Genomic DNA, 72089 nt, shown 5'->3' on the forward strand with positions numbered 1-72089 from the left:
TTTATTTTAAAAGGATAAACAAAGTTCACCAGTTCAAGCAAATGCCGATAAATCCAAATTTCAAGCAAAACCCGATATATCTTTAAATAGTAGTAGCATAAACAAAGAAGTATACTTCTTTTCCTATGGTAGTAGTTTGTAAATTAAAAACGAGAGGACTGTGTTACCATAATCACGTTGTCAGAAGTAAGGGGGCAAGGATTAAGAGGTTATGTTATGTTGTTTATGAATTACGTATTAAGCAGTTGTTGAACATAATTTTATTAAGTTTTAACAATGGAAGCAAGTGTGTTGGAAATTAGTATAAGAAATAGGAAAAAACAGAAAAGTGAGACCAAGAAGCAGAAATTGCAAAAGCAAAGGTAACAGGTAAAGAATAAATTAAGACGTTCGTTACCTAATCCATTTTTTGTTTTAGATATCGTGATAGCGATCCTCGTTTGGAAAACTTTACAATAGTTTGCAAACATAATGGCCCTACTTATCACTGCAATAGCATTGCTGAAAGTGACATTCGAGCCATTCGAAATAAAATTTTTGAAAATAATGTGAAGTCAGAACAGGATATCAAATTGTGTCATTACATGTCAGTAGTTCCAATTGAAAGGAAAAGATCGACAACAGAACGAGCAATCAAGGGGCGTAACTTTTCCGTACACTACTTCTTGTTGAAAAGAGTCAGCAAGAAAAAAGTTCAGGTATGTCAGGCATTTTTCTTGAAATGTGAATATTAAAAAAGATCGCATAAACTACGTTGCTAAAACATTGTCAGACAGAAATATTCCAAAAGAAAATCGGGGTGGAAATCACGTGTCCACAAAATCTGTTGTTAAAAAGAATAAAATAAGAGAGTTTATTGGTAAACTACAAGGAAGAGAAAGTCACTATAATAGAAAGAAAGTAAGACGAATTTATTTGGCCACTGATCTAAGCATAAAGAAATTATATGGCATGTACCTCACTCAATGCGACCCTGAACATAATGTAAACTTTTCGATGTTTAGAAGGATATTCGTTAATGATTTTAACATTGGGTTTTCTACTCCAGCTTCAGATGTGTGCGCACAATGTACCAGACTTAAATTCAAAATTAGAACGGAAATTAACGAGGTAAAGAAAAGAGAGTTTCGAACTGAGTTAAGTATCAACCAAAAGAGGGCTAATGCATTTTATAGCCTGCTAAAAGAAACTCCTGAAAATTTCATTACATTCTGCTTTGATATGCAGCAGGTGCAGCCTTTGCCCAAAACACCTATTAATGATGCGTTTTATGCACAGCAGATTAGCATGTATGTTTTTTGCTGCGTTGATAGCTAGTCCAAACATCCAACTTTTTTTACGTGGACTGAAGATCAGGCAGGTAGAGGATCAATTGAAATAGGTTCTGCACTTGTAAATTACTTGGATTCTTTAGAGTACGATAATATTACGACAATTCGCCTCTTTTGCGACGGGTGCGGTGGACAAAACAAAAACTCACATATTATTCATTCTCTGTACTTCTGGCTTAGATTTAAAGCTCCAGTTCAAGTAACAGAAATATTACTTGTATTTCCAGTCAGGGGCCATTTGTATTTGCCAGCAGACAGGGTATTTGGGAAAGTAGAAAAGCTTCTAAGAAAAAAAGCCACAATTCTCTCTAGAGAGAAATATGAAGAAATTTACAAACAAATTGGAGTTGTTAAAAAGATAGGCACTGATTGGAGATTGTTTAATATGAAAGAGATTCAAGTTGGCTTGAAAAAAGTAAAAGCGCTAGCCGATACAAAGAAAATTGTAATAAAAAAATTTAACAATGGCAAATTCATAAAAATACGTTCATTCCAAAACTATTGTTTTACCAGTGGGTTGGAAAATTTTGAAAAACTTTTGAAACCAAAATTTTTCGATATTGAGTTAACCATCTCAGAAAAAGAATTGACTCGGGGTATCCCCGAAAAGAAAAAAAAATGCCCTAAACACTTACTAAATCAACAGTTCGATAAAGATTGGGAGAAATTACAAGAACTTGACTGGTACCGGGAATTGCTTAATGGCAAAAGTTCAAATGAAAAGGATGAGGAGAAACAGGAAGAGGAGAAATGTGACTGCCTGGAAGAGGAACCAACACTTACGATTTAACTTGACTTTTTTACTTTTTTTAACTTGTTAAATAATAAAAATAATTTTCTACATGCTAGTTCGTTTATTTTCTTTTATTAACAACAAAAATATGGTGCTCTTGCAAATATCTTTCAGGCAAAAACCGATAAATTTCGATTTTAAAACAAAACCAGATAAATTAAAAAAAAATGACAAATAAAAACAGCAAAAAAAGATAATATATCAAAATTCTAGGATTTTATTACATGACTTACTACTACTATTTAATTCCAATATGATGTTTCTTTAAATTATTATGCGATTTTGCTGTATAAGTTTTTGGCATTTATCTCGAAATTGGAAAAAGTCGATTTATCGGTTTTTGCATGTATGCTCCTCAGTTATCGTAAACTTTGTAAAACAAGCTGAGAACTCTATTAAGCAGACCTGTAATATTGATTGAGCCGAGTTAAACGGACGACTAAGCGTACAATTTTAAGCATGTTATGTCAAAGTTCAACAAAAAATGTCTAGTGTAATAACTGTAAAAGTATACTGCTGAAATAACAACCTCGCCAATGAAAGGAAAGAAGTTAGACGAAAATTTAGATTCACCAAAATATCAGGTGATTAGGGCGAAGCTAACTGAACGTTGGGCCATCAACGTGCAACAGTGTAAATATAAAAATATACTTAAGATGCCAATTTTGTTGTTGGGTCTTCGACTAGCTCTGTCTCAGGTGTAAATACATCTTATCCTAAATGCAAATCTGACCAATGAGAAATTTGTCAGGGAGAAAAAAAATATACTAATTAATCGTATTTATAAGTGTTGAATCAATCGCGATTAATTCGTTCGTTTTATTTCAATCACTGCAAAGTATTGAAATACAGAATCCCGCTGGTTTATAATGATCAAATCGTATAATGAATAAATTCTATTGATCGACCGCCGACGGCGCCGATCGAGATTGAACCAAAACAAAATCGCACAGCCAATACTCTCATTAGTTTCGGTCCTCGGTCGTTCCTCACTTGCGACAAGGACCGATATATGCCATGCGGTTGAATGATTGCGGTCGTTTGAAAAATTGAAATTAAAAACTTAAAATACTACATTGAAATAGGAATTGCGTACACGGTAGCGACTTAGTTACATACTATTTTGAGTATTGGATTTGGAAAATATTCTATCGGTCCCTAGCAATTGCTTTCGCTTGTATTGTTAATAGTTATTAGGTAGTTAAAATCATAAAATATCGCAAAATTAAAATTGGCACAATAAAAATAAATATTTATATTTGGATGCAGCACATATTTCCTCATAAATTTATAATTATTTCTGAGTTACACTAAGAACATAAAAAGAAAAACATAACAAATTCCAGCTTCTCGAATATTTATTCCATAATCTAAGCTAAGCCCTACTCGCACTAACATAAACATATGAAGGACAATGAAAGTGAATACACACGTATGAAATACGGTAAGCAATACTACCGGTTTTCAGTCGATTCACCTCAATCAATCGGTTACTTGTTATTTGTTTTAAACGTCAACGAAAAGTATTGAAACGAACGAACGATTGAAATGATTCGATCGTTTTCAGAGTCGGTCACTGATTGATTTGGTCTATGTAAAATAAACGATTGACACAACACTAGCATTTATTAAATATAAAGAAAATTTAGTGTAAATAAAAAGCAAATCTTGCCCCATTTTTATGTTAGAACTTGTCATTTATGTTATTTTTCAATGACGTCAATACATTTTTTAAAAAGTTTATAAGCCCTGTTACGCTGTTTAATTCGTTTAAATACCTCATATTCAAACCAAGGTAGTTTTGATCGAAACTAAAGTAATTGCAAGTTTAGCAAGTTTGCCTAATAGCAAGAAAGCTAAAGTAATTGGACAAGATCTAATAAAGAACTGTGCTCAATATCTTCGTTTTATTTGTAAAATTTAATAATATTAAACAAGAGCTGTAAAAACTTGTTCTAAACGCAACATTTAATTTCGTTTAATTATCAGCCTATTGTCAAATGTTGTGAATTGCAAATTATATGACCACAAAAGCAGTAGACAATACAAGGATATTTACTGCTTCTTCAACCGTAACTGGGATTCCTCGCAGGTGAATGGGTCTTATCGTTTAATAGTTTTATTACTGTTACACGATATTGCTCTTTAAATGGTTATAGTGGAAATTTGCTAATTTTGGAAAATCGCTAACCATAATGTACAACTAAAAAGTGACTATCTGGAATTCAAAATTTCAATAAAACATCAAAAGTATTTTAAACAGAGTTGATTTAAAAATTTAATTCATATAAGTTTTATTAACGTATTCAACGACCAAAAAATGGGAAATTTGGAAGAAAAATACACAGGGGAGTAGAATCTTTGTTACATTTACACAAATACTTTTTCTTAACTATTTCGATTTTGTTGATTCTAAACATGAAATTTTTGTTTTTTGCATGTTATATACTTTCGAAATATAGACTTGGCAGTTGCCATCTATACTATTACAAATTTCAATTGAATGTGATTCATAGGTAACATCGACTTAAAGCCAAAATAATTATTATATTCCATTTATATAGAAGGACAACTATAAAGCAAAGAAATAATTACTTAAGTCATGCTCATGAAGTTTGGAAATACAGCGCCTGGTCTTAAGAGGAATCCCCAGTCAGACTTAAGTCTATTATTATTTTGTCAAAAACAGTGTCTACCATCCCGTGCAATCTACAAATTTTCTCTTTTCCCTTGATCACATGAGCTACGGCATTAACCCAATCTTCTCTTCGTATCCGGTCCATTGCACGTTCTAACAAAGGACATTAGAAATTTTATATGTAATTTTTTCACGAGCTATGTCACCCTTTACTTAAGCCCAAAATAATTCTATGGGGTTTTACTCAGAATAGTAAGGAGAAAGTATCAAAATGGTGATGCCTTTAGCACGAACCATTGTATCTACAACATGCTGGGAATATCTGTCACGATGATATCTAATGACATTTATAAGCTCAGCCTTAACCATGTCCTAACCAACTCTGCATGTCTGCTTTTCTGGTGGCCGTAGTTGGCAGATGTTCTACTAATCGGCTATGATATTGAAACCGTATTTCCGTCCTGTGATATATACCCGTCTAATTAAATTTTTTTTCTGCCACGACAATGTACTTTTGAACCTTGCACAAACCCCGTCACCTTTTTTTCACGTACAACGCATTCAATTGTCGACACGAATATTGCCGTTAAAAATGAATACTGAGCTACAGCTTCCACTGTACAAAGTGTATTTTTTATATTTTTATACACTCTGCTTTCCTTCTACCGACATAAAGTTACTTACGACCGCTACGGCATCCATCTTAATGCTATAAAAAGAATAAACATCAATCATATGATTCTGCTATTTGTCTGTTATGTGCTTCCCTCGAAAACTATTTTAAAATTAAAAAATATAATAATTCTATTTAATAAATATAAAACAAAGTCACATTTACAAGAAACAGGACACATCACGCCTATGCAGATATGGATGATTGATCATGAACAAACCGAACGAATAAAGTATTTCTCCCATTCCCACTCTTTTCAAGGACGTAAATATCTAGACCAGAGAAGTGTTGATAAGTCTACTGATATTTCAAAGTATTCAATAAACTTGTTTAACTAATTGCTTGTAAATCGCACCGGTATGCAGAAGGTATATTGTTAGGGGAGCAAATTTTATGAAACAATCTTACTTTTCACTTATCCACATTGGTGAAGCATACACAATGAAAATAACCCCGGTAAGTGCTGGTAAGAATTTACTTCTGACATTTAACATTGTTGCGTAAGCTCAGTTCAATTTGTAGATGAAATTACACCTACAATTGAAATGTGTTATAGTATAGAGCCCATACAAAGATATCTTCCTCAGGGTCAGCAACCCCCAATTTGGGAGTCTTACTTTGCAACTTTTTAACAAAGATGTAACATATAACAAATTTTGTACCATTTTAAGGGCTTTTACCTACGTATTTGGGGGTTTGACACATTTATGTACACCTGGTAAATAAATTGATGATGGGTGGAATTGATGATGGTTCAAAAACGCATTGTTGTGATGAGGAATATCTTTTATAAAGGATTTTTAAATAAAACTTTTGTGATTTATGGTCTACAGCCAATTACAGGAATTTTATTTTCCTTCTGAATAAAATTATGGTTGGTAAAGATCTGATCTTTATATATATATATATATATATATATATATATATATATATATATATATATATATATATATATATATATACAAGGTTCTTGAACTTTTAAGTGGATCATAGAGCTATAGTAAAAACGCGCCATCGGGTTCTATTTTGCTACCTTATTCCAAGACTTTCGTTGACCTTTTATCTCGTCGATGATAGATCTTCTCCAAGTTTGTACTGGGCCGACCTCTTTTTCTTCTTCCTTTGGGATTTCACTCTACGGCAATCTTTGTAATACTGGAATTATTTTTTCTGAGTATGTGACGAATCGTACCGTACTTTCTGGACTTTACTTGATGTTCTACCCTTTTTTGTTCGTTCATGTGTAGTAGATCTTCGTTTCTGATGATGTTAGGTTAGGTCAGAAAATACGAACAATTCATAATATACATTCATCATCATATATATCATATTCATATGATATTTATTAATAAATTTCTGTAAGGGTTTTTGTCACTTTCCAGATTTCACACCCGTAGAGTAGAACAGACAGTTGTCCTTGTAGAATACTCGCCAGATCTCCAAAAAGTGTTGAGCATGCTGAATGCTTGTTGAGCTCTTCGTATCCTCATACAAATATCGTTCTCTATATCTCCGCGAGGAAATCACCAGATAATGAAAATACTGCACAGGATAAAAAAATTCGCCTCAATACTAAACGAGAACAAAATTTTCGAAAGTCTTGGTTAAATGAAGCTGATAGCTTCATAGCTCTAATAGTTTTGTTTAGAAAGTAAGGCATAAAATTTATTACCTTTTAAACTCGCAAAAACGCTGTTTTAAACCAATCACAAGTCATTAATCATACTTTCAACAATCTATATATTTTAAATTAAACGTTCAATTCAATAGTCTTATAAAAAGATTTAATAATAATTATTAAATATTTAATGGTATAAAATTTAATTTAACGATTTTTTTTTCATCTAATGCAATTGTTTAAAATTTTCTATAACTTTTTTGGCCTTGGCTCCTGGCAAAATAATCGCACTCTCCAGAGTTGGGAACACTGGTATGCTACCACTTTTTTCTTCTACTTGGTCCTGGCAAATTTAATTTTGTTGGCATTTACCATAAATTGACCAGGTGCTTATCCTGTATACCCTTGGGTTATTTATTATCAGCTACATTTTTTACTTCTGAATCACATAGTCAATAATACTATTTTTATATTTTTTATGTACCTGGTACCACGTATATTTATCAATAGCTTTGTGTGGGAGGATCTCGTTCAATATTTTTTAAGGACAAGCTTATTCATAAATTTATGAATTTTTGATTACCATCGTTTTTTATACCTTTTTAGTATTTTCCTTTGACTCTACTGGTATTAAATTGTCTCATATATACAGGTTTCCTAGGATAAGCATTTTTTTTCATTTATTTATATTTGTTAAAAACGTATGTAAATTTATCATAAAATTCAACTTAAGTTATGATACATGAGTGCATATACAACTTCTATAAAAATGCCGTTAACGCAATTAAAGGGTCTAATGCATAAACCGGCAAGTCCACTTATTTGGCGCAATTAATTAAGCGTTTATTCATGCACAGTTTAAAATTTTACATCTTCCAGTGCATAGAGCAGCTCGATAGAATCGTTGATTGAATAATCCAATCCAATTTGGTTTATTCAATCAACGATAGAATTAAAAACATCAATAATAGATTGTATAATGTTTTGCCTGCATTTTGATACTGTGCATAAACAGGTGAAGTCCTGGACTTGACTGGTTAATGCACAGTGTTCTCAGTTCTCAGTCAAATAGGTTATGATTCATTGTGTTGTTAATGGCATGAATATATTTACCCAAAGAATACTCAAAAATTATTGAAAATGGTAACAAAAAGTTTCAAGTTATTAATGTGACTCAAGATATATTTCTGAACTTAAGACCCATTTGTAACTTGACTAAACCGTCAACTTAATTGTATTCAATACTTTTGAAATAGGAGACATAAGGAACTTGCAGTCCCTTGACCAAACCTTGACCATAAGTTGTACACTGAAATGGGAAAGCTGAAAAAGAACAAATTAGAGCATGTTATGTCTTTGGCAACAAAATATGTGCCACAGTGTGATCAATGATTTTATGTAGCAATCCGAAATTACAATCAGAACGTCTCACCAGACAATATTAGGAAATTTCGGTAGTAGAATTCGGTGAGAATGTTTTTTACTTCTCCTGAACATTTTCTGTATGTGACTTGACTGGTTTATGCATTAGACCCTTCAATTATTCTTTTATTTACTCATTTTAACTCTTAATATATTTTTTTTATTTTATTTAAGTAGATTCTTCAATGTCAACTGCCATTGTTGTCAAAAGTAAGTTGTCAGTTGTTTTATAATAAATGTTCGATCATCAAAACAAAACAAAATCTGTTTACTTTACATTTAATTTCAAGAAAATTTCTTAATGTTTTGGTCCTTCGAGCCGGATGTATTTTTTAAGTTTTTTCTGTTCAATAATGCGATTATTAAATTTGAATTTGTTTAAAATGAAATTGGATGTCAAGATGATTCAATTTCGGATGGCAATTGTGCAGTGAGACAAGATTTTGAGTGGAATGAAGCTACAATGCAATTGTTCTATCCAAGTCTTTGTTAAAATTTTAATTAATTTTCGCTCAAACGCTAATATTGGTAGTGTCACATTACCTGATAATAGAGCTACCTAAATTTAGTGAATGATTTGAAATACAGATGGATTTTCATTACTCATTTAATTCTCCAATAGTCAAAAATAAAGATTTTCAAATGTGGTATACAAAAATTTCAATATCTTAAATTTACAATTTCAGGCAAGGCAGCTACAGTAACCAGTTCGATGCAACTTTCACCTTTAAATTTTCAATTAGCATGGCAACGAATTTGTGAAAGGTATGCAAATAAAAACCTTCTCATATTTAGTGATATAAAGGCAAGTTTTAATTTAGTAAAGGTTAATAAAGAATACCCTCATCAACTACATCAATTCATCATCATTGGCTTTTACAACTCTTCGTGAGTTTTTGCCGCGTTTACTATTGCCTTCCATTGATTCCGATCCTGTGCTATTATTTCCCATGGCCTTACTTCCATCTTCTCCAGGTCTTCCCTGACTGCGTCTTTCCACCTTTTTCTAGGCCTTCCTGTCGATCTTCTACCATCTGGTCTTTCCCAAAACACATTGCTAATCAGTCTGTCGTCATCACTCCGTACCACGTGGCCTGCCCATCTTAATTTATTAGCTTTTATGTATCTTACGATGTTTCCTTTCCCGAAGAGAGTCTCTATTTCATTGTTGTATCTGCTCCTCCATTCATTTGTCACGCTGTCCCTGCAAGGACCATATATAATTCGCAGGATTTTGCGTTCCCATACTAATAGCTTATTGATTTCTTTCTTTCTTAATGTCCATGTTTCACTTCCATATGTCACTGCTGGTCGTATTATGGTTTTGTACATTTGGATTTTGGCACGCCTTGAGAGAAGCTTTGACCTCATTAGATGTTGAATGGCAAAGAATGATTTATTCCCCGCCAGTATTCGTATTTCAACCTCCCGTTCTCCTGTGTTTTCACTGGTAATTGTTGCTCCTAGGTATTTGAATTCTTTGACCACCTCAAAATTATGATCGTTTATGGTAATGTTTTGTCTTATTCGCTGTCGTTCCTTTTTTGATACGACCATGTATTTAGTTTTTTCTTCGTTTATTTTCAGGTCTACGCTTAGTGTTGCTTCTTCAAAGTTCGATACTATATCCTTAACTTCCAGTGTTGTCTGTGCTACTGCATCTACATCATCTGCAAATGCGAGAATAATCTTTGCTCCTCTGGCAGTTATGTCTGGTTTGACTCTGGTATAGATTTTTCGCATTGCATATTCCAATGCTAGGTTAAATAGTACCTAATGGGGACAGCGGGTCTCCCTGTCTGAGTCCGGTGCTTATGCCGAAAGCTTTTGAAGTTTTGCATCCTATTCTAATTTGTGCAAAGGAATTGTTGACACACATTCGCGCAATCATGGTCAGCTTCTTTGGTACGCCTAACTCCATCATTGCACTCCACAGTTTTAAGCGATCTATGGAATCATATGCTTGTTTGAAATCTATGAAGATCTGGTGTACTTCTTTATTATATTCCCAATACTTATCTAGCATTTGTCTGATAGTAAATATTTGGTCGATTGTTGATCTTCCAGCCGCATTGGTAATCGCCAATAATTTCCTCTGTATATGGCAGTAATCGTTTTAGTACAACTGAAGCTAATATCTTATATGTAGTACCGATTAGTGAGATTCCCCTGTAGTTGCCACATGTATCCTTTCTGCCTTTTTTATGTATTGGCACGATAATACAGCCACTCCATTCTTTTGGCATTATTTCTTGTTCCCAGGCTTCTTTCATTAATTGGTGTATTTTAGTCCTAAGTTCATGCCCTCCTTTTTTAATCAGTTCTGCATCAATATTGTCTAGTCCCGGGGATTTGTCATTTTTTAGAGTTTCTATCGCCGTGATAATTTCTTCCAGGCTTGGCGGGGGTACTTCTATCTCGGCCGTTTGGTACTCACAATTTGCTTTATTTCCATCCGCGTCTACCTGGACATTTAGAAGACTTTCAAAGTATTCAGCCCATCTTTCGGTTATTTTATTTTCAGCTGTAATCATTTGCTCATTTTTATCTCTCACAAAGTTCGGTGTTCTTATATATGCACCTTTCTTATGTTGTCTTACTTCTTTGTAGAATTTTTTATTTTGCTTGCTTCTGTGTTCACGTTCTACTTTTTCAATTTGTTGTTGTAAATGTTGTCTCTTTTTTCTTCTTACTGTTCTTCTGGCTATGGCTCTCTCTCTCTTGTATTGTTCACGCTTTTCATCCGTCGGGTTTGCTAGGTAGTCGATTCTTCTTTTGTTTGCTTCTTTTAATGTATCCTCGCATTCTTCATCAAACCATTTATTTCTTTTTGCTTTTCTGTTTCTGTAATGATCGTTTTAATGGAGTGCCATTTCTGGTCTATATTTTCTCTTTCATTTTCTTTCGTTTCCAACACCTGGAATATGTTTCTCAATTCTAGTTGGTATTGTCTCTTTCCCTCTTCTTCTTCCAATTTAGACACATTCCATCTTTCGATCTTCATCTGTTTGTCTGTTGTTTGTGTTGAGATTCTAGTTCTGAGCTTGGCCTTTACTAGGAAATGGTCTGTATCACTATCTGGTCCCCGTCTAGTTCTTACGTCTATTATACTACTGGAATGCCTCCCATCAATTAATAAGTGATCAATTTGGTTCCTCGTTCTTCCATCATTTGATCTCCATGTTACCTTATATATGTTTTTCCTGGCAAATTGGGTGCTTTTGATAATCATGTTGCACCCTGCTGCAAACTCAATCAGCCTTGAACCATTGTCATTGGTAATGTCATGTAGACTCTGATTTCCAGCTACCGGCCTTACCAACTACATCAATTACCGAATAGTATTTCAAGTACCTAATTTACGTTTATTCCGCTCTCTTGGTGAGCCTACATACCACTTCTGTAATGTATTGTATTAATGATTCTTCTCCTTCTACATCAGGAAAGCAGTCAACGAAATTCCAATGGTGGGTCCTATTGTTCAGAGCGATCTTCCTTCTATTATTTTACGCTTACGTCAGCATACATATGTTGTTTCTACCGACATTGCCAAAAATGTATCGATAGGTTCTAATAGATTCCAGCCAGCGAAGCCTTCAGTAAATTGTTTGGCGATTTGATCCAGATGAGAAACAAAACTAATATTAAATTAACCCTATAACCTATAATACTGCATCTTTATCTTTTCTCGCTATAAGGTGCTTGCTTAAACTTTCTGCAGTAAAGTAGTTCCTTACAATTATTGCAAGCTTCTTAAATAAATCCTGTCTTTTTATACCGACTTTCTTCTTCCTTTGCTTACATTTATACATACTGCTGGACTAAAATATCTTGCTATTTGGGCTAGTTACTCACTATCCATTTGTATAACTACTTGTACTGTTTAAATCTTCTCTATCTGATGTCCATATTTTAAAGACGTCTCATATTTGGTTATTTGATATCCTGTCTCTTAATTGTTTACCAGCAATTCAATTTGAGGTTTCCATTTCTGACATTACAAGTATTATTTTTATTATTGCTAAATCTGCTCGTATAATGTTGCTTTGTTTGCTTGTTTTCTTACACTGTTCAAGATTTTGGTATCTGGATATTTCTTTGAAGTGAGACCAGCAACCTATAAAAAGACATATCATTACTACTGGAAATATATAAATAATAGCTACATGCATTTAATAAACGACAACCAGATGAATCATATTTATCGATTATTGGAAAAAATCAAAATATTCGGAGCATAGATATAACTTTTAAGTATCGAATATCAGAAGCATAAGTTTGGTGAAAACATATTAACAATATAATTAAACGAAACTGTCTGCATTGGACAAAATATTGTAGCCCGAGCCCTGTAATCGAACACGAGAAACAAGATTTTAACAGCGCAGCTGATGGCAATAAGAAGACTAGGCAGACCATAGCTGAGGTGAATAGACTAGGAAATATAGGATGCTGAGATGGTCGGTGTTGCCAACTAAAAAATACTAACTAAGGGCTATAGCACTTTGATGATGATAATGATGGATGAAATATGCAGTATATCTATCCTCATTTAATTTTATGAATATTAATATCTTATTTTTTTGGGGATATTTGAACCTCCAAAACTGCCCCTGGCTGCGCCCATGATAAAAAAAATTATACTGTAGAAAGTTTGTTTAATTGCACTCTACATTCCGTAAAATCAATTTTCTAATTGTATATTGTTTATAATATTCATCTGTACTGTCAGGTTGAGTTTACCAAAAGTACAAGCTGAATATAGCTGCAAATGTCAACCATGAAATAAAATATTTCAGTTTGGTAGTGCTGGAATGTTTTTATAATGCATATATTGTATGCTTCACATATAAAGAGAGAAAGCTTTTAAAAAGTACATTTTGATTATACTATTTTATGAATTCTGCAATTTTTAATTTATATGAAACAATAACGAGTAAATATTTGTCTCTTTCGAGAATAATTGCAAACATCTGTTGCAATCTGGCAACTGCTGATTTGACGATTGCCAAATCTGTCCCCTAATCTATCAAAGGGCAATTGCCAAAAAAATTTCTAATAATTAACTGAAATTATTCTCCATAGAAATAAATATTTACCGAAATTTTTTGTTCCATGTTTGATATTTGTGGCTATAATCAGCTTGTACTTTCGGTAAACTCAACCTTCATCTATTAACCAAGTTTTCATTTTAAGTTAACGGTAATGTCGAATAAAATCTAAAACAATGGCGGTAAACATTTCAAATTTTTATAAATTCGACGAGATGCCTAATCTTTAATTTACATTTTTCATTTGCACCATACTCTATAAGGAAATAAAGGTATATATCTGTTTGGGTAATATCATCGAAATACAAACAAACATTACTCACTTATTAACAATCACTAACCTACACAATGATGATCTATTTTAAGATACATTTATTACCTATAGATAAGGTTTCATTCATGAAACCTGAGAGGCGCCGAATATTTCCGCAGCATGTGTAAAAATACTTATCTGTCAAGGCTGTGAATATTATAATAATTGTAATATATATATATATATATATATATATATATATATATATATATATATATATATATATATATATATATATATATAAACGTATATATTTATATATATATATATATATATATATATATATATATATATATATATATATATATATATATATAATATATTATAATTGTAATATTATACTTTTATTCTTGCAAAGAAATAACAGTTTAAATCCATCATATCGAAACGATTATCATATAAAATATATAGCATAACAAATATAAAACCTACCTAAAAGGAGAATCAAGAACAATGCTACTTCTTACACAAGATTATTTGTTTGACAATTGTGTCATATAATTTCCTAATGTTAGTGATCCTTAACACATAAAATGACATAGGTGGTAGTCATGCATTATGAATCAGCTGAGAATTTAGGTTTAGCCACGATGGATAACGGTGAACCTGTCAAAAACCAAAACCAGACAAGAAAGATCAAAGAAGTGCATCTATCAAATACCCTGTCAATGCAGCAATTTTTATGTGGGAGAAACCGCAAGACAACTAAGTGTCAGGATAAACGGGCATAAAACATATATCAAGAACAGAGACTTTGACAACATACATGAAAAAGAGAAAGATCAAAGAAGCAGCACTTATCGAACTAAATAAAAAAGATGTGTAGCAAACCTATCAGTAGAATGTATCAGGTTTTAGTTTCCAATACTAAAAGAACAAGACAACAACAAGAACATAATTATCAACAATAGCAAATTATAACAAGTTGCAGACATCATCTACACATAGTACATAATATAAATATATGCAAAACACAATACAAAAACATTAAATTAACTTAAACCCACTTTATAAAAACAGTTAAAATAGACACACAGAATTTGATATTCCGCTGGTAAAAACCACAACCTCAGGTTTTTTTCCAACCAAAAGAACTCTATTTTATTCAAGGTCTAGGCCAAGTGTGTTAACCGTCAATTTTGAAAAATATAATCTACAAACAACAACTACAATCAACGGACTCAAAAAGCGCTATAGACAAGATTAACAACAATATAACTGATAAAAAGGACTACAGAATCTTAAAAGTTAAAAAGAAATTATACTATTTAAATAAATATGGGAACAAAATTAGATTATGTTGGATTTCTGGACATAATGACCAGACAAACTGGTAAAGGTGGGGGATGAATTAAATATTCCTGCTAAAATTAGATCCGTTCGGAGTCAAAGTGGTCCTTTGCTAGGTGCGCATTACTCCGATCGGGGACAGTAACCCGTTAATTTTTAAGACGGTATATTTTACTTAGTACGACGCCGACGTTAGTTAATATTTGTCAGGATGTGAATAAGGACTTAAAGTGTCAAACATTTTTACCAGTTTTTTTCTGTGTTGGTTTCGTGATTCAAAATGGCGAAAAGTATGCCGGGCCCTTCAAATTGTGAAAAAAAAAGAAATATTCCTGCCCCCAGACATAGTATTTTAAAACTTTCTATGGTTAATAAGGGACGAACAAAGAGAAGGCGTTGCAAAATATGCCCCGAAAACAAAATTAGAAAGCAGACAAAATATTACTGCGAAAAGTGTCCTGACCAACCCGGATTTTATGTTGAATGCTTTGAAATTGCTCTTATGTGAATCAAAATCCAATCAATATGTGAATATTTCTGTATTTTATAGAATAAATACGCTTATTTTTTCTAAAATTCTGTTATATAATTAATTTTCTAGAAAAACGTATTTTCCTTGTGCCAATCGGAGCCAGTCAGCGATACATTAGAAATTCTTAGCCAGGTGCGCGTGACTCCCATCGGAGTCAAATTACATTTCATAAATAAATATAAACTTTATTTAATTAATTTAATATTATTATATATTCGAATAACAATTGCAATGATATTTTAGAAAAAAGTCATTGCCGCTCCTGGGTAACACCTCTCGAAAAAAGTCAGCAGGGAATGTGTTAAAAAATAAAATATGGTAAATTATTTTCAATATAAAGGTAAGTGCTATAACAACATACAAATTTTTTTCCTAATAAAACATAGTTTGACATAATTCCACACACAGATAGGTGGCATATTACTACCATTATTGGAACGAGGACTGGTCATTGCCTGACCAGAGTACATTTATAGAAAATCAACATTCGCAATAACCTATAATGTGAATGTGGACAAATAAAAACAGTAGAATACATATTTTGGGAATGCCCAATAAACAAAATAACAGATATAATAACCATAGAATTATCAAAATTTTTCTCAGATTCCTACAGATCAACCATATAAAATTATAACCTTCGTAATAACCTATCCAATATTAACATTTAAACCACTTATAAGAAAACACCAAACACAAATAAAATGTAGACTCATTTACAGCAAACCAAAGGACTGAATATAATAGCAACGGATATAGACACATATGCGTTTATATTCTCTGATAATGGGGCATGAGGTATATTCTCAGACTCACGTCACTGGTCCAAAAATTAACAAAACAAATGTACTGGCTGATTATTTAGTAAAATAAAAGCCAAAAAAAAGAAGAAGAAGAAGAAGAAACTGGTTGGTTATGGGTTATAAAATTTAAAATAATTCTTTTTTTTAACCATATCCGAAGTTGAAATCGTAACGTCAAATGTTGTTTAAAAGTGTATTTTTCATTATAATCAATTATAGCTTACCCCATATCAACATAATATTTTTTAATTTAAATTTAAAAATTTAATTTAAAAAAAAAGATTGCATTATTTCTTTTCTTTCCACTTTATCCTTAAATCCTTGTATGTTTTATAATCAACGTAACCTAATGTTTTATCAAGATAACTATTTCTACGGAAACAATAATTTTAAACGCCGAGTCACGTTTTTGCCTGTTTCGACAGGTTGATGAACACAATAACATAATTTTTAATTATATAGTTTAATACCATTAAATTTATATAAATTTATATCATTAGATAATATGGATTACTCTTTACTTAATTTCGACAATCAACGCAGGAGATATAAACGATTATAAAATTTATAAATATTGTTGTTATACAGATTATTATGACAAAGGTATTTTTAAAGTAAGTAGCAAAATAAACTAGCTTTTTTTATTATACTTTAATACATTTTCGTTAATAATTTATATATATATATATATATATATATATATATATATATATATATATATATATATATATATATATATATATATATATAATATATACCATGCGGTCCATTTGTATGGAATAAATTCATTTTTAACGTTATTATGTACTATATGAAAAAAACCTGAAGTAGGTCGATTTTTATTCTTAAATTGACAATTTACAGTATGAATATATTATCCTCCTCTAGCACCCCCCTTTGAATTATAAGCAACCCCTCGAGACAACTCGAGAAGTTGTCGCCGTCATTGATGTAAGTAAATCATGAATTTTGAGAGTTTTGCAAAAAGAAAAATACCACCCTGACAAAGTTCAGTTGGTTCAGGAGCTAAATGAAGATGATCCTGATAGAAGGTAATAATTCTGGGAAATGATAATGGACAGAATGAACGCAGATTTTCAGTTCATAAACAAAATAGTTTTTTTTTATGAAGCGACGTTTCATTTAAACGGAACGGTTAACAAACACAACTGTAGATATTGGAGCAGAGAAAATTCTCACTGGATGTATGAGACTCACACGCAATATACTAAAAAAGTTAACGTTTGGGCTGGCATTATTAACAATAAAATTATTGGTCCTTATTTTTTTGAGGGCGCAGTTGATAGTGAAGTTTATCTAGATTTTTTGATTAACTTTTTAATGCCTACATTACGAAGATTTTTTCTTGATGTTAATCATCCACCACATTTTGCGCGTATAGTTCGAAATTATTTAAACGAGGTTTTTCCCAATAGGTGGATTGAAAGGCGTAGAACGATCGAATGGCCAACTCGATCCCCCGATTTAACTCCTCTCGATTCCTTTTTATGGGGTTATTTAAAATCTAAAGTATATTTTAATGGACCAAACATTGCTGATTTAAAAGTTAGGATAACAGGAGAGATTAACAAAATAACCCCCGAGGTCATACAAAATGTTATACGAGAATTCCAAAATCGCCTAGGTTTTTGTCAAGAAGTGAATGGTGGTCATTTTAAACATTAATTTAATTGTAAAGTACATTGAAAAATACATTCTAAGTAATATGTGACATTATTATCTTCATTCAACCTAAAGTTTAGTTATAGAGACATTATCAAAATTTTACATCTTAAAAATCAATTTTCTCAGTTATAATTGCACTTAACTTAAAAAAACTTTATATTGATGAACAGAGGACTAAAATCCCTTGCTAACAAGATGTCACACGACCCCCTTTGTTATGTAAAAATTTCGAGGGGGTGCTTATAATTCAAAAGAAGTGATGGATGGGGATAATATTTTCATACTGTAAATTGTCAATTTAAGAATACAAATAGCACATAGTACATAATAAGGATAAAAATGAATTTATTCCATACGTATGGACCGCATGGTATATATATATATATATATATATATATATATATATATATATATATATATATAAATATATATATATATATATATAAATATATATATATATATATATATATATATATATATATATATATATATATATATATAAAGGTTCCAGTTTGAATTTACTATTCATAACAGGACTACGTCTGTGAAGTCAATTACTCACTCATAATTCACAAAGAATATGAAACTGAATACCAAGAACCACAAAAGTTTTACTTAAAAATCCTTAATAAAAGGTATATAATTGAAATACCCATTCGGGCTGCATCACAGAACGTTTTCGGACTAAAAAGTCCATCATCAGTGTATTATTACTAGGTATACATGAGTTAAGCCACTAAATATCTGGGTAGAAACCCTTAAACAGTTTCAAAATTTGTTATGTTTACATTATTGTTAAAAATATATTGTGATATTAAAGTATTTAACTGATATCCTACACGGCAACATAAGGCTCCTAATAGGAGTTGTTGCTGACCCTCAGGCTTCGTCTAAGTGGGTTCTAGATGGCAACAGGGACAAAATTGTTTCTTTTTTTGTCCTAAAGAAGATAAAGTGTGTCACTCCTTGCAGTTATAAAAGTGTTTACTAGGTGGATCAAGGAACAGCAAATCCTTCTGAGTTGTCGGCTCACTAACTCCACCGATGATTATTTACTCCTATAAGAGGCTTTACCCCAAATAAAATTCGAATTATTTGTGGACTATATTTTATACCCATCTTTGCAAACACGGTATACAGTTTCCCGTTATCCGTTTTGTGGATGGTCACAAAACTCACCTAACCTATGAACTGAGTAACCTTTGTCCGAGGGTTCGAATAAAATTGTTGCATTGTATCCAAATGCTAGACTTCACTAGAATACTTTAACAAGCAGATGTTAGCTGATTTAAATCTCTGAAGAGTGACTAGGAACGTGCAGTTCTAAAATGGCGAAGAAATGAGCCTTTCATTTGATGGACCAAAATTTATTTTGCACCAATATTAGAAGATTCCTTAAAGTCACTAAAGAGTTTTTCAATTTGTAACGGTTTTAAAGCTTGCGTATTTTATCCCTAGAATGTGAATCTATTGACTTTTCAAAATGTATTGGGAAGGAGACAAAAGAACCAGATATAGCTGTTGGAAATAGGACTGGAATGAAAAATTGCGAACTGACATGATGACTTTGTTTCTATTGTTGTGCAAATTAAACCACCTTAGACATTATAGAGAAAACTTGGGGAAAGGTGATAAAAGAGAAGATTTACAGTTGCTTGTAAAAATATTTTTAAGATTTACAAAAGGAGAAGCTGCTGAATCATGCAGTTCTAGTGCAGATGATTCCATTATTACTATGCTGCCTGTACCGTATTTAACTGCAGGAAGTATAAAAGGCATAAAAATAGTTTTTAAAGATATTTTACTTATTCAAGATCAACCTGAAATCATAAGTCATAATATAATAAAACCAAATTCCGAAGACAGTGATGTTGACATGATAACAGAAAAGCTAGAATTTTAAAATAGCTGAACCATATTGCTGAAAATCAACAAACAGAACTATTGTACGTAGAAAGAGACAAAAAAAGAAAGTCAAGAAAAAGTGTACCACATTTATTGTAACACCCCAAACTATTGTGATTCTATCGTGGAAGCTTCTGATCACGGGTTTTGTGATACTTTACTATGGCGACTGATGCCAGAGCAAAAGTCTTAGCGTACAACCAAAAAAAAATGGCATACGTCATAACATTTAGTGGAAGAAAAAAAATCATAAAGAAAAGAAAAATGCTAAGCTACAGAAAGAGATGAAGAACGAAGGATATTTGACAGAAAACGAAGGTTTGATGTACAGAAGATCCAATTCAGCAACCCAGCGGAGTTCTCCAAGTTCAAATAATCTAAGCAACGAGGGGATGTGCACAATCCCAATGGGCTTTCTTAAGGATTATACCATTTGTAATAATGGATTGTGTTTTATGTCGACCAAAAATGCAACAGTAACAAATTTTGGAATTAAGTGACACAACTGTTTGAGAATGTACCATTACAACTGCCTGTTGTAAAGAGATTTATACACACTTCATTATTTTTTATGCAAAGTGTGCCAAAGAAATGCGTAGTTATCTATATTTTTTGTTCATATGATAGAGAATTTTATTTAAGTTTCGGTGAATTTTTCTTTATTCTGTTAACGTTTGTATTTCAAAACGTTTTAACTAAGTTTAATTTATAAATAAAAAACTTTATTTCAAATTATTTAAGCTCTTATTTTTACATTTCATTACTATGACAGTGATGCTATTACCTACAGCATTATTGCAGGTAGGTTACCAATGACTACAGCCATGCCGTTGCCAATAACTGCAGGTAACGTGTTAATAAGTGGTATTTTCTCTGTTTTTTGTGATTTTTTTTTTGTGGAAATCGAAGCTATTGTTCTCGAGACATTTCCTCAAAATGCCAATAACTGGGTGCGTTACCCTATCTGTTGCATATTTTGTTCTATGATTCTGGCAAATGTTGGTAAAATAGAGAATATTTTTTTTATTTTTTGCTGGTAAACTGCCCAAGATAAAAGAAAGTGCCAAAATGACATCCAGAAAAAAATTAAAAACAGAGATTAATAAGAATTTTGCGAAAACAGTTGAAGACACTTTAAAGTAGATACTATTTTATTGGAAATAAGCCACAATTGAAGGTTAAAATAAGTTTATTGGCGTTTCAATTTCCACTTCGGAAATCGTTCTCAAAATAAAAACATTAATAAATTTATTAATGTTTGTATTTTGAGAACGATATCCTAAAATGGAAATTAAAACGTCAATAAACTTATTTTAACCTTCAATTGTGGCTTACTCCCAATAAGTATCTAGTTGAAGACACTACTAGGGGCATAGAAGAACAATGGAACGAAATGAAGGCATCTATTACCACAATTTCGCATGATTATCTAAAATCAAAAATAGAAAAGAAGCAAGAATGGAGGACAGATAAAATATTGCAGATGATGGAAGAGCGAAGAAAATTAAAAGGTAGAAATGACAACGAATACAAAAAGTTGCATAAGACTATACTAAAGTAGATAAAACGAGCAAAAGAAGCATGGCTGACGGAGCAATGTGCGGAAATTGAAACACTACAACGCAAACATGACAATTTTCATGTACACAAAAAAATTAAAGAGGTACAGAACACCAGAAAACAACGTAATAGAGGCATATTTGTAGACATTGAAGGCCAGATTTTGACTACTAGTAAAGATAAATTACGAAGATGAAAAGAATATATATGCAAGAATTATTCGAAGATTCAGCATGAAGTCTGACTGAAATAAACAATCCCTATGGCCCAGAAGTAACAAACGAAGAAGTAACTATGGCCATAAAGCGGATCTTCTTCAAGTGCCATCTCCGCGGCGGAGGTCGGCAATCATCATAGCTATTCGGACTTTTGAGACGGCTGCTCTGAAAAGTTCATTTGATGTACATCCGTACCACTCTACATGACATTCTACGCCTCCCTATGCTTCTCTTTCCTTCGATCTTTCCCTGCATAATCAGTTGGAACAAGGTGTATTTCTCTCCACGTGTAATATGTCCGAGATATTCTAGTTTTCTTGTTTTTAAAACAAGCGGATAAAAGATGGGAAATCACCAGGAAATAATGAGGTGCATGGTGAAATTTTAAAGCTATTAAAGGCACACCATATCACGGCTCTTACAAAGCTATGCAACAACATATACGAGACTGGTTACTTACCAGAAGACTGGCTACTATCAACATTCATTCCACTTCCTAAAAAAGCCAACGCTAGAAAATGTCAAGAACATAGATTAATTAGTTTGATGAGCCATGTACTTAAAGTACTCCTTACTATCATTCACTCGCGCATATACACCAAATCAGAAGAACACCTGAGTAAAGTTCATTTTGGATTCAGAACAGGACTCGGAACGAGGGAAGCACTTTTTAGTTTGCAAGTTCTAATACAGAGAGCCAGAGATGTCAACTGTGATGTGTAAGCATGTTTCATTGATTTCGAGAAAGCATTTGATAAAGTCATAGATGGGAAAATAATCGATATCCTAAAAACATCAGGACTCGATGGTAAGGATATAAGACTGATCTCAAACTTATATCTCCAACAAAAAGCAACAGTGCGATTAGAAAATAAACTGTCGTTCTTCACAGTAAAAAAAGTAGTTAGACAGGGTTGGATATTGTCATCGGCATTATTTAACATAAACTCTGAAAACATCTTTATAGAGGCCTTGGGCGAATCAGAAGATGAGATTGCTGTAAATGGCCAACTTATAAACAATACTAGATATGCAGACGTGTTGCTGGCAGATAGTGCGGAGGGGCTCCAAAGGATGATGATTAACGTTGTAGAAACATATAACAAATACGGCCTAAAACCAAATTACAAAAAGACAAAAATAATGATCATTAGTAAGAACACCAACATAAACGTCCAAATTGCAATAAGCGATAAACCGTTAGAAAGTGTGAAAAACATGCTATTTGCTATACGCAATATTAAGGATACTTGAGATCACTCGTATTGAAAAAGCTAGAAGCTCTTTCAACAGCTTTAGGAAGATTCTCTGCAACTTATCTTTTAGTATCAATTTACTCATAAGAATTCTTCGATGTTACGTCTTTAGTGTCCTTCTCTATGGATTAGAAAGTTGGAGAATTACAGAAAATGCCATAAGACAATTAGAGGTATTTGAAATGTGGTGCTATCGATGTTTGTTGAGAGTCTCATATATACATTACACGACTAACGTAACTATTCTCCAGAGGCTAAGAAAAGACAAAGAAATTATTAACAAAGTAAAGAACAGAAAATTGGCTTACTTCGGCCACATCATACGTAATAGTAAATACCGCCTTTTACAGTTGATTTTACAAGGCAAGATTGAGAGTAATACGGGCTTTACACCAACAATAAATTCATGAAGAAATTCATGAAGTCGCTTCAAGGTCAAATTTGACGTATGTAAAGCACAATTTGACATCCAATTTTGCCGTGAATAACTTCATGAATAAATTCGTGAAGAAATTGACGAAATAGAACATGTTCTATTTTTCACATTTATTGGACGTGAATTCAGTGTCACCAACTTGTGTAGATTTGGCGCGAAGTAGGGATAATAATTATTTTGCTTTTGATTATTGAACCAAATTGAACTTTGCATTTTTAAGTCGTGTCAAGTAATAGTTATGGAAAAGAGGTAACCGATCATTGGCCTGCTCGTAGTTGTGATTTTAATCCAATGGACTTTACAGTATGGAGTTATTTGAAATCAAAAGTGTATAACACTCCAATTAATACAGTAAATGAGTTAAGAGACAAAATTGAACAAGTATTTACCGATTTACAAAACGATCCAGTAACATTAAATGGATTAATGCGTTCGCTAAATAAAAGAATTAGATTATGTATTCAACAAAATGGAGGACATTTTGAACAGTTGTTGTGAAATATTATTTTCGCCGTTAATTAAATGTTAAGTATTAATTAAGTTTTCCATTAATTTGTAATATTATTGCTAACACAAGTGTCAATTCCAAAGCATACTTGATGAATATTAAGAAATGTAACGATTACAATAAAATACATGTATACCTTCGAGTTTAAATAAATCGAAAACGGTGATATCTATCTATCAAAGACTACCCTGTGGTAGTATCAAAACTACCCTGTATTAATGTAGGATGTGGTAGGTGGTGACATGAAATTAATTATCATAATGTCTTATAATCACTTCCAAAATATGAACTCCGTATTCAAAACCGTTTGGAAGATATTTGAAAAAATAAGAATTTCAATTCACCCCTTAAAAGGGTTGTATCTCCCGTATTATTCAGTTTTATAAAAAAGTGTACATAAAGAAGTACCCTTATTTTTGGACGTACTATGAGCTCTAGAAATTAATGTACATAATTCTGGACCACCTTGTATATAGTACCTAAATATTTGTTAATAAAAGATTATATAATTCTACCTTTTTCTTCACTCCTATCTTTTACTTGGTCTAGTCATTAGGTAAATGTTTTTATCATCTTGAAAGTTTAAGGTGCTATTGATTTCTGAAACAGGAAAGGATGGTTTTCTTTGAAATGCCAAGTATTATAAGATTGCAAAATGAAAAGTATGGAGATAGTAGCTAGGTTTTCATATTTGGCTCATGATTCTCAAAAACAGCAACTTGCAAAAAAGAGTTATAAATCATTAATTATCCAAATAATATCAAGGATGTATTATGGAATTCTAAAAATTTACAATAAATGCTCTAAATACATCAAAGATTGATTTTAAATTCTGATACTCACTGGATATATTTTCTTTTTGAACCAGTATTGGATGGAACCGGTATGGATAATTCTGTATTATTGATAGGATTGTTAAATTAACTTTGCATCAAGTCCATTGATCTATTTTTTAGAACCAGATATGAATTATTCTATATTATTGATAAGATTTTAAATTCACATTCAGAAGTCGACTGAAACAATTCACTAAGACATCCTGAAATTTTGTATAATGAATTCCAGATATGTAACAAAATGTGTATGGAAGAAGAAAGTTTTTTATTTTAGTCAATGGAAGTGGCTGTACAGTTGAAATGATTCAATTGAAAAATCAAAGTAGAGACAATTTTGAAGATGAATTGCTAAATAAAGACATTATTGAACTTAAGTTGAAGATGTTTGAGGGCCCTATAAAATATTTTTGTTATGGGAAAACCTCAGAAGGATCATTAATATACATATAATTTTTTTTTAAATTTTTTATTAAATTTTTCTTTGCATAATCTAATTTTTAAACCTAATAAATCTTTTTCTTTTCAAATTATGTCCTCTGCCAGTTCCATTTCTCTGACATGTGTTCTCTTCTCCGCTTTTTCTACATGAAGACTTTGGCCTGCTACTAATTTTGTTCTTTCCTAATTATTCTTCTTACTCTTATACTTTATTATTCATAGTTTCCTTCCAAAGTTGACTATCTTTCTTTAAAAATGCAGGATTCCATATCCTAAGAATAAAATCTGTAAATACAATTTTTTATTTAGAAAAAAATAGTTGTTTGTGTATAACAAATATTAAAACTAGCTTTTATTCCTGTTAATATGATTCTTCATTTACCATTTAAATTATATTATATTTAAAAATGATTGTATTTTTATATATTTAGTTTAGTCATACACTACCCTACTATTCAATAAAGCAAATTGTAATATGTTAGACAAATTATTAAAATTGTAAAGAATCAGCTCACAAACTAGTGGTAAAGTATTACTGGTTATTTCCATTTTTTTATTTGTTTTTAAGTATTCATTTCTTTACAACTTCTCTTTTTGATTAGAATTGTACACATCTTAATATTCTAACAATAAACATACCCATTTATTTTTATTAGGTATCTCTTGAGAATATATTATGAATAGTGGTTAAAAGATTATAAAAAGTATTGTACCTTCCTTTCTTCTTTACTTCGACTTTTTTCATTTCTGCTAACAGCAGTTAATTTTTAGTATGTAATGAATGCTAGATTTTCTTGTTCTATCATACAAAAAAAATAAAATTACCGCTTTTTCTGTTTCTTTAGCTATGTTGTCCTTATTAAAGTTATTTGAAATTATCTTCTGTGTCCAAAATCAACAGTTTTCAGTAATTACATGTAATTTCCACTAATTTTTACCTCTTGTTCAAGCTCTTACTCTTTACAAAATTCAGCATAATGTTTTGTACAATCTTAATCACTATTTTCTTTTTAAAACGATATTGTTTTCTGATTATATTTCCAAATCCAAAATATCTTTATTCAAACAAACAACAATAAATAACATCCAATAATAAAACCATTGGTACTACTGAAATAATGACACTTGATGTAAAAATTTATTTGAAGTCAAAGAAACTTTTACATCCAAGAAATTCACGAATTTATTGACACAGAAATTGATGAATAAATTCATGAATTTCTTCGTGAATTTATTGTTGGTGTAAAGCCCGTATAAGAGAGGCCCTGGACGTAGACGTATATCCTGGCTGGCCAATCTTAGGAAGTGGACTGATCTAATATCAACTGATCTATTTCGAGCTGCTGTAAATAGAATAAGATAGGTTATTGTGGTCGTCTAGGAACATTTAGGAGAAGGTAAAGTATCAAGTCAAATTAAGGTCATGTATATTTCAAAAATAAAAATTAAATTTATATTAATAAATTATTTTATTAAAACAAACAGAAATAAATAAATAAATAAATAAATAGATAAACAAATAAACACAGCAATAAATAAATAAAATAAATAAAACAATAAATAATATAACTAATAATAAATAATAGGAAAATTCAATTATGCTGTTCTAATTTCAACAGCCGAATATTTGACTACCGATTGGAAAATCGTAGACATAAAATATATGAAAATTGCTCACTTCGTTGGCATAGTTGTGTAAAAACTTGCACTGCACTGGTGTGTTACTCATATACAACTATGATAATAATAAAAACTTGTAGTGTAACAAAGTATTTCTTTTTGTATACCCTAAGGATGAAGAGTAGCAAAATATTCTGCTATAATTCCTACACTTCACCTGAGGTATTAAGGCAAGCCTACTATTATTAGTCTTTTTAATCAAAAAGTATGGTTTTGTCAAAAACATATACGTCATGAAGAATTTCATAACTCTCTGTAAAAAATAGTTTCAGGCTAGCGAAAAGTTGATAGTCAAATATAAATTCTCCTATTTTCTTACTACACAGCGAAAGGGAAGGTAACTGTCTGTCTTTTTGATCTCTCGTCTGAATGCCCTTAAACTCACATGTTACTAGCTTAAGGTTGCAAAGCAAATCTTTGTAAAGGCGTTGCCTATATTTATAAAATGGTCCTTCCGGGATTCTAGTGAAAACATGGTATACATGTATGCCGATTCTTCTCAACATGTTGTAAAAAACGCGCACCTGTAACAATGTAAATGTTATTAGTATCAACGTAACTAATAAAAAATAAGTATGTGTTTAATGTTCAAGTCTACAAATATTAGTTTTAAAGTACATGATTCTTGAATCGGTTATTTTGTCTGTGAAGATTGGCGAAGAAGAGCAAGAGCAAAAATAAGGTATGGGAAAATAAAAAGAGAAGATTTGGTGGCATTTTTCTGTGTAAAAAAACAACTAGTAATTAAAAATACAATTTTCAAACTTCCAAACATCGTCTTTCAAAACAGGAATCATTCCACGTGAAATGCTGACATCAACATTTATTTGTCTACCAAAGAAAGTAAATGCCAAAGAATGTAGTGATTATCGAACGATCAGTCTAATGTCACATACCTTACAAACCCTGCTAAAAATCATTTATAATGGAATACACGCTAAGCTGGAGATGAATATTAGTGATTCCCAATTTGGATTTCGGAATGGAATGGGCACAAGAGAGGCACTATTTTCTTTTAACGTGCTGACCCAAAGATGTTTGGATGTTAATCGAGATTTTTATGTATGCTTTATAGACTACAACAAGGCATTCGATAAGGTAAAATATGACCGACTTACATAAGTACTCAAAAACAAGAATCTGGATGTGAGGGATGTAACATTGATATCAAATTTATACTACAGCCAACGATCAAATGTGAAAATTGGAAGAGAAGTGTCAGAAGAAGTGGAGATAAGGAGAGGGGTCAGGCAAGGTTGCATACTGTCGCCGTTATTGTTTAATGCTTATTCTGAAGAAATCATACAAGAAGCTTTGGTAAACGAGACAGTCGGCATAAAAGTGAACGGAAGTTTAATTAACAACATTAGGTATGCCGACGATACAATCATAATAGCCGACAACTTGGAAGACTTAGAAAGAATAATGAATCACATATTAAGATATAGTGGAGAATACGCACTCTCTCTTAACATCAAAAAAATAAAATTCATGAAAATTAGCAAGAACAACAATACAAACGAAATATTAACGGTAGGCGGCCAGCAGATTGAGAGAGTAAAAAGATATACTTACTTGGGAACGATAATCACAGAAAGTAACGATTATACTGCAGAAATAAGAGTCAGAATTGAAAAAGCACGTGCCAACTTCGTGAAAATGAAAAAGATTTTATGCAGCAAAGATCTGACATTGGCCCTCAGAATAAGGCTAGTTAAAGGCTATGTACACAGTGTACTCTACTATGGAGCTGAATCGTGGACATTAAACTGGAATACAATAAATCGACTTAGCGCGTTTGAAATGTGGACATTTAGAAGATTGTTAAGGATTCCATGGCTAGATAGAATCACGAGTACAGAAGTGTTAAGGAGAATAGGCAGAGAGAGGAAAATGGAAAATACAATAAAAGAAAGAAAATTGCAATATCTCGGACATGAGAGGCGAAAGATACAACATCTTGAGACTCATAATTCAAGGAAAAGTAGAGGGTAGGAGAAGCGTAGGAAGACGACGCGTTTCCTGGTTGAAGAACCTGAGAGAGTGGTTTGGTTGCAGTTCAAGGCAATTGTTTAGAGCATCTGCTTCGAAGGTCAGAATAGCCATAATGATTGCCAACCTTCGTCGCGGAGATGGCACTTAAAGAAGAAACATTGTCTTTACACATGAAGGTCACCAACAGATACACTCTAACGAGTGGTTTGTAGCCAAATAGACTTCATATTGATAAATAAAAGATAAAGAATTTTAGTACTAGCAGTAAAAACATATCACACAATTAGATCACAATATTATGGCATACAGGCAAACACTTACTATTAATAGTAATCAGATACCAATAAACAAGAAACCAGTGTACTAGAAAAAAAATTAAGTTATTATCAAACAAAGAGGAAGGTACTATGGAAAACTGAACGAGAATAATAAAAGATATGATAAAAGCCGCTTAGAAAAGAAAAATAAGCTAAGTCAAAACAAGACGAAAGCAAGGGTGGATTTTAATTAGAATACTAAGGCTCATAGACCAAAAAAGAGAAGTAAGAAATAAAAATAAAACGAATATAAGAGGATCCACGTAATAATCAAACAGGTCATGCGAAAATAAAATTTAATAAAGAAGAATGTAATAATATTAAACACTATAAAATGGGAGAAAAGCATCTTAAAATTATCTGCTACGCAGATGACGCAATACTACTTTCTCAGAGTGAAGATAATTTACAACGTATATGCTGCACCAATTTAATATAACCGCTAGAAAATTTAACATGTTAATTTCCCAAAAAAAAAAAAATTAAATGGTTATAACAGCTAATTTACTAAGATTTAAATTGGAGCTGGAAGGACAGATAATAGAACAAAAGTGATGGAGTTTGAAAATTTAGGCAATACATCTAGTTATGGAACGCCTGAAACGGAAGTGAAAAATCAAGTAAAGATAGCAAACAGAGACGTAGGTTACCTGAATAAAACAATATAAAAATAAAATAAAATATAAAAATATCGGAAAAAAAAATAAAAGGCAGAATGTACAAAACAGTCATCAGACCAATAATGACATGCGAGGCGGAAACACGATCTGACACAGAGAGTACAAAAAGCATGTTAGAAACAGCAGAGATGAAAATACTTGGAAAAATTGATAGGCAAACATTATGAGACAGAGCTAGAAATACAGATATACAACCTAGATGCAAGGTGGAGAACATCATAAACTGGGTAAGAAATAGAAAAGTAGAATAGAACAATCATATAAGCCAAATGACATCAAACAGAGTAGCAAAGTCGGCAAGAGACCTTTCCCCAATAGGAAGACGATCAGTAGGAAGACCACGTAAACGATGGAATGACAACTTAACGGAGGCATATTAAAAAACAGACAGAGTCTAAAAATTAGCAAACTATACTATCATTTCCCTGCTCTATCACATGGCCGAAAAAACATTCATTGGCAGCAATGTCCTTGAAAGTAGAAAAACAAAGTTCAGCTGTCTCTTGTTTGAGTCGATCTATATAATCGGATTTTATGTAGCTGGATTTTTCTTAGTTGTATATTTTGTTTGTACAAAAACTTTATGTTACTTCGCAAATGAACTAACAACCATTTGAAACAGGTCTTACCATGAGATTGCCTTGATGATCCGTTACCTTTTTTTTCTATAATGCTCTCATCATTATTCATCTATGACATTCATCATCATCATTGGTGCTAGAGACCAAGATAAGCATCAACCTTTCTAAATTTATTTCTCCATTATTTTCTTTTCTTTTCCTTTCTTTTTAAAAATATCCTTATTATTAGAATAAAACCTATTATCTGGGAAAATATCTTAATACCAAACAGCCAATTTGGCTTCTGGCAAAAACACGGTACCATCGAGCAAATACCTAGAGTAGTCAGAACAGTTAGAGATGCCCTTGAAAATAAGTCCTACAGTACAACTATCTTCTTAGAAATCTAGCAGATATTTGACAAGGTCTGGCATGATAGTCTAATTTCCAAAATTAAGTTACAGCTATCTCATCCCATAGCCAAAATTCTAGTCATATATATTCTTCTTAGTGTGCCGTCTCCCTACGGAGGTTGGCAATCATAATGGCTATTTTTATTTTTGAACTTGCTGCTCTAAACAAATCAATCGATCTATATTGATACCAATCACATAGATTCTTCAACCATGAGTTCTGCCTTCGGCCAACAGATCTTCTTCCTTGAATCTTTCCCTGTATGATGAGTCTCAAAATTTCATATTTTGGTCCCCTCATCACGTGACCTAGGTATTCCAGTTTTCTGGTTTGTATAGTGGTGATTAGTTCTGTTTCTTTACCAACCTTCTCCAGTACTTATTTATTTGTAATTCTATCAGTCCATGATATTTTTAATACTCTGCGGTATAACCAGAGTTCGAAAAACTCGATTTTTTTTTAATTGCATTTTTTTTAATGTCCAAGTCTCAGTTCCATATAATAATATTGAAAATATATAACAGCGAATGGTACGTAGTGTGATCCCCAAATTTAGATTTTTGCACGTTAGGAGTGGCTTCATTCGTATAAATGCTGATCTAGCAATCTCTATTCGCCTGTATATTTCTGCAATATGATCATTGGTTACATTGATTAAAGTTCCCAAGTACTGATATTTTTCTACTTGTTCTATCACGTTACCATTGATTGTCAATAGATGATGTATATTTTGTGGTCTTTTTGTAATTAGCATGTACATTGTTTTTTTAGCGTTTATAGTAATTCCCATCTCAGCACTATTCATACTTAAGCTTTCGATAAGATGTTGTAGATCTTCTATACTCGTTGCTATGATCACAGTGTCGTGTGTATATCGTAAGTTGTTAATTAATTTTCCGTTAACGGTAACTTCCGCTTTGATATTATTGAGTATGTTTTGAAAAATTTCTTTAGAATATAAGTTCAACAAAAGTGGCGACAAAACACATCCCTGTCTAACTCCTCTACAGATCTTTATTTTTTCTGAGTGTTGCTCATCAATTTGAACTATGGCACTATGCTTCCAATATAATGTTTGCCATATATTTATAATTTTACTGTTAATGCGCTTGTTCATAATTATCCATGTTAGTTTTTCATCTCTCACTTTATCAAAAGCTTTTTCATAATCAACAAAGCACAAGTGTAGATTAACGTTTACATTCCGACATCGCTGAATCAATATGTTGATGGCAAATAGTCCTTCTCGAGTACCCATTCCATTTCGGAACCCGAACTGCGTCTCGCTAATATCCTCCTCTAGCCATTCGTATATTCTCTTATGTATTACTTTCAGCAATACTTTTAAAGTATGACTCATGAGGCTCAGTGTTCGATAATCAGAACATATCTGTCTATTATATATAGTCATATAATTATATATAGTCATATATAATAGACCTTAATTAATCATGGCGAAGTTTGCACTCTCCTATATCTGATCTCGACAGGAGTCCTTTAGGGTAGTGTACTTCCTAACAGTCCAACCCTTTATTTACTGTATACAACTGACATCCCTATCACAAATATTAAAACGTATGCAGATAATACCGTCATAATGGCCACTCATGTGAATCCAAGATTCACATAGCATCCAGAAATTTGAATAACCATTTAAACCCATTAGAAAATTGGTTAAAACTATGACGTGTCAAAGTAAATGATACTAAATCGACTCACGTCAGCTTCATGTTAAAAAGAGAAAACTGCCCTCAGGTATCTGTACACTACGGAAGATGTCAAATATCTGAGTATCCACATAGATAATCACCAAAATTGGGCAAGACATATATGTTTTAAATTACTACAACTGGGCATGTTTTACAAAAAAAAATGTACTGGTTTATGAATCCGAAGTCAGGTTTAAGAATCCAAAACAAACTTCTTCTCTATAAGACAATACTATGATTAGTATGGATGTACGGGATTTAAATCATGGAAACTGCCAGTAATACAAATATACAAAGACTACAAAGATTCCAATCCAAAGTGCTTGCAGTGCCAAAGTCTGCAATGCCTTATGGTATGTGCCTGTATCAAACAATGTTACTGATCATAACCTGAGTGTTGAAACTATTAAAGAAGCATCCTACATTCAGTGTGCACAAATTGCTTTCATAGACTATCATCTCATTCAAATTTAGTTCATAGTAGTTCAAGTTATGTAAACTCATTTATATATAAAAAAACATTTGTTAATGTAAACTAAATTTAGGTAAAGGGTGCTCACGACTGGGTGTAGCTCTCACTGTGTCACTTTTTCTGTCTTTTAAACATATTGTTTGTTATATTGATAACAGATTGCAATAAATAAAGAAAGTTAAAAAAAGTATGTAGATATTTGGTTTCTAGCTCCTGTTACTTTGTATCTTTATTTTATTCTAAAATAGAATTATAAATGTTGTGAATATTGTAACTAAATCTAATATCATCTTAATTTTAATTAAATATAGTCCATAAAAGAGTTTTGTATATAATGTAAAGCATAATTAGACTTTTGTTAGTAGAATTTTGTTTTGTCGGAATACTATTTTAAGAAAAAATTACCTAACAATGCTTACCTTCTTTTCATTTTCAAGCCTCGTTAGCATAGTGTTAACCTTGGAGTAAGTTCTTCCATCACTTATCTAGAAACAATAATATTGCATTAGGAATATAATAAATAGAACATTATAATATAAAAGTACCTTTAGTTTAAATATATAGATCTGCGACATGGGTGATTTGTAATACAGATGAAAATAGGTTTAATACTAGAAGGTTTACGAAACGTACTTTAAGCGATATAAAAAATACTTCCTATCTTTCTCTGTTTAAGCTTGGCTTATTATATATCTTTCGTCCATATAACCTTCAAGCTCAGGCTTTAGTGTTAACGACTACTAACGTAGCCGGGACCGACGGCTTTACGTGCCCTCCAAAGCATAGCAGCGGCTTAGTTAAATTAGAAATTAAAAATTTCTGAATACCACAGAGGATGTTAGGCTTGGTAAGCCTGTACCTAGCCAGCTATGAGCTATGACCGTCACTTCATTTACATGTGAGCGTACATCCAGCTTATATTTTTGTGTTTTCTTTATATTTCGTAATGTTAGAATTTTGTCATAATTACCTATTCTAATTCGTCACATTTTTTATTAGCTTGTTTAGTTCTTTCTTAAATATGCGATATAGATTTTTAGAAACTTTTCCTTGATCTAAACTTTTTGAATTTTAATGCCTAATTATATTTGTTTCTAAGTTAGACACGACATAAAAACTATAACACTAGCTAGCATGATATACTTACATATTCCAGCTTAAACTCCCTATATTTATCCAGTTCGAATAAGGTACTATTTAGATAGCGATTAAGGATAAACAATTGATTCAGAGCTTCCCCCAGTACTGATTCCGCCTTTGAATCCTTTCGTCCCCCGCATGGAAATTGCAATTCATTTTCGAATGCTTTAAGGTTTTCGTCAGAACATTCTTCGGAACCTAATGCCAAGTTGAATAAGTATATTATAACGACAAAAAAGGTACCTGAAAAAAAATAGATTTTGGTAAGAAATATATACAACATGTAATGTTAAATCTATTGCAACTTTTATTTTTAAATATCATATATAGATCTTAACAAGTCCAAGACGACACAATAAAACATCTTCTTTTTCTGATTCTTCTTCATAATCAACTCTGCTTGTTCATTGGCTAATTAATACCTCCATGGAAGGTTATCACTCCATTTTTTGCGCAGTCGTCCCATACTCTACCGATTGGTGACTTATATCTTGCTATTCTAACGATACGTTTGTTTTCTTCTTCAGTTCTGTTTCGATCTCTCAACGTATTTCCTGGAACTCTTCTCAGTGCTCTCATCTCTGCCGTTTCCAGTAGCATTTGTGTTGTAGCTGTGTTGGGTCTTGTTTCTGAGGCATATGTCATTATTGCTCTTATGCTGGCTTTATAAATTCTTGACTTCATGTTAGTGTTAATATGTCTGTTTCGCTATATAGTGGTATTAAGGCATCCTAACGTCTATTTTTTTTGCACTTGATCTCTCACTTCTTTGTTCAGGTTTCCATAGCTGAACAGTGTAATTCCAAGGTATTTTCATTATTTTTTATATTATTTTATTTGGTTGATTCTTTGCTGATTACAATTGTTTTAATTTTCTGATATGAGATTGTCATATTAAATTCTTTTGCTTTTGTTGAATGTGTGGACCAGTCTTTGCAGACTGTCTTCATCTTGGACTATCAGTATTGCGTCGTCTGCATAACAGTTTATTTTCATTCCTTTGTATCCCATTGTGTACCTTTTTGCTTTATTAACGCTTTTGATAATTTCATCCATGATTAAATTGAAGAGCATAGGGCTCAAGGAGTCCTCCTGTCTTATTCCGTTTCCCATTTCTCCAGGTTCTGTAAGTTGTCCATCTACATATTCTAATTTCCATTTTGTTGTTTTGGTAGATGTTTGGGCAAGTATGAGAAGACAGCATAAAAAGTGCCCTTTTGGTGGAATAAAGAAATCAAAAAGAAAATAAAAATCGAAAAAAAAACGGATCAAAGTAAACACGAATATCAAATAGCTTTAGCCAAAAACAAAAACGAATACTGGAAGACAAACTGCCCCAGAATTAACACTTAATTTGGAGATAGCACAAGTACCGAAAGTAATTAAATCTCACCGAAAAAAAGACTAAGTTATTATCTCTCCTGTTGGCCTATGTGAATGGAACAAATACTTTAAAAAACAACTAACGGGGGAAAGGAGAACATATCTACAAATACCACAATAACACCCTTATGTACAAATACAATAGCATGCCAACCCAAGATGGAAATTGAGAAGTGAAACAGGTATATCAAATATTGAAAAACGGAAAATCATCAGTCCAGATAACATCCCAACCCAACTACTAAAATACGGAGCCGAAAAACTATACAGATAACTAACCAGCATGTATCAAAAATGTATAAAAGAAAATAATGTAGCTTAAGAGTGGAGAACATCGTTTATATCAGTCATACATAAAAAAGGAGCTAAAGACATATGTGACAACTATCGAGTATAAATTAGTTTTAGACAAAAAAAAAAGAGAATAGAGGGAGAATTCAGTGATGTAGAGGCCGAAGAACAGGCTGGCTTCAGTCTGTTCTTTCTGAACAGCATTTTGGGTCAAGTATTGACCACTTTTTTACGATTACCCAACTTGTAGAAAAAAAAGCAATACGAAACCAAGCAATTCACCTACTATACATAAATCTTTGAAAAGCATAAAACAGTGTAATACAACAAAATTATGGAAAGCTTAAAAAAAACAAACACCAACATAACTTTAATCAATGCAATGCAACAACTCTATAAAAACAAGCCGAGAAAAATAAAGATTGGCTAAGAGATATCCAAAGGGTTTATTGTAGACAAAGCACTCAAACAAGGATGCTGTCTCTCCCCAACTTTGTTTAAGATCTACTTGGAGCAAGCGCTGTAGTTGTGAAAAAGGAAATGTAATGGTATGGGAATCCCTATAAACGACAGCACATTGTACACACTATGCTTTGCAGACGACCAAATAATCTTGGAAGAGGAAGACCAACAAATAAATAATTATAAAGTATATAAATATCTAGGCATACACATAACCAATGACAATAATTTGGATAAAACAATTTCGAGAAAAAATGAACACAGAATCTATAATAGCATTGTCAAACGTATTGTTACATATGTAAGCGAAATATAGTCACCGAAGGAGAAAGCCATGAAGACCTTGAAAGCAATATAAATGGATTATTGGAGAAGATCGGACGAAAAATTAAGATTAGATAGAGAAATAAACGAAAGAATTCAAGAAATGATCGGCGTTAAACATACACTAACAGATAACATCGAAATCAACCAACTAAGATTGTACGGGCACGTATAAAGAATGAATATTGGCAGAATACGAAAAAACGTATTAAATTGGACACGAAAGCAGGACAGACCGAGATTAAGTTGGAAAAAAGGCGTCGACAAGGATATAAAGAGGAATAGAGCAAGAAGAATAGAGCACCTTAGAGAGCCACTTAAGGTCCAAAAATTAATAAAATAATCAAGAATAATAATAAACACTCTGAGACAATTTGATGAACCTCAATATACGAGATATTGAAACGGCCAACGGAATTGTGACTGGACATTATCGTTTAAGAAAACAATACTTAGAACAGCGCTATAAAAGTGATATTATAATTATTCATCGAAGAATAAAATACAGAGTTAGATGGAAAATAACCTAGAAGATCCTGGATAAACGATGTAAATAAAACCTTGTTAATATAACTTACTAGAGACGGCAAATGACAAATATATATAAAAAAGACTCGACTGCAATGTGATTTCGACATTGTTAGAAAAGTCCTGTTTTTTGACGTCTGAGAAAATGAGTGAGATTACTATTATAAAACTATAAAGGAAAATTAACTTCTATAAATATATCAAAGACTTATCTGAACGATCCCTAATATATTGCTGCAGCAATTAATACTAATCCTTACATGTCTGTAAAAAACCGAGTTGTTGCAGATGAGCATAAAAATAATTTCAATACATATCAAAAAAGAAACAAAGCTAAATAAATAAATTCCTCGAGTAAAAAATAAATTTATTTAACATAAAATTTCATAAATAAAAATCATCTTTGCTTTCTTGCAATAGAGTATAAAAAATACTTTATACTTACATGATTTGCGCGGTAATTTTAAAGATCCACTAACTAATCTCATTTTTTATCTATCTTGTTGTATCTACTGCAAGTCCATCAAACTGCCGTTCATTATATACTTTTGTAATCGGTGTATCCCCCCAATTTTTGATTGATATCTTTAATCCAATCATAATCGTAATTTTTTAAAATTTTTATTAGCAAAAATGGTATTAATTGACGCAAAAGTACTTCTATGTTTGTTTTCATTTCGGTTATTACGTCGGTGCCAAAATTCAGAGACGGCGCTGTTTCTTTTTCATTGTTAAACTCATTACGTCTGTAGTACAATACAATGTTATTGATAAGGGTGCCTTATTTTCATTAAACTTGGAATAGAAAAAGATATCGGGATCATACAACCAATTGTTGATGTAAATATCGTAAGAATTATAGAGATTTGATAAAGACGTGAATTTATAAATTTTTCATTTTCACATTGCGTTGATAACGTATTTCAGTTTTTTACAACTTGCTTACCTAAAAAAGGAATTGACAACCTTTTTTCAGGTAACTGGTATTCTTATAGATCAAATATACATTATAATTGTCAAATTCCTAACCAAGATGACATGTCATTAGAACGGCGCGTTGAAATCGTTTGATCTCCACAAAAAAAAATTACAAAGGTATAAACCCCTTAAATACAGTGTTCCAGGTATACCCCATGGCTTGGAATTTTTTCACTTTTTTCCTCCATTTACTTTTGTCCGCGACCGCAGTTCTCCAATTTGTTATCTTACTTGTTTGTAGGTCTTTCTTACATTCTTCGAGTCACTTTTTTCGTAATCGTCCTCTTCTATTCTCTCCTTCCCCTCTTAGCATCGAGTTCTTTGCCCATCTTGCCATTCTCGCAAGAATGCCAAAATATCAAAGTCTCTTTGTCCTGACAATCTAGCTAATTTGTAGTTTCCTGTACAGATCTCCCATCTTTTTATTTGTTTATCTTGTCCCAACGTCTTCGTAGTCTTTTACTTCGCACAACATCTTTCTTAAAACAGATGTTCAGCATATTTTCTAACTTTTTGTACATAATCCATGTTACGCTTTCGAACAGGGCCGTGGGCTGGATTACTGTTCCATATAGTCTCAATTTTGCCTCTATTTAGATGTTTTTCAGCAAGACGGTCTCTCGAGACCGTGTTGCTTCCTCTCCAAATCCGCTTTTCAATTTCTTGGCTTTCTTTCGTCTCTATTTAGATATTTTTCAGCAAGACGGTCTCTCGAGACCGTGTTGCTTCCTCTCGAAATCCTCTTCTCAATAATTTCTTGGCTTTCTTTTGCCTTAGCTGTTAAGGTTACTCCTAGATACTCAAACTCCGTCAACTTTTCGAAGCAATGCTCTTTACTCTTGTTGTTTGTGGTAGTCTTCAGTAGTTGTATGTCTTCATATGTGGTCTGTTCAGTTTTTACATACTTTTTTGCTCATTAATAATCAGCCCTAACTGTTTAGCCTTCCTTTCAAAGAGTTTACAAATCCTCAGCAGTTTCTCTTTAGTCCTTGCCATTAATCCCCCATCGTTCGTAATGGCCAGGATCTGGCTGGTCAAGTATTGTGGACAGTGGATCTTCTTGAGTTTGTCTCCTGTTTACTTCAAATTTTTCGGAAAGGATTTCTTCTATTTTTGCTTTATTGTCCGTCTTTATTAAGGTTATATTCACTAGTCTAATCATCTTTCCTAAAATTCCAAGTACTCTTAGGGCAGGGTACAGACTTCTCAGATAGTGCTGCATTGTTAATTGTAGAGCGTATATTAAGGGGTGACAATTCTTAGACAATACTTTCAATTATGATACATATTGTTTTAGTAATACTTGTAGAACAATAAACGTGCATTGTAACACCATACGATTCGAATATATTAACCAAAGAGAGTTGGGTAGCACAAGCAGCAGCGTAATTAATATTAAAGTCACCGCATAAAAAAAAATTTAGCAGGTTCTCCAAAAAGAGTTACGTGGAAGAGTCAGGTGATCTATAAATGAAAAAAAAAACGTATAAAATAAGATTTTTATTATAAAGTAAGAAATACTCATAGAAGGCTTCATTCAACAAGAAGTCATATTTTCTTACCGGAGTGAAATCATTTGTAAAAAGAATTAGAGTGTTATCATGATATGAACTCGGACGATCATACCTAGCAATAATAATTGTGGTATATGTTTCTATAAAAAAGGCTCGTTTACTTCAAGCCAGTGCTCTGTAACCGTAACTATCGGGGAAAATTCTAATTCCTATCAAAACAAAAATAATCCATCTGATTTTTATATCTTATAGCATGAATGTTAATCAGAACCATACTAAGGTTTTTATCACTAAAATAATTTGAAGTTTTAAATGAGAAAGGATCTAAAAGCGGCAAGATCAGCTTTCACTTCAATTGGACCATTTCCTTGGACATCCTTGGACAATTCCCTAGACATAGATTTATCGATGGTTCCAAAGTACCTTTCTTAATGAGTTTAATGTGGAAATGAAAAGAATTTTTAGATTGGCAACTTTCGATGGCTTGCTTGTCTGTGAGTATTTTTGTGTTTTTTGCTTCATTTTTGTTGTTGCTTAAAATGGTAATTCAATTTTTTAAGCAAACGGGCCTTCTGATATTCTTTAAATCCATATTTGACTCAGATGAAAGCGTTGGTTCAAAATATGAGGATTTTATAAACCATTTAATGTTTACACTAGATGGCCAAATTTCCTTATTAAATAATAAGTCAATGAGAGTTTTAGATTTTATAACTATTTTAAGAACCACTCGCTGTGTCGGTATCTTGAAAGAACATGTAATATTGTATTCCTTGATACCTAGCTTCTCTTTAATAAAATAAACCACTTATATTATAGTGGTGAAAAGGGTTAAGTTGCTAATAACTATATTATGAAATTCTTCACCTGTTGAAATTGTTTAAATGAAAGTATTAAATTAAAGTCGCACTGATAGCGGTTAGTCAAGAGTAGTACATTCACAATATTTTTATAGAATAAAAAAAATTAAATTAAATTAAATTAATCATTTAAAATTAAATTATTATAAGAACTTTTCACCAAGTAAAAAAAAACAAAAATTTGTTTTAATTTACTAATATTTGTATTTTGAGAACGATTTCCGAAGTGGAAATTGAAACGTCTATAAACGTATTTTAACCTTTAATTGTGGCTTATTCCCATTTAAATACTAATTATTTTTATAGAAATACGATAAATGTATCAAGTTACATAAAGAGAGTAGCAAAATAAAAATTCAAAGAGGTGTCAGACAGGGTGACACACTATCACCAAAGCATTTTACAACTGCTCTTGAACGTGCTTTTAAAACCATTAATTTCTCATGTCAGTTTTGATAGGAGAAGAAATTACACCATGTTAAAAGACTAAGAACGTCTACTCTGCAGAGAAATTGGTTTAAAAATAAATATCTCCAAAACAAAACACATGATGTACCTCGTACTTAGTAACAATTTACACAAAAAGACGAAGTAGAACTTGTTGATAAATACATAAACCTTAGACACGAAATTAAACTAGCCAAGGACAACCAAAGGTGAAGTATCAAGAAAAATAGCAATTGAAGAACAGTATGTGTAGCTCTTAAAAGCGTATTTGAAGACGGCAACATACACCATCCCTAACAAAAACAATGTTTCAAAATTTATAATAGCACAACGAAGGATGAATAGTTCAATGATACGAATAACAATAAAAGACAAGATCACAAACAAAGACCTACGAACCAGAGTAACAGATGTTATGGAGAGAGCCTGCAGATTAAATTAGATGGTAGATACACAAGTAGACCGAATGAAGTCCAAGAACAGATAAACGAAACAAAGGAAAACGACCTACACGATAGCAAGAAGACCGTGCACTCTAGATATTCACTCAAACAGGGGAGGCCTACGTCCTGCAGTGGACTTAAAACTGGGTATTGGTAATAATATATGACTCCGTAGTAACCTGAAAATTAAAGGTAATTTTTACGCATTAATAAGCTGTAGCAGATTTAGACATACATATAGTTGCCAAAACTTTATCGTGGAAAACTATAATTTTGAGGTAGAAAACTTTATAGAACCTACAAACCACTTGATCAATAATTCATATATAAAACCATATCGTGGGAAATAAAAAGCATAATGATCTTAGTAAAATAGGTTTAAACTTCAGATTCAGCTTCAGCTAGGTCAAAAAGTCCGATACTCTATACCTATCAGTATTAACATCCGGGTGTATTTTAAAACAAATGTTACTCATCGTCGATCGAAAGATCTCAAAAAGAATGTTTAATACAACCTGTAAAAGCGGTATCTGGAAAAGAGACCGTCTTTACAGATAACTTTACGCTTTTTTTAGTTTATTCGTTCAGAATGGGTATTAGCAGAGACCATTGGCATAAACGGAGGGCCATAGGAGGCAAAAAGAAACCTCTTCGTAAAAAGAGGAAGTTCGAATAAGGATGTCCAGCGGTAAACACCAAAATTATAGCTCGTAGAATTCACTATGTCCGCTCACGAGGCGGTAACTTGAAATTTCGTGCACTGAGAATTGAAAAAGGAAATTTTGCATGAAGCAGCGAAGGTACTGCTCGTAAAACACGTATTATTGATGTCGTTTGCAATACCAGTAATAACGAATTGGTACGTACCAAAACATTGGTAAAAAACCATCGTTGTGATTGATGCAATCCCTTTCAGACAATGGTATGAGAACCACTAAACTTTCAATAAGAAACGTAGTAAAAAAGTACAGAAAAAGTATGAAACTAGGCAAAAAACAGCTAAAGTAGAACCTGCTCTAGAAGAACAATTTCAAACTGAAAGATTATTAGGTTGCTTAGCATCAATTCCAGGACAATGTGGTAGAGCGGATGGTTACGTCTTGGAAGGCAAAGAACTGGCATTCTACATTCGTAAGATTCTATCTTTCTCTTTGTCAACAATTTTCCATCCACTTCTAAATGTAGGTCTCTCCCAATTGCTTCCATCTTTCTCTATCTTGCACCAATCTAATCCACTGTTTGCCTGCCACTGCTCTTATGTCATCTACCCATCTTTTTTGAGGTCCTCCCATGCTTCTTGTTGTCGTCCTTGGTCTTCATTTTAGAATTCTCCGTGTCTACCTGTTGTCAATATATCGGACTACGTGACCCTACGTGACTATATCGTAAGATTAGATCTAAGAAATCTAAATAAATGTTTTTTAAAAACTGTAAATTTACAATACAAAATACAAGATCAATGCAAATATGCGCATATGCGGATGATGTTGCTATAATAAGCCGCAACAAAAGGGTGTTAAGTGAAAAAGTTATATAACTGAAGCGAGAAGCTGCCACGTTTGGTCTATATGTATATGGTCTATAAATGAAAGCAAAATAAAATATATGGAGTGCACAAAATTGAATGAACATGAGAATCTGAAGATAGACAACCATACCTACAAATATGACTCCACTTTTCCCTACCTTGGCTCAATAATAAATGACAACAACAACATCAGTCAAGAAATACAAGCACGAATTCTTAGCGGTTATAAGTGTTTTTATGCATACAAAGACTTGTTGGAAAGTAAGTTACTGAATCGTGAGTCTAAGCTTAGAATCTACAATACAGTAATTAGACCAGTGGTCACATATGGATGTAAAACGTGGACCTTCTCAACTACTGACGAAAATCAACTGAGAATATTTGAGCGCAAAATACAAAGGAAGGTATTTGGACCGAATGCAGCGATGGTTCGTGGAGAATTAAAATGAACCACAAGCTGGATGAACTAATGCAGAGCGCAGATATTGTAAGATTTGTTAAGTCACAAAGACTAAACTGGCTTGGTCACCTAGAAAGAATGCCAGATAATCGAGCTGTAAAAGTAGTCCAGAAATGGAAGCCCCAAGGAAACAGAGGAAGGCCCCGTAAAAGATGGATAGACGACGTAGAGAGGGATCTTAAAACCATGGCAGTGGCGAAGATCTCTCGAAGAAAATTGTTAAGCAGGCCAAGACTCACAAAGGGTTGTAGTGCCATTAGAAGAAGAAGAAGCTGTAAGCTTAAGATAAAGTTATATTGTCAAAAATTGTATTAAAAAATAGCAAATGGTAGGCATTCAGTATTCTTCATAAAAAATATGTAAGCCAAGATGGGAAGGGCATCTATCACGAGTGGCTCAAAATTATGCTCTCAGGTGGACTTTATTAACTGGTTCATTTTGGTTTCTTTACATTCTTATTGCCAGATCTAATCTTGCCATCACAGGCTAAAATTGGTTTTTATTTTTAAATCACATTTAAATAGGGTACATGTACCACATTTTGTTACTGCTATTTTTTTTATTTAAGAACGTTTCAGGAACCTCTTTAATAATGTGTGGCGCAGATGTAACTGATACGTGATAAGTCGAGCAGATGTACTATATGGTATTTTTTCATTGATTGTACTATATTAGTTGCCAATTTGGTAGTGAAAAACGATGTCGAAAATCTGCTGTAAAATAAAAGAAATAATAATTACTATTTTTATTGGGCGTTTCAATTTTTTTTTCGGAAATAGTTCTCAAAATACAAAACAATAATAAATTTAACACATTTTGTGTTTTTTTACTAGGTGAAAAATTTATCTAATAATTTAATTTTATTTTAACTCATTCTTATTGACAATTCAGACATATATTATACATTTTAAAGTAGACGACTTTAAAATGATATTTCCAATATTGCTGAGTTGCGTTCCTGGGACGACTATTGTAAGATAGTTTATTTGATTACATGAAATTAACTTTAACTTGAAAATATCCGTCAGAAAAATCACAGCATGTAATTCGTCTTTAAAAAGACAACTATATGCAATGATATCAGTAAAATTCTCCGGTTAGGAAAAAAACAGGAAAAAAACCTCATGATTCTATCCCGACACGATAAGTATTTGGGCTGAAATTTAGTTTACTCTCAATAAACACTAAAATCTGATGTTATATGTACGTTATATAAAAGCATAAATGAAGTATCCTTGATATATTTGTGACTTACTGTATGTGCATGTAGTTGTCTTTTTAAAGACGAACCACATTATATGATTTTTCTGACGAATATTCTTAAGTTAAAGTTGATTTCATGTAATCGAATGAACTATCTTCCAATAAAGTCATCCCAGGAACGCAATTCACAAATATTGGCAATATCATTTTAAAGTCCTTATATTTCAAAATGTATAATACGAATATATGCCTAAATTATCAATATGAATAAGTCAGATAAAATTAAATTATTAGAAGAACTTTTCACCAAGTAACGAAAAACAAAATTTGTTTAACTTATTGTTGTTTTACATTTTTAGAACGATTTCCGAAGTGGAAATTCAATCGTCAAAAATAAACTTATTTTAATCTTAAATTGTGGCTTATTCCAAATAAAAATAGTAATTGAATTAAGATTTCACAAGAAAATAGCTTCAGAACATTGTTGCAATAAATGATATTAACGAATATCCTTCTGAGTTCGATATAGGTGACGCTGACGTAGATATAGATGTCATACCATAACACAGCTAATCTTTATTACATTATCTACAGCAGCCCAAGTATAAGTAGACCTAAAATAGACACATTAAAAATAAAAATCTGATTTGTTAGAAATTAATAGTGATGATTCACATAGAGAATATGTGGCCCTCATGGCTATAGATGGATAATTGTTCTATTGAAATATATGTTTATTTTTCAATGGGCGTTCACTGATTCTAACATTTTTTAGATAAAATAGATACCAATCTGACAAGTCAATAACACGAATAGGTACTCGATTAAATAAGTCTAATGAGTCATGAAATTCAAACTTTTTATAAAATTATACATCGCAGAATATACAAGCTACATGAAAAGTATATACAAGACCCACAGCTTGGATTCATCAAATATGTACTTTAGAGTCTACAGGTCTACGTAAAAGACCTAAGGAGTTAGATCAACAAAGCATCCGCATTGTCGGGATGTCTGCGGGAGATAGTCTGGTCAAATCCGTATATGCGCACAGATAGTAAAATTAGAATCTACAAGACTTGCATACGACCGATCATGATCTTACAAGATATTGTAAGAAGGGGAAGGCAGCGTAAGAGGATGTGGTACAATCATGTAAGATGAATGGATGAGAATAGACTATCAAAAATTGCCCTAGAAAACAACCTGCCCGGTTTAAGACCTCCCGGAAGACCACCTAAAAGGTGGAGGGATAGTTAATATCTATGGTAGGTAATCTACCTCACAGTAAATTAACCAGAGGCAGCTTCAGAATTAAGAAGATCCAAAGATCTGCAAGAAGTAAAAGAAGAAAAAGAAGACTCTACAGGTATTACTTCTACGATGCAGAGATATGACTTGCAATATCTACACCTACTGCATACTACCAAAAATCATTCGACACCGTTCAACACTGAAAAATTATGAATGTTTTAACGAAAGCCCAAGTAAATGATACAGACTTGCGTAAAGGTTGGTTAAGTCCACTGAAATTAAACCTAACCAAAGGCTAGCGTAAAATATAAAATGTATACTAAAACTAATCAGCCGCAATAAGAACAAATCTTGGAGATGAGCCATCTGAAGCAATCTAGAGTCTGCGCTGTGTCTTTTACTTCTGATATTTTATTTATATTCAGAGAACATTTTTAGTAAAGCCTTGAAAAATTTCGAACATGGATTACTTCTAAATGAATAATGCTCAAATAGCATCTGACATTCGTTTGACACCTTTGTTTTTAAAGACAGACTAAAAAAGTTATATTAGCTAATAAACAAAGTAAATGAAGTAAGTGAAAGATTTGGACTAAAAATAAATATATCAAAAAATAAAGGACCCGCAACTCTTTTTATAGAAAACGTATTGTTATCAAGCGTTTTTTTAAAACTCAAAGGTGCCGTTACCTTGCTGAGGTCAGGAATGTATCCTGCATGTGTGAACGTGTGAGATGCCTCAGTTTTCTGAGGTGTTTTAGTAGTTTTCTAAAAAAAAGGCGGAACTGCAGCTATGCTGGTATTAAATGAGTGTGCAGCATTTGTAAAAATATGATAATTCTTATGTCTCTCTAGCAGCACATTTGCTATCGCTGTTCTTTAGTTTTTCGACGACTTCTCGGTAGTTTTCTGAATACTAAAATACGATGCACCTAAATTTAATATTTCCAGGCTGTAGTAGGCTGTATTTTCAGAATCACAGTTTTTCAAATCTAGGTTCCGTTGACTTTTTTAATATACGCATTGAGAACTATCATTGACCAAACTTTCGTTTGCAGGGGCCACTTTTCTAAAAGGATAGTTCTTTATGGTCATTAACAAAATAAACTTAAAGACACCCAACGGTTTTCCAAGAATAGCCAGTGAACCGAGTAAAACAGTTTGCCTTACTTGGAACAATGGTACAAGAACAATGGGAACCACGTGACCTTCTCATTGGTTATTTAGGTCACTTGGTAGAGAAACCTGGCAAATTGGAAAGAGATAAAGGTACTGCTTTGCGACAGTTTTCTCTGTTGCACTGGGGGAACGGACTGGTATTGCAACGATCATTTTTTTCTATTCGTTACTAGATGGCTTCAACTAAAGTAGTTTTAGGAGTCAATATTTGATGGGATCTTAGAGAAGCAAAGTTAACTATGCGCGGTTAGTCCACTGTGCTGCTGACAGTTAGATGTTTATCTATTACTCTTGATTGATATTTTTGTATCTTTTTGTAAACTATCATTGTGGCTTTTATTTATTGTGATATGTATTCTGGAGAAAGAGAGAGAAGGTTAATAAATGTAAAAAACTTTGTTTCGAGGTCAAAATTTTATTTTATTTTTCTGAGATAGTTTTTTCTTTTAAATGATATTATTTATTTGTTTTTCTTGAATAAGGGATAAAAAAATTGCTCCGTGGTTGTAATTTGTGATTTTTGCTGTAGGCGGCTCAATCTCACAATCAGATTCATTTGCGGATTCTGGATACGAGTACTTGCCTTCGGATAGACTTTGGCGAAAACTAGTAGAGATGAGGAAAAAGACGATGATACAAAAGCAGTTATCGATAGCGTGGAACCAATAACATCCAGTCATTCTAAAAAGCCTGTCAGCAAACCTGCAAAATAAAAGAGAAACATAAACATAAGAAAAAATTTGAATTCGAAGGTAAAGGAAGGTGTTCATTCTTGATTTCAGCAGAGTGGGAAATAAAACTGCGTACAATTTTCGATAAATTAGAATCGTTTGACCTGTAAACTGCATATTTATTTGGCACCTAGAATCTAAGAGGAAAAAAACCAAGCTTTATTTTTACCCAGTCATGAGGTGTAGAGCATAAAGTGTGCAAACCATTTTTTCAAGGAGTATTTCAAGTTTCTGCTGGTAGGTTAGAAAGAATGCTCAAACGTTAATCCATAGGGACACCACCATCTTGTGATAAACATAGCAAAAACTGACCGCACAACAAACCATCCGACGCAAAGAAAACGGAATTAAAGGAATTCGTTAAAAACTTTTCATTGTACAAATCTCATTGTTGCCGGGAAAAAAGCAACAAAAATCAACCGTAGAAAATACTTGTCTCCTGATTTAAGTCTCGGTAAAACATACCAGTTATATAAATATAAACACAATAGCCCTTGTTTTCTTTTCTTTGAAACGTTCAGTAATAAATATAATTTACACTTTCCTTCACCAATTACTGACTCTTGTGTGTAATTTATGTAATTTATTTGTGTGTCTTGTGTGTAATTTATTTAAAGTTAAAATAAAGATTTACTTACTTACTTACTCCGTGGCGTTACAACCCTTCGTGGGTTTTAGCCGACTCGACAACATGCCTCCACTGTTTTCTGTCTTGAGCAACCTTTATCCAATTCTCCACGCCCATAGTGCTTAGGTCTCCTGCTATATTATCTCGCCACCGGAGACGAGGGCGTCCGCGTGGTCTCCTTCCAGTTGGGACTTCCTCCTACACCAGTCTTACTGTTCGTTCGTCAGAATGTCTTCTGAGGTGTCCTACCCATTGGAGTCTTCTGGACTTTATTTCTTTTATGATGTTGATGTCTGGGTAAAGTTCTTCGAGCTCTTTGTTAGTTCTAATCCTATATTGTCCTGATTCTTTATCCAGCACAGGGCCAAAGATCATCCTTAGGATTTTTCTTTCCCAAACACATAGTCTCTCTTCATTTGCCTTTATTATCGTCCACGTTTCGCTTCCATACATCACAACGAATCGTATGATTGATTTATAGACCTGTATCTTCGTACGTCTTGTTAGTTGTTTCGATTTTATAAGGTTTTGGAGGGCAAAAAGACATCTGTTGCCGGCCTGGATCCTGTTGTTTATTTGTTGTTATCCGTTATTGTCTTCAGTTATTGTTGTTCCAAGATACTTGAATTCTCTAACGCGCTCAAAGTTAAAGTCATCGATGGTGATGTTCTGACCGATTCTGTCTCTGCTTTGGTTATTACGGCTCATATACATATATTTCGTCTTGTTTTCGTTGATTTGGAGCCCCATCTTCTCTGCTTTCTTCTCGAACCTCACACAAGTCTCCTTCATTATTAATCGTGTGTTTCCTATTAGATCGATATCGTCTGCAAATGCCAGTAGTAAGTTTGGTCTTTCTCGATGAAATACTGTATTCGGTTTTTCGATTCTTGCACTTCTGATTATGTGTTCCAGCGCTAAGTTAAAGAGTTGTGGTGAAAGTGCCTCTCCCTGTTTTAGTCCATTGTTTATTTCAAATGTCTCCGAGTATTGTTGTCCAACTCTCACCTTACATCGTAACCGTTCCATACACATCCGTATCAACCGGACTAGTTTTTTTTGGAAAGCCAAGTTCCTGCATCGCTGTCCACAGTCTGGCCCTGCATACTCTATCAAATGCTTGTTTAAAATCTATGAACATCTGATGAAGCTCACGATCAAACTCCCAGCATTTTTCCATTATCTGTTTTATTGTGGATATCTGGTCAATTGTAGAGCGGCTCGGTCTAAATCCGCATTGATAATCTTCAATGATTCCTTCTGTGTATGTTTTGGTTCTTTCTAGCAGGATGTTTGCTAGGATTTTGTAGGTGGTGTTTAGGAGTGTTATTTCCCGGTAGTTAGTGCATTGCATTTTGTTTCCTTTTTTGTGTATTGGTACAATAACATCTTCTTTCCATTCATATGGCATTGTTTCTTTTTGACAAATGTCTTAAATTAGCTTGTATATAGAACTGTACAACGCTTTTCCTCCATATTTTAAGCACTCTGCGGGTATACCATCTCTACCTGGTATCTTATTATTTTTAAGTTTTTTAATTGCCTGTATTACTTCTTCGTATGTCGGGTATTGGTCTTCTATTTCAGCTATATGTACCTCTATGTTTGATGTATTTCTTCTAGATTGGTCGTTCAATAGTTGATAGAAGTATTCCTTCCAGGTTGTTAGGATTTCCTTTAAAAAAGGGGTGATAATACACCAAAATAAAGGTGTTTATGATGAATTAAAGAATCAACTCAAAGCGGGAAAAGAACTATATCAAAGAAAAGGAAAAGAGTGGTGAAGATTTTTTAAAAAGAGACACCGAAATGGCAGAAAAAGTAGACGCGTTGGTCATCTTTTTCGATCTGATGAAGACTTTACCTACACCTGTGCTTACCACAGGAATTTGTTACTACAAGCGGCAATTATAGACCTACTGCTTTGTTATTGATAAAATTGGAACTTATAACTCATTTTTATGTCCGTTTGGGATAAAACCGTCGCCTCTAGGTATCCTTATGAGGTAGGATCGTGCATTTTTTTTTATAAAAAATATCGTAAAATCGAAACGACTTCTTATGTAGTCTGACTAATATGGCGGTCAGAATTGTAATATAAAAATGTCATTGCTATGCAACTATATACCTGCATCTCATAGATTTTGCAGTGGAGGAAATAGATTACAAGTTTCTGGTAAGTGGACATTCTTACTTACCATCTTACCAATATTTTGGCATAATAGAGAAAAAAATAAGAAATTCCATTTACTTGTCATTATACTTCAAGACTGGCATACAGTTATAAAGCACGCTAGAAAGAAAAATCCTTTCACAGTGAATAAAAAAAAAATTTTTTCTACTTAATTTCTTGACAGTAATATAAAAACAAAAAAGTTTCGAAATTAAAAACAAAGGCAAAGTGACTCAAAATTCAATAAGGTAAATGACTTTCCTAATAGTATTCAACATAAGTACTGTAACAATAAAGATATTTAATTTTAAACAGTGAATTTTAATAAAAAGAAGTCTATTTTCAAGGATACAATGGAATTGCCACTACTGTATCCAAATGGTACTACCAATACTAAGGCTAAGAAAATAGACCTTCTTCAGTTAATGAAATTATTACCTAAGATTTTCAGATCAAGCAGCCGGAGGTGAAGTAGTTGGCCCATTTGACGACGAAGAGGATTAGAGATTGTAACTTCTGATATTTATACATACATTCTGCTGTAATACAGTTTTTTATGTAATATCGAGTGTATTATTTTGTAAGATAACCCAATCACTAAATAAAAATATTTTAAATGCAAAGTGGACCAACCCACAATAAAAAATGTAATATAGGTGTTTTTTCGAAATTTGGACCAAATTTCTAGCATACTATCATTTATTCAAACCAAAAGACTATTCTTAAACAAGGATCTAGTGGATTTCCTAAGTTTCACCTCTTATTCGTCAGATTTTTAACTTTCGGTATAATATCGAACTTAAAGCTAAAAAACAATGGTTACAAGACAAATGTAAGGAGATTGAAAACTTGGAAGCCAAATATGATTCGTTATATCTTCACAAGAAAGTTAAAGAAATGATCAACAATAGAAACAGGAAGCAGACAGTACTTATAGACCAACAAGGGAGCATGATAATGGAAACAGAGGAGAAACTAAAACATTGGCAGACATACATAGAAGAACTGTTTGACGATCAAAGACAGCCTCCTTGTGATAATTTTCCAGAAGACAGGTCCAGAAATAAGCAAAGAAGAAGTAATGCAAGCGGTGAAGTCATCAAAGAATAGCAAAGCTTCAGGACCAGACGAGCTACCAGCGGATATACTAAAGTTGATAGACGAAAATCGAATCCACTTGTTAGTAGACTTATTTATATAGACAAGATTTATGAAAACAGTATAATTCCTGAAGAATGGCTAAGATCAACGTTTGTCCCTCTTCCCAAGAAGGCACATGCTAAGCAGTGCAGTGATCATCGCACGATCAGTCTGATGAGCCACACCTTAAAAATATTCCTCAAAATAATTCACAAAAGAATCTAAAGAAAATTGGAAGAAGATATCGGAGAAACTCAGTTTGGATTCCGGGAGGGATATGGAACTCGCGAAGCATTATTTGCCTTTAACATCTTGACATAGAGGTGCTTGAAAGTGAATCAAGATGTATTTGCTTGTTTTGTGATTACAACAAGGCGTTTGATAACGTCAAGAATGACCAACTTTTAGAGATCTTGGAAGCTAAACAAACAACAAATGAAATTCAAATTAAAAAAGGACATAGACAAGGATGTGTGCGGTCACCAATGCTATTTAATCTCTATTCGGAAGAAATTATGAAGAAAGCATTGGAGGAAGAAGAGATTGGGATAAATGTTAACGGCCAACCAATTAATAATATTAGATACGCAGATGATACGGTTTTAATGGCGGAGACAGTAAAAAACCTGCAAGCCATTTTAAACAAGGTAGTCACAGCTAGTGAAGAGAAAGGGTTAGCAATGAACGTCAAAAAGACGAAATTCATTATTATTTCAAGAAAACAAAGATTAAATGCAAACCTGTACATTCACAATAAGGAAATCGAACGGGTGCACAAATATAAATATTTGGGAACAAGCGTTAATAACAACAATGACATCACAAAAGAAATAAAAACTAGAATTGGAAAGGCTCGAGCTGCTTTTGTTAATATGAAGGACATTCTGGGAAGTCATGACATTAACTTAAACCTGAAAATAAGATTGGTTAGATGCTACATCTTCTCGATACTGCTGTACAGAGTAGAGACTTGGACTTTAAACAAGAGCAATATTGATAAACTAGATGCCTTCGAAATGTGGATATACAGAAGAATTTTGAAAATACCTTGGACAGACAAAGTAACAAATAGTGAAGTTCTTCGAAGAATGAACAAAGAACGGGAGCTGTTGATCACCATCAAGAGAAGAAAGTTGGAATATTTTGGTCATGTGATGAGAGGGAAAAAGTACCGATTGCTCCAGTTAATTATCCAAGGAAAGATTCAGGGCAAACGAAGCGTGGGAAGACGACGTATATCTTGGCTGCGCAATTTAAGAGACTGGTTCCAGTGCACATCTAACCAATTATTTAGAGCAACAGCTTTAAAGATACGAATATCAATGATGATTGCCAAACTCCGTAGCGGAGAGGGCACTTGAAGAAGAAGAAATAATGCAACAAAAGGAAAATCATTACATAAAAACAAAAAATAATGAAATGGTGATAATCTTGATTATTTTATAAATCTTTTGATAAAAAGAAAATTAAAGCTATTTTATTTGTTGTCCAAAACACTTATAGTATATAATTATCGGTCGATGATCAACTCCACTTGCAGTTATTCATTATTTTGGAATTTCCATTTGTTATCACAAATATTTAGAAATATTCACGATCAAAATTTTGCAATTCAACTATTGTACAGGACATTTAAATATTGTTTCAAATATTTAGATCTTTATAATTACACACCTACATAATCTGAACACAATTTTGTAAAATTTATCAGAGACTACTTCCTGAAGTAGTCTCCAGTAGACTCCTTAAATTATAGCATTCCGATTAGACCGATTTCAGTAATATTCGCGGCCCTGGAGCCTTACAAAATAACTGTATAACAAGTCTTATGATTTTCGTTGATACTCCGTGTAACAGTAATAATAATTTTGGCTAGCATATTTATAATCACTAGGCTTATTCATCCTCTATGATTCTTAATTTCATACTTATTTTATCTTTCTATTTTTCTATTTCATTTTATTTATTTAATAAATTAAAATTTTTATGTGAACAAAATTTTTGAAAAATCCGTCTCTGATAACTAAAGGAAAATTGTATGAAAAAAGAAAATAACTTTTCTTGAACGTGTATATTGTTAAATACGTAATGGATTTTTAGTCCGGATCTAAGAACCCAAAAACTATAAATATAGAATATAATTAAACCTTGAGGCAGAAAATGATATCCTGTTATTAAAGATAACAAAACTATAATTTGTGGTATTTTTGAGTTGTATGACAATGCGAAACACGATTTCTTAGGCCAATAGTGTAGCATTCTAATCTTGCTGTTGGTTTTGCTTGTTTATTTTGTGGTATTAGCTCTTAGAATTTCGAGTTGAGGCCTCATTTTTAAATTGTAATTGGTGATTCACACATAAATTCTCTCGGATCAGTTTTAATCTGATTATCACAGCGAATCCATCACTTCCACAGATCCTAAAGTGATATACCCATTACTGAAATAAAACTCGGGTAACTAAAAAACTAATAGGACATTTAAGTGTTTAAATGAGATATCTCAACAATAGATCTCATCATCCATTCTCCTATAAGAAGTCTGTAATTATAAGTCTTGCTGATAGATCTATAAAACTAACAGATTAAGAATACAGACCAACTGCAATAAAAAAGCAAAAAATGTCCTCCTTAGTAATGTATATCCCGAACATATAATCGAAACTATTTTTAAATCATGACTTAATAAATTTTATATCAATACAAATAACAATAAACCCAACAGTACAAAGACTACGTATACAACTCTTCCATATTATAAAAGGTTTATCCGAACAACTAACGAATGTTTTAGCCAAACATAACATAATAGTGGCTCACAAAGGCAACAACCTCTTAAATAAATATTTCACCATGATAAAAACATAATCTACAAAACTCAAAAATCACATGTTATTTTTGAGATACCATGTACTAACTGTGAAGGTGTCTATATTGGGCAAACCAGTCAACTGCTTCAATCCAGAATTCGTTCTCACAAATATAACAAGAATAACATCACTCCGCTAGCAAAACATGAAAATGTGAAGAAGCATAAAATTGACTTCGAAAACAACAAAATTTTAAAAGTCGAGCAAAACAAAAAGAAGAGAAAGATATACGAATCAATAGAATCAACGCAATCAATGGCAAAAAAGATACACAGAACCTAAATAAAATATTTCAATCTAAGTTAAATAATAATGAATATAACATCATAAAAGACTCTTAAAGTTATAACATATCTCCTCTTTCCCTATTTCGAATACACCAATGATACGCCCATATAGAAATAAATATAAATAATGACAGTAAACCACATCAGATCTCAATTTTTACTTCTGTCATTTCATTAATGTCAGTGTCCCGTTTTACGTTTTGATAAGTTTTTTTATATATTTTACAATAACTTTGTTGTGGTTCCTATTGTTCCTAATCTTGTACATTTTAGAATCTTGACAAAGATTAGGGTTTCCTGTTGAATCGTTGATTTCTTTGGCACTATAAAATCTAGTTCCAAATTTAATATTACTTATTGAACCTAAACCCAAGAAATACTAATTATATATATATATATATATATATATATATATATATATATATATATATATATATACAGTGATGAGTGTCTTACAACCCGGTAAAATAGCGGAAAGGATAGAAGATATATTAAGTTGTGAGATAGTACGAGATAAAGCTAGTTTTTAGACGTGGCTATTTGACTTCAGTCATAATTATACGGATATAAATCAATATAAATGATTGAATAAATTAAGATATATTCTAGTAAAAAACATTAAATAGTAGCGATTTTAAATTATAAATCTTTAAGGTTATTTAATAATAAAAATAACTCTAAATAACTCTAACTAAAAATAACCGAAATATTTGACTAAACTAAAGGTAGGTATGTTCCGTCCGAAAACAATTATTGTATGTGGAATTGGTGTAATAGTTAGAGAAGTGGTCTATTGACAAGAAGATTGGGGGTTAATTCACACCAACGATAAAATTTTTGTTTTACTCAATCAAAAAATAATAGAAAATATGATACATATGAGGTAACAAGTTTTCGAAAAACTCATTATTTACAATTTATTCCTATTCCAATGTTATAAAATAGAAATATAAAATAATTCAAATTCAATTCCAGTTTTACAGTCTTCAGTTGTAAATGCAAAAGAATCCGGTGAAGACTGTTTAATGTCAAATCCATCACTAAATTCTCAGTGTTAATATCAATTCCTCTGTACAGGTAATGATTTTCAAAACAATTGAAAACATTGGAATGGATGCGCGCGAACATCTGCCTGCTTTACAGCTAACCAAATGATCAAGCTTCAAGCCATCAAATAATAACATATCAAGAAGTGTTTTTGCACGATAAACAGAAACTTTTTATTGAAAAAACAATTCGTGAAAATGGTTCTAACGGTCAGGGAAAAAGTGCAAATTGTTCTCTGGCATGTGAATGGATTATCAGACAACATGATTAGATAACAATTTATAAATATGTTTCCAAATAGGCCGGCTCCAGCACGATCAACAATTCAGTCTATTATACGTATTTTTTTTACTTACGGATCCGTGTTCGCTCCAAGAGGAGTTCGTAGACGAAGGGAGGTAAATCCAGATTTGGAACTAAGGGACACTTTGATTTGTGCAAGTATTGAGCAAAATCCTACCCAACAACATCTCGTCTCGGAGAACAATATGGAATTTCAAGATTTAGAGTAGGTAAAATTTTGAAAAGACATGGATACCGTCCCTATAAACTTCATAAATCTAACGAACAATTCCCTGGGGATCAATATAGACGTTTAGAATTTTGTCAAACTGCAATAGAAATGTCACATCAAGATGAACATTTTTTAGAGAACGTTTTGTTCACTGATGAATGTACGTTTTCATTGCAGGGCCGTCACAATTCAATGAATGCTCGGTATTGGTCTCGAGGAAATCCTCGTCAGATCTATGTCGCTCGTACCCAGCGTCCTCGAAAAGTAAATGTTTGGGGAGGCATAATAGGAAATCATGTCATTGGTCCATTTTTTATAGACGGTATGTTGACTGGGCGGAAATACTTGGAACTTCTCCAAAATCAAATCGTCCCAGCCCTTCGTAATTTACCAATACCTTTCGATTCCATATGGTTTCAACACGATGGTTGTCCCGCACATAATTCTCGCATCGTCAGTGAATATCTTAGTGCGACTTTTCCTAATCGATTGATTAGTGGCCACGGAGATATTTTTTGGCCTGCAAGATCACCTGATCTTGCACCTTGTGATTTTCTTATGTGGGGATATATCAAGTTTAAACTATATGGAATTGAAGACGATAGGCCTAATTCTCTCCAAGAATTAAGAGAAAAGATCTCTGATTCATTGAGAGGTATTAGTCCAGAAACATTAACTAATATTAGACGAAACTTTTATAATAGATTGAGTTATTGTTCTGCTGCTAATGGAGGCTTATTCAAACATTTTTTGTAAATACATTTCATTAGAATAAAATACGTTTATTTAGAATATTTTTATAGAATTTCTTTAAGCAATAAATAAACACGAGTAGGGTGGAACGATCATAAAGAGAAAATGACCGAGAACAGACTAGAATAGAGATCATTCTCAAGGCGAACTGTGTGTTTATGTAAAAAAAGAAATATGAAGTTTTGTATCTTTTGTATCATGCCTAAAACGGCATTCAAGAAAATGAAATATAAATAGTTATATATTTGTCGAAGCCGTCAACCAAAAATCAGTTACTTTCTCAGATTGTTCTATTTTTGTTTATCGTCACGGTCATGTAAAATGCAAACAACAATTCAAATTCTAATTCAATACTTCCAGGAAATATAAAAAGTACTATGTACGATTAAACAAAGATAAAGCTTAGCTAGTATTTCCTGTAGGTATTTATTTTTTCCGGGACTCCCCTTTGGTTATATAAGCAGCAGGCGCTCATTTGTTACTAGTTTTGTAACATCTTTGATTTAGTAAATAAGGTCGAAGTATTTGCAATTAGTAATAAAGATAGCATGATTTGAATTGTTTGTTGGTAAAAGACAGTTTAAAAAACACTGCCTTAAAATTTATTTCGGATATTATATTAATCTAAATTTAGATCTTTTTTTTTATTTTTAAATATACCTGGAAATAAGGATAAAATTATTCCATTATATAATATTTTAAATATTCTTTCTGAATTTACAAAAAATTCATAAATATTTATTTATGCAAAATGTGCAAAATGTTAGATTTTAAAGTAAGTGTTGCATTTAGCATTTTTCAACTACACCATCAGTTCCAGTTAACAATTTCAAAGCTTGTGCGATAAGTACTTTTTGCGCCAGTTTCAGGCAATATTAGTTTTACGTTCATGCAAAAACTACAATAGTACTCGTATATTGTGCAACAATTGCAGAAGTTACCTTCTGAACGTGATACACACTATACTTTTTCTACAATCACACTTTTTTGTGAATAAGTAGTAATTACTTTACAAAATATTGTTTTAAGTTTGAGGTTTGTGGTCAAGCACTCTATAGTTAGTTTCACTGAGACAAAAATGATATAATTTATTGTTGTTTAAAATGTTATATAGTGAGTCAATTTTAAAACTTACAATGGGCTATATCTCTCGAACAACAGCTGATATCGAAAAATGCTTAAAACAGTTTGTAGGATAGTAAGGGGGAACTAAAATCATATAAAAAAAACTCACCCCAATCAACCCCCTAGGCCCCACCCACGACAACCAAAAAAGTTTAAATTGCAAACCCCTACTTGTGATACATTATTAAAAAGACTATCAAAAATGCTGTCCAATGGTATAAATAATAATTATACACGATAAAGCAATAATTGCGAAACTTTGGCTTAAATGGAAAATTTAATGAGGTTTTTGTTGATTCTGTTAATGACCCTGTATAATTATTGTTTATTAATTTTACTGGGTGTTAATATCAGTCTACTTACTATGACTCGTGTATTTGTAATGCTATCTCCCAAACTATTATTTTTAATGATCAGTGCCCATTGGATTTTTCTTTAATAAAAACTTAATTTACCGTTTTTGCAAAACAAGTTAAAAACATCTGTTTTTGGATTCTCTCAAATTTAATAATTTTTGGTTTATTTGAGAATTTCAAATGTCATTAGTCATGTCATTAGTACGATCGGTACTGTCATTCAGCTGTAGTTGTCACGATGGTTTACAGTATACCTGAACGCGTGGAAATCATTTTCATATTTACCTCCCACAACCAGAGTTATTTACGAACAGTTCAAATTTTTTTTAGAAGTCATCCGGACAAAAGTGTAAGTCACGTGTACGTCCGCGATTTAGTTAAAAAGTTTAGAGAAACGGAGAAACGAAATTACATAAGTTTCATCCGTACAAAGAACAAATTCTTCAAGAACTATAATAGGCAAGGATGATCCAGACCAACGAATTAAGTTTTGTGAACTCATAACTGAAAGAATTCGCGTTAAACCGAGAATGTTAAAAAATATTTGCTTCGCCGATTAATGTACATACTTTTATGCTGAATGGTAATGTAAATAAACAAAACTGTCGGTACTGGAGTGATGTGAACGCTCATCGATTCAGAGAAGGTCACACTCAATGTCCTGAAAAACTGAATGTTTGGGCAAGAATATTAATCGATTCTATAATTGGCCCCTTGTTCATAGGGTTTGTTCAGCTGTTGAAAAAATATTTGGGAAATGATAATTTATTGAGTTTCCATTCATCAAGAAAGCTTAGCTGCTAAATTTGGTGAAAATTTTAGTTGTGTTATGAAAACACTTATTAAGATTGTGAATGTCATAAGATCAAATGAACTAAACAACAGAGAGTTTCAAGAATTTTTAAAAGAACTTATGTCGCAATATAGGGATATTCTTTACCACACGAAAGTGAGATGGCTGAGTAAGGGTAAAGTTTTGGAACGCTTTCATCTGGAAAATCCAGATGAAAGTCAAGAGATTTCTGACCTACTGAAGCTGTTAGCAGACCTAGAGGATGAAATGTCTGTGAGGTTTAGTGACTTCAGGAAGTTCCAAGAACCATTTCGCTTGGTGGAAAATTACAACAGCAATAACAACAGTAAATGTAGCTCATCTTTCTATTTTTGGATAGGAAGATAGAGATTTAAAAAACGAGTAAATTGATCTTCAGAATGATACACAGCTCAAAAGTATTTTTGAAGAAAAAAAGAATAAAAAAGCTCACTATAAGTTTTGGAAAGCAGTTGAAAATGTTGAAAATGACAAATTTCCTAACTTAATTGACTGTGCTCAGAAAATTTTGTGTATTTTTGTATGAGCTGTCAAAGATTTCGCCCGTCAACCTTAAGGAATTAACAAATTCAGGACTTGACTTTCCTGGAGTCAAGTAAAAGACATTTTCCTACTTTTTACATGCATACGGTCCATATAATTTATATTTATATTGTTTTTACGTAACTTGTAATAAACTTATGTTATAGTCATATAGTTTTAAAGTTATTTCATACCATCACTTGTACTTGCGACGCTGAGGAAAATTTCATTCAAACTATTAGGCTCTCAAAGAAATCCTAGTGAGGATCAATGCTCTAGACGAAGATTTGCTGCACTTTAAACAAAATGAGGCACCTCCTCACTATGCGGTTCTAGTTAGGCACTGGTTGGATACTAATTTTTCGAACAAATGAATTGAAAGAAGAGGTCCTATTGAGTGGCCACCGAGGTACTCAATAGGCACTCTAAGCACTAGACCTACCGCCAACTGACTTTTATTATGGGGTTACCTCAAGTGAGTTGTTTATCAAACTCAATGCATCACTTGAAAAATTGCAAGAAAGAATTACGCAAACATGTCGCGCTATTACTAGAACAACATTTGCCAAAGTTCGTGCAGAATTAGAAAACAGGCAGTATTATTGTTTACAAAACAACGGAACCCACTTTGAACATTTACTTAATTGACATTTTTAACAAATTTGTAGTTCAACAAATACTTCATTTTTGATAGTCTTTTCAGTGATGTATCACAAGTAGGAGTTTGCAATTTAAACTTTTCGGGTTCTGGTGGGTGGGGCCTAGGGGGTTGATGGGGGCGAGTTCTCTTTCATGTTATTTTAGTTCCCCCTTACTATCCTAAGAACGGTTTCAAGCATTTTTCGATATCAGCTTTTGTTCGTGAGATATAGCCCATTGTAAGTTTAAAAATTGACACACGTATGAACAATAGACGTGCGGAAAAATTGACAAATTTTCATGATCTCATGAGAATCATAAAGAATGGTAAAAATCGCGCAACGTTTATTTATTTAACACTAATATAAAAAATGACTTTAATTGCGGCTAAATGCAATTAGTGCAAGAAACTGCACTCTGTATCTTTAAAACGCTTGTTGATTTTTGTCTACAGGACACTCTAATCAAAAGATATCGAATTTTCACTGTCGAGTTGATACAAATTTTATTTAAATTGATTTCGCGCGCCTAGCTTACATTTAAAATCTCCGGTCGCTTCAAGCATTGTTTTTGAGAGAACGGTTCATTTTACGCAAAAAATGCCAATTAATCATTTTTGTTCAAAATAATCTCAGCTACATTTTTTATTTAACATATTTTTTTCTACAATGTATAGATTCTTATTAAATCGATGTTTTTCGTCTTTCCCGCTACGTAGAGGGGTGATTTTAGCGTGCAGCCGGGGAGAAGAGTAGTATTCTTATTTGCATATTGTTTGATATTCCAAAATTAACTTTCTACGCAAAATTCAGCTTGTTCGTAAAATTTTTAGAGGTTTAGTGCTATTTTCGTCTCTGACGACTGGAGTATAAATAAATTAATTTATTTATAACAAAAATTAAGCATCTTTGTAATTTAGTCATGCGTCCCTATTCTAGTTACATCAAAATAAAAGAAATGAAAAAGATTGTTCTATTGAAAGCCGAGAACATACACTTTTTTACGTATACCGATTTTGAACTTTGAAATTTAATGTTCTTCAACCTATTATTTTCAGAAGAGTTATATTAATAAAACATTTTAAGTTGAAATTTTATATTTTAACTTTGAAAGAAATTTCTTAATCAACACATATTACATATGGCTTTTTACTTAATATGTCACAGTAAACAGTTGGAAGAGTCCATTTATGCGACAAGTAGAGTCTGTTATACAATATGACATTGTAATAAAAGTATTACATTGTAATACTTTTTCAATTTTATTAAAATCTATAAAAAGCTATAAAATTAATAACTAAATAATACAATTACTTTATTCAATTTTAAAATATTATTTGAATTTTTAAATTACAGAGAATATAGTAGGAGCTTCGCGCTAGTCTACAGTACCAGCTACTACACCACTATTTTTTTAATTATTTAAAATATCTCATTAATTATTGCTGAAAAATCGTATTAAAGTACACTATTTTATGTAAAAGTTTGTGGAGAATCCAAATATGTGTTCAAATGGCATTTAGGTTGAAAAAATAATAAGAAATTGCAGAAAAGTGTCTGGTTTTTGTACCTTTGTATAGTACATTTCTTGATAGTAGATGTCTATCTAGTATAGAGCAGTACATAATCTTTCTAGTATCTTTTTCATTTCAGGTTACTTATTTCCTAGCAGTTTTTGTCTTTGTTCAAAATTTCTATTCTACTTATTTTGATATTAAAACATCTCATATTTCTATTGTTTTTTATTCATTAGTTAGTTATCTCTATTATTAAGGAGAAAAAGTAACAATGCAGAAAAAACTAAAAAAAACGGGTAGCAGTTTAATGAGCTGTTAAAATAACAACAATACTAACAAAAAGATTTAATAATATACATCTGACAACAGAGCAGAAAATGAAGAAAAATTATGAAAATATTGAAGAACTATTAAATGGAAAAATGGAAGTACCAATAAAAAAATGTTAAAAAGTAAAAAATCTTTTGAATGGCATTTCAGAAAATTTTTTGAATGACCACCGCAGCACTTATAAATATATAAAAAATATTATATATTATATAATTATAAATGATGATATGATATTTAATATATATACACTAATGCCCAAAATTAACGCACCACCTTAAATGTACCAAAAGTTTGAAGCTATTTTTCTTCTGAACGAATGATTAGATTTTGATGATGTTTTTTTCATATTATAGGTCTATTTCTAGTAAATCAATGTATTAATGTTTTCTGAAAAATATCAACGTTTTACCCGTATACGGGATGTGAAAATAAAGTTGTGTTTTTTCATCGTTTTTTGCAACACCCTGTGAAATTTATTAGAAATAAACGCTACATATTATTATTTTAAGATAAATTTGTTCTTTCTTAAGATTTTCGTGAAAACATTATTTCGATGTCTCTATTATCAAAGATTATACAGAACTTTAAATGTAACAAGTTTTTATCAACATTTAAAGCAAAGAAAACATCACTTACATAAACTTTATTGACATTTAATACAAATAAAGCCTAAGAAAATATAACCTAAATACTCTTTAACAATTGCCCTATTCCCAAAAACGCTTAATAACGAGTATTTCCACCTCTAAATCTAATTACTTCTTCACAGCGGCGAGGCATACTCAAAATCAAGCAGCGTATTTGGCCTTAATCAATTGCATCCCAAACTTCTCTCACAATACCTTCTATGTCGTCAAGCGAGACAGGAGATACAAATTGTCATTAAAAGAAAATTATTTCCTATGTAAGGAGCAAATGGAAATACATGGTTGGACAAAATGTCTAATATACCTTTCACCTGTTAAGAAATCTCTTCGTAAAGAAACAAGGTTCGTTTGCGCTGTAAGAGATATTCCTCCCCAAACCATTACAGATCCACCATTGAATAAAGTAATAGGTCGTATATTACACTGTGCATAGCGTTCTCTTGGCCATCGATTAATACTCACACTGAGCTTTATAAGCAATACCACTATTCATCAGTGAACAACACGTACTTCCAGTCATCAACATTTCAGAAAAGGTGCTCTGGCAAATTGTAATCTACTTCTACAATGATTTACGTTTAAAGCTCTGACTGGTATCCTTATTTGCAGATCTTGTTCAGCGAGACGCCTATATATAGTGTTTCTACTAATTTGAATATTATGAACATTTGTCACTTGTATTTGTGAATGTCTCATTGTGAGAAAACGTTCTCTTATAGCACGAAGCCTGATAAACTGATCTTGTCGTGGTGTTGTAAGTTTTTCTCTTTATTATCCACGCCGTTTCGTATGGTCGTTTGTTTCTCGAAAAAGTTGAATAACTCGTGATATTGTAATATGAAACCCCTAACCTCAAGCCTATTTCACGATAACTTAAGCCTACATCAGCTAAAGTAATTGCCTGAACACATTCATCTTGGCTCAGATTTCTTGAAATTAAATGTTGAAATTTTACAATTCAATAAAGTCACGTTACACTTTGAACGTGCTTTTATTTTTTGATAATAAAGATATCGATGATTTTTTTACGAAAATGTTGAAAAAAAAAATGAAACTTTTTAAAGTATTAAGATTAAGATGTAGCATTTGCTTAAGTAAATTCCACAGGGTGTTGCAAAATCAGATGAAAAATCAAATTTATATCTACACCCCGTATCTAGGTGAAATGTTGACACCTCCCAGAAAACAATAATACTGTAATTACTTAGAAATAGGTCTGCAATGAGCAAAAAAATTTATTGAAATCCAATCAAGGATACACAAGAAAAATAGCTTAATAATTATGGTAGAGTTGAGGTCGGGCGTTAATTTTGGAGAGTAAAAAATCACGCAATGCTTTGAACATACTTTTCTTTTTTGATAATAAACGTATCGTAATGATTTTTTTATCAAAATGTGAAAAAAGAATGAAGCGATCTTAAAATATTCATAACATGTAGCGTTTGTTTCTAATACATTCCACCGGGTGTTGCAAAATTTGATGAAAAAACACAACTTTATTTTTACACCCTGTATATAAGTAAAACGTTGACATTTCTTAAAAAACATTAATATAGTCATTAACTAGAAATATACCTACAATGTGAAAAATAAATCATGGAAATCCAATTAAGGGTTCAGAAGAAATATAGTTTTAAAATCATGGTCCATTTTAGGTGGTGCGTTAATTTTGGAGAGTAGTATATATATATATATATATATATATATATATATATATATATATATATATATATATATATACACACAAGGATACACACGTATATTTTGATGTATAACAATTCTCCACTGCCAACATAGTAACTAAGCAAATATTTTCTTAATGATAACGAACTTAGTGTGTGATTATTTTTATTAGTTAAATATATTTTAAACCTAAAAATCCCTTAACTAATGAATATATGGGGAAATACCTTAAGGCGTGAATAGTTGTTTAGTTCTTTAGTAAATCAATAACCACTTATACATAAGGTTACAAGTAGGGAAAGTTGCCAAACTTTTTAAAAAAATAGAATCAAAGTCGTGTCAAAGAGTAATTTTTATTAAAAAACTAACAAAATACTGTCCAAAATATTTGGAAATTAAAAATTAACATTGAAATAAACAACCGTTTGTCTTATACTAAAAAAAATGTACTTTTGCGGAGTATCTCCTATAGGGTACGACAAGTTACTGAAGCAAAGATGCCGTTGTGGTTAAAAAATTTATTCCTTTGAGTTCTTCTCTCTTACGTGGGTTACACTTATTTAAATACATGGTACAGTTTTCATGCAACCAATTGTTACATGTAATACAGCAAATGCATTCAACAGTTTTCGACGCACGACTGTACTTTTCAAAACATTCAACACAACAAAATCAGTGATATTTTTTATTTGCATTTCCATATGTTTTTTTTTTGTTATTTTTTGTTTTTTGCTCTGATTATTTAAATCTTTACTCTTCTTGTGTTTCTTGTTTGCAGTGTTATTTTCCTTTTTTCCTCTTTTCGCCAGTATGTTCTCGGGAGAATTAAGTATAGTAGCTGACAGTATAGTGTTATGTAATGGAATAGGGATTTTCGAAACAGGCCTAATTTCTTGAAAAAACTTACTTGGTGTTATATCATCGTCATCTAAACAATCTTTTGAAGTGCTGAGCTGAGATTCTCGGGTGTTATCTCTGCTCGGTATTTTCGTAATTTAAGTAGGTTTCTGGTTTAGTTGGTCATTTATTTTTGTAACTCCTAAGTGTTTAATGTTGATGCATCTTGTGCATCCATGTGTTAGTTTTTTGGTTCTAGTAGCTTTTAAGAGGACCCAAACACATTTGTCCAAAGTCTGCATTGCTTGGGTACAGTGACTTGGTAAGTCCATTAATATAACATTATTTCTTTCTGCAATTAGAAGCATTTCAACATCTGAGCAATGTGATGAATGCCCATCGATAATTAGTAAGGTTTTTCCAGCTGGTTCTAGAATAAAATGTATTTTCAGCCAACTTAAAAAAGTCTCCGATATTAAAAGACTTCTTTTTCATGTAAAACAAAGAACCAGCAAGTAGGTCATTAGAAAATTTTGGTTTTCGGTTAACTCCCTTTAAGATTATTACCGGCGGAAAATACATTCCATGTCAATGTATGTACATGCTTTGCTCCTTTGGAAGCTATTACCTTGGATGGTTTATTTATCATCTGAATCCATATTAAAAATGTTCGCTGGATTATCTATTCAATTATTTTCAATTAAAATTAAAATCTGGTTTTATTTTCATAAAACTTCTAAATCATTGTTTTCCAGCTTTTCCAGCCTGTGCAAAACAAGTTATCTTTTTATTAAGCTTTTTAGCAAAATTAAAAGCCAAAGTCGCACAAGTTACGATCAGGTGCAAATCCAGCTCTACAAAAACACTGTGATTCGCAAGTCTCCTTTCATTGTCCTTTTCGAGAATATCTGAAAAAATCCAAAACATCATTTTTATTTCATATAAGTAGGTACTAAGCTTATTTTACCCATTTAAAAAAAACACAATGACATTTTTATTTAACTCAATATCTTCTTTCTGCTTCTCGTTTTGATATCTCACCAATCTAAACCTTATTTATTGCTAGACTTAATTGCTCTTTAGTATAATTGCCCCTGGCCTTAGCGATTTGCTTTCGAATGTACTTCCTCGTCATTGTAAACTTACCTGAACAAAATTAAAAATTTTTACTTCTTTAAATTAAAAGTTTTATGTCAAATAGAACCAGAAATACATAACAGTATTTTGTGAGTTATGTTTTATACAGTTTTTAATTTAAAGCTGCTTAGGGTAAGTATATGGTGATTAGAAACGAATTGATTGAAGGTAGTGAATCGATGAAAAGAACCGCTTCTTTGTGACGCTACGCCTGACGACGCCATCTGGTGGCGTTAGTTTCGTTATACGTGATGACGCCATCTTATTGAGCTAGGTCCTTTACGCTCGCTTCAGTATTTTAATGTAGAGAAAAAAATAATACAAGGTCAGCATAAAAGCTTTGGTAAAAAGAATATGGCAGCTGTGACAGCACCTTGATACGTATGTTTTGTTAAATATATTTCCCCATGATTTAAAGCTATGAGATACCTTTAATAAATGTTCCCGTTAAATCGATCATTTTTTCAAGCCACACCAGTCTGGAGTCGGGCGGTAGAGATAAAGGAATCATAACACGAGTGGACAGAACAAATCAGCTGCAAGTAGCATGTGTCTAGAGGGTTATACGGCAGCCCTGTGGGCCATCACTTAAAGTTTTCCTCTTTTGCTCTGCATGTTGGCACTGGATAGAAAAAAGCTATATGAAAGAAGAGCTCTAGAACTAATTATAGTCTAGAAGACAAGAAAGAAAAAGAATAATTGAAACATGGCAAGAAGAGTGGATCACAACAGGACACTAGATCATTTTCTAACCCAGATGCTCACAGGACACGGGTGTTTGGAGCAAAATGGAAAAGGAAATAGGTGCGAAAATTTTGAAAGTAAAAGAAAAGTAGGAAACGCCAGCTGAGAGTGATGCTGTTTTAGGAGAGATGAGAGTCTTCCACGCGCTATCCGTAACGGGTTTCCTCTAAAAAACACCAAATTTTTTGTACCAAAGAAATGAAAACAGATAAAAGGGACAGGGATCCTTCTTGCTGGCAGTCTGTGGATAAATGAAGATAGTGCTTTGGAAGTGTTGCGCGGTCATTCCGCATTCGAAGCGCTAGATGACAGAGAAGGGTCCATTTTAGCAGGTAGGTGATCGGCGTAGACTCAGCGACGAGAGTGTGTATAATCCAGATTCGGATGAAAATGACGAGATAAATGAATATTTGATGAGGTCGAAAATAGCAATAATGAGTTATCTGACGAAGAAAATTCCGTTGATTGTGAAAACAGAAACACAGATAATAAGTCACCTGACGTGATTCAAGATAATTTGGCCCTAAAACAAAATTTGGTTCTAAAATGGAACAAAACTCCGTTTATTCCCGTAGTGCATGATTTTGATGATAGAGAGACCGGCGCACACTTGGACTCCATAGAGGATAAGTCAGATGTTTTCAGGTATTTTCTTTTATTTATGGACATAGAAATAATTGAGATTATTGTCTCTGAAACTAACAAATATGCTTCCGAGGTGTATGCAAATAATTCAACGAATTTTACGTGTTTTTGGGTGTTTTGTTCCTAGCCTCACGACATGAAAAAAATAAAGCAAGAGAAAACTGGTCAACTGATAAGTTGCTTCATACACTAATATTTCCGAAATAATGTCAAGGAATCGTTTCCAAGCAATCCTTGGCATGCTACACTTTTCAGATAATGCTGAGTAAAAAGAAGGTGATTGTTTTCACAAACTGCGAACAGTGTTCAATAAAATTACAACACGGTCCCAACAGTACTTCATTCCATTTCAAAATCTTGCTATTGACGAGAGCTTAGTTCTTTAGGGTGTTTAAAATTTAAACAGTACCAAACGCCATGGCTTTGGAATAAAACTTTTTCTAATATGTGACTGCGAGACAGGATATGTATTAGGTGTTATTGTCTATACTGGAAAACCGACAGATATTACTCTGTTTCAAGATCTTGGAATATCAGGCTTAGTAGTAGCAATTCTTATGGAACCATATTTGAATAAAGACCATAACCTGTATACAGACAACTAGTACACTAGCCCTACTTTGTGTACAAATCTGTATAAACATAAGACTAATTCCGGCAGTACAGTCCGTGCTAATCGCAAAGAGATGACCAATTTAACTCAAAAATTATCTAAAGGCGAATCTATCTTGATGTGTGCCGAAAATATGCATTGCATGAAATGGATGGATAGACGTGATGTTATGATGTTGACTACTTTTCATGAAGATCACATGGTTACGTTAGACAAAGTAAATTTTAAGACGAAAGAGCGCATACAAAAACCAGCTGTTGTTGTAGATTACAACGAAAATATGGGTGCAATAGATCAATCAGATATGATGTTAAGCTCCACGGAATGTGTAAGAAAGACTACAAAATGAGCTACTTTTCCACATGGTTGATCAGTCTCTTCTTAAAGTATATGCACTCTATTGAAACCAACCTTCAGAAAGGCTACCTATTGCAGATTATCAACTTACCATTATAGGGGCACTTTTTAATAGGTAAATTTGTAATAATTGTTTTTTTTTATTGTCCACTTGATTTTTCTTTCTGTTCCATAAACATAAAAAAACAGAAGTATAAATCCTTTAATCAAGAATGACCAAAGGCTCAAAGAGTGACATTTTCCTAGTTCAGTTCCTGATAAGAAAGTAAAGCGATGTGTAGTTTGTAGCCACAGAAAAGACCAGAAAAAAAGAAGCGAATCGAGATACATGTGTGCAAGATGCGGGGTGGGCCTTTGCGTAGTACCATGTTTTGAGGAGTACCACACAAAAGAAAACTTTTATTGTTATTTTTTTAAGTACGTTTTGCTCTCTGATGAGTCCTTATAAAAAGGAAACGTTTAAATTTGTTAAAAAAAAACTCATTAAAAAACATTTGTTGGTCTTTTCTTTCTTTATTAATATGCGACGTATATATAAGGCAATGGGACTCTAAGCATGAAAAAACCTTTGAGGTTTAGGGACCAACATGCAAATTAAGGCCCGGGATCTTCTTCTTGTGGTGCCTATCCATTACGGATGTTGGCTACTAGCATGGCAATTCTAACTTTATTGACCGCAGCTCGAAATAGTCCTGAAGTGGTCAAAGAAAACCATTTTCTTAAGTTCTGGAGCCAAGATATTTTTCTTTTTCCTGGTCCCTTCTTTCCGTAACCTACCCCTGTAATATAAGTTGCAGCAAGTTATATATATGATCGTTTCGCATTTTATGTCCAAGATATTCTAGCTTGCACTGTTTCACCCTGGATATAATTTTATCCATCCGACGTAGAACCTTAATGTTTGTTATTCGGTCCAACCAGGAGATCCTCAGTATCCGTCTATAATACCATATCTCAAACGCATCGAGTTTTCCCATGGATTCATCGGTTAGTGTCCATGATTCAACTCCATAGAGCAGCACTGTAAACACGTAGCATCTCAATAAACGGATAAATGCTGACCTGGTTTTTTCAATTCTTTGTTTTATCTCAATTGAGTTTTCCCATCGGTCGTTTATGGTGGTTCCTAAATAGTAGTAACCGGGCACTTGGAGTATTAGTTGCTGATTTACCAGCAATTAAATAGGTGGAATATGCTTCTTACTGATGACCATGTACTTTGTTTTCTTAATGTTAAAATTAAGCCCGTATTCTTAATTGATTCTCCACAATTGCGTTACTAGTGTCTGTAAATCTTCTAAACTGTCTGCAAAGAGGATGATGTCGTCTGCATATCTTATGTTATTCAGGCCCTCACCATTTATGAGAATACACTCTTAGATATGCTCTAAGGCCTGACTTATGACGTGTTCCGAATAGACGTTAAATAATAGGGGCGAGAGTATGCAGCCCTCTCGTACTTTACTTTATTGCAACTTCTTCTGTTAGTTGGTCGTTCAACCGAATGGATTGGTTGTAGTATATGTTCTTGATTACACGAAGGTCTTTGTTATCCAGATCAGTTGCCTTTAGTATATCCATGAGCTTATCGTGCTTGAGTCTGTCGAGGCCCGGGATGGAAGGGGCTAAATATTTGAAAAGAAATTAATAAAAAATGTTAAAAAAACATTTTAAATAATTGCGTAGTAAATTTAAACTATATTATTGTCTCAAGATAAACAAATAGATTAATGCAATATATATTGTGACTTATAATTTGGCATGATATTATTAAGATTTACTTAAAATAAAATCTTAAAATAGCCTAGATAAACTGATTATTCTTATCTTAGTAAATATCTCCTAATTTACATGGGAACTACAGAAGGCGTTGATAAGAGTATGTACTTTTTAATATTATACCTAATTTGGAGATATGACTTCACGTCGCGGCATCGGCAGCATCTTGTCTCCAACATTAATTAAGTGATAAGAAAATAGTCAAGTTTTTATTTATATTTGGTGGGTATATTTGGCGCCTACAAAAAACAAGAATGACCTAATAAAGTAAGAAGGTATTTTATTATGATGCTAGACTGTTTGTTTATTATCTTGGCTCCGTTTAGAGATAAAAGGTATCTTAAATATATTAAATGCACAATGATATCATCTACTCCGGAAATGAAGTTAAGATGATGATTTCTAAATAAAGTGAGCTAAAGTCACGCGAAATTGATTTAGCAATATAAATACTTTACATAATGAGGTGTTCTAAGAAATGACTCACAATGTAATTTAGAACAGGTACACAATATCATTAAAAATTAACGAATTTTAATGCAGCTTCACTTTAGGTCGAATTTTTCTTTCTAGTTCTAGTTCTAACCTTTTTAGCTACAGCGTCCTCCTACCAGGACACAAATTTAATAAGCGTCATATTGCCGAATAGTGGCATTTAACCTTATGAAATAACATGTTTCCTGTATAACAGGGGTTACCCCAAACTTTTTTGTACCACGCCCCCTTTTGATGAAATGAAATTTTCTCGCGCCCCTCCCCTTAACAATAAATTGTATGGGCCTAGGAACAAAACAAAAACAAATAAGTATTACATAGAAAACAAAACATTTATTTATACTGCCTAAGATACAATAATATCAGTTTTTATAAAATACAACAATTATTAATAAAAGAAATATAGATTAGGTTCGTTAGTAAGATGGATGTGCTTGCATTTTCTTTACTAATATGCCTATTCGTGGCTGAGTTTTAGTAAGTGCACAACGCAAGTCACTAGCAGCATCAAGTTTATTCCGATACATTGTTTTAATTGCCACAAGTATTGAAAATGCTTTTT

At 32.4% G+C, this 72089-nt stretch overlaps 1 protein-coding gene and 1 pseudogene across 1 annotated transcript; one reads left to right on the top strand and one right to left on the bottom strand.

Moving 5' to 3' along the window:
• Positions 1–26837: 26837 nt before the first annotated feature.
• Positions 26838–37768, bottom strand: LOC140446939 (uncharacterized). The gene is made up of 4 exons (XM_072539537.1): positions 37708–37768; positions 34282–34517; positions 33554–33619; positions 26838–27511 (listed from the first exon to the last, which is right to left on the bottom strand). The coding sequence occupies exons 1-4, from the start codon at positions 37748–37750 to the stop codon at positions 27182–27184; spliced, it is 675 nt and encodes a 224-aa protein (XP_072395638.1). The 5' UTR covers positions 37751–37768; the 3' UTR covers positions 26838–27181.
• Positions 37769–42077: 4309 nt separating this feature from the next.
• LOC140446940 (small ribosomal subunit protein eS8-like) lies at positions 42078–42918 on the top strand (annotated as a pseudogene).
• Positions 42919–72089: the final 29171 nt, after the last annotated feature.

This window comes from Diabrotica undecimpunctata, chromosome 7 (assembly GCF_040954645.1).
Source record: "Diabrotica undecimpunctata isolate CICGRU chromosome 7, icDiaUnde3, whole genome shotgun sequence".
In the NCBI taxonomy this organism is placed as follows: Eukaryota; Metazoa; Arthropoda; class Insecta; order Coleoptera; family Chrysomelidae; genus Diabrotica; species Diabrotica undecimpunctata.

Coding starts and splice junctions, on each gene's coding strand:
- LOC140446939 (XM_072539537.1), bottom strand. CDS start 37,750: ATGAGATTAGTTAGTGGATCTTTAAAATTACCGCGCAAATCAT. Junction 33,620..34,281: donor GGGAGTTTAAGCTGGAATAT/GTAAGTATATCA, acceptor TATTGTTTCTAG/ATAAGTGATGGAAGAACTTA. Junction 27,512..33,553: donor GGCTTGAAAATGAAAAGAAG/GTAAGCATTGTT, acceptor ACATTGTTACAG/GTGCGCGTTTTTTACAACAT.